The sequence below is a fragment of the Adiantum capillus-veneris genome, chromosome 1 (assembly GCF_014529385.1).
Source record: "Adiantum capillus-veneris isolate H3 chromosome 1, ASM1452938v2, whole genome shotgun sequence".
Classification (NCBI taxonomy): domain Eukaryota; kingdom Viridiplantae; phylum Streptophyta; class Polypodiopsida; order Polypodiales; family Pteridaceae; genus Adiantum; species Adiantum capillus-veneris.
In genome coordinates, this window is record NC_140931.1 from 142,788,882 (window position 1) to 142,860,970 (window position 72,089).

Consider the following 72,089-nt stretch of genomic DNA (forward strand, 5'->3'; position numbering starts at 1 on the left):
GCCATATTGAGATTATATGTTTGGACGTCAGAACTTGTAATTTTTGTCATAAATATTTCACGTAACTTTATGATCGTCTTATGGGACCGTATACTAACGTGTGTGATGGTTTTCATCTGACATTATCTACGAACTAATCATTGTCTTGAGGTTTTGCAGATTTTGCACAAAACTAGCATCTCCGGTGTCATGGTATGTAAAGCCATGATGATGATTACTATTTTACAGTTTGTATTTAATTTGAGAAAAACGTCTCTGATGCCATGGTACGCAAATCCATGATGATTGAAATTTCAAAGTTTTTCTGAGCGTCTCTAATGCCATGGTGAATACCGTGATGCCATGGTACGTAAAGCCATGATGATGATTACTATTTTACAATTTTTATTTGATTTGAAGAAAACGTTTCTTATGCCATGGTACGTAAAACCATGATGATTGCTATTTCAAAACTTTTTTGAGCGTCTCTTATGCCATCGTCAATACCGTGATGCCATGGTACGTAAAGCCATGATGATGACAATTACCAGCTATTGAGATCTTGGGGGGCCCAATATGTTTATTACATCTAGGCTTTGTATATATGTGTTTACATGTGATAACATTGATATTATATTTGTTTCTATGTCATTAATTTGCACATGTGATTGCATCGGCATTACGTGTGCTTCTATGTCGTCTCTAGAGCGGTGTCGCGAACCGTCTCTAAGGACAATGTGATGTGGTTGTTTCTAACCTTCACATTTCGATATGTTTCTTGAGTTGATATTGTTTACAAGATGAAAGTCATGTCAAGCAGTGTGTATAGGGGTTTAAAGATATTCAAGCTGCCGATGTAATGTGGCGCTCAATGATATTCAAGCTGCTCAAAGCTATTAAACCTTTTTAAAGATATTGAAGAGTTTGCATCAATTGTATGTATAGGCTTGTTAAAGACCCTTGAAAGGGCACATTGTAAAACAAGAGTGATGTAGCTGCTTTGAACATTGTAAATATATATTTGAAATATTTCAATATAACGGTGGGTATATATAGAGCTGTGGGTTTTTCCCTTGAGCCCCCAAGGGTTTTCTCATCCAGAGTTAGGGACCTTCATTTGAGTGGGGTTGTTGAGATATATATAGTATCTCTATATATAGCACCCTAGTCCCCTCTATATAAACTTATCTTGTGTGATAACTTGACACAGTCTTGGGGTTTGCAATTGTGGAGCCGTCTCTCTCTTTCTCTCCCTCTCCCTCTCATCTCTCGTCTCCCTCATCAACAGATTCTATATATGTCAAGGGTAAATGGATTGCATCTTAAATTATATCATGCTAGATTAATGATGGTGTGGCAAGATGAGTTGTTTGCAAAACAAGTAATTTCTGTAAGGGATAAGGAGACCTGTGGCGCAGTGAGTCTCATATCTCTTTTTTCTACTCCTGAGCATGAATGATATAGCAGGCTAGGGGATGGGCAAATTATGTAAGGAGTTTTCTGGAAGAAGTGATTGTGCATATGTACATACACATGCATGGTGCATAGAATAAAGAATTGCCCATTGTTTAGAGCCAAGTGGTTACGTGGGGCCCACATGTGTACGAGTAGGACAATGTGTACATAGTACATCGATTTTCATTATCACCAGTGTCAATGTGTTTTTCTATAATAATGAGGAGTTCGTGGAGCATAAAACTTCTCAAGAAAGCTATCAGCAGGGTCACACCATGAGGTAAGTAGGTGCGTCAGATGACATCCAGTGGCGTTAGGAGGTCGAATGGGATCAAGACTTGCACGTGGATAAGTGAGGACATTAAGGGTGGGTTTTCTTGTGATGAATAATGCAAAAATGTCATCATGAGAACTATATTTGGGTGCCACATCACATGATTGTGGGATGCATTATTGCAAAAAGTTGAGTGCCAGGTGTGCACATGGATGTAGAAAGGTAACAAAAACGCACTCCGTGGCCATTTTTTGGCATGTTTGGGGTCCGTTTGAAGTCAATCAAAAGGCCACAGATTTCCAAGGGATAAAGTGAATTGTGGACACTAAAAAACTTGAGAAAAAAACAAAAGAAACATGGAGAGAAGAGGATGAAGAGCTGCCACCCAATTTTTGCTATTTTTGGAGCATGTTTTGGCCATAAACTGCTCATCCAAGCTCGGATTTGAGCACTTTGATATTGTAGATTGGGGTTTTTGACCGTTTCGAACACAATGGAACTGTCCATTTTACCAAATTCCTCAATTTTTTGGCTGTGTATGTCATAAAATCTACTATCTAATATCTAACCAACCCAAATGATTTTCTCATATTAAACTGATCACTTAATGTGGGAGAATAAACGAGAACAAGGGTTAAGATATAGACATGTGCTTATAGATCTATCTCAATACGAGGCCAATGGTGAAGGGGCCCAAATGAGAGTTGTTCTATCAAAGAGCAAGGCTAACCAATGGAGCATAAGACCTTAGGGTTAGCTTCATTGAAGACCTCCAATAATGTGAGTAAAAGTCCTTTGACCTTAGGTAAGCTAGGGCTCAGCTTGAGGCGGGAACCCGACCCAGCTCGAGGTGCTAGTCCTACTTGATGATTGAGGTGCTTGATATTCTTGAGGTGCTTGATGATTGAGATGCTTGAGGTGCTTGACATGCTTGAGATGCTAGGGTTGCACTTGAGGTGAGAACCCATCCCAAGCTTAAAGTGCTTAAGGGTCAAGCTTGTGGTGGGAACTGGGCGTATGCATGAGGGGCTTGAGGTGTCAAAAGGTCAAGATTCAATCCCTACAAGGAAGGGGCAATCCCTACAAGAGGGGGCATGAGAGAGAACACCCACACACTCACACAAGGCATCCATGGTACAAGAGGGGGCAATCCCTACAAGAGGGGGCATGAGAGAGAACACCCACACACTCACACAAGGCATCCATGGTACAAAGAAAGCAAAAGGGACACTTAACAAGTTCCTCCTCATGGTGTGCCTGAAGCCTATTGGTTGGCCACCGAAGGGTTCCAATGATAATTTAGGAGATTTATTTAATTTAATTTTCATTTATCAAGTCGTTTCTCTCAAAGGGGAAAGGGGGACACTTGTCCCAAGGCTACCCTTGCTGTTGGTAATTCCTCCTTCTTGTGATTGGCTAGGCTTGGAGCGGTCCAATGAGCTTCAAGAATGAACTACAAGGGGTGGTCGATCCAAGAAAGCTAGGGGGTTTCTTAGGGGGTATAGTCACCCACACACACCCACAAACACTCTCATTGTGTGCTATGCAAAGTGCAAGAGCTCCCTCTCCTTCTCCAAGCAAGTAGAGGTTGAGAGCCTACACCAACACTCTTGGCTATGGAGTGCAAATCCAACCAAGATCCATGCTTCAATGCTTAAGCTTTCCATATCCTTCTTCTTCATTACTATGCTATTATGTATTCTAGCAAGAAGAGTTATGATAAGTGAGGAACTAATTATTTCTCCTATGAAATGTTTCTTCTTCCTCTTCCGTACCCTCATTCCCTGCTAGCTCTCTCCACCTACGAAGGTGTTTGAGGTCTTGGGACTGAGGCTTGGGATAGTTAAAGCTTTCTTCAGGTTTATGTTATGCATGTGATTCACGAATCTTTCCATCTTCATTGCATCACCTAGGTTACAAGGAACACAAAGATTGTATTGTAACAAGTCTCTCTTAATGGGGGAAATCATAATACAAATGCCTACTGGAGGGGGGACCGGCTCCACAGAAATCTGGTCCTCAAACGTTGTCATGTTCTCTAAATTCTCTCTCTTGAAAAAGTATTGTTCATGACAAGTTAACTAACTGCTATGATTATTCAATTATGTTCACCCACTATGCTCACAAAGTCATTTCTCAAAATTACTCTCATTAATTTCCGCTACTCTCAAGTTAAATAGGCCAATTCCATTACAGTGTAAGTTTCTCCTGTGAGCGATGCCTCTGCTCAAATTTGTGATTGTATCTGGCATATTTTATCCATATGGTGTGAGTTATTTGCCCCATTGGTGTTGGCCCAAGCTCAATTGTATCTAAGCATCAGAAGTATTCCTCCTTTGAGTTGATTTGTGTGTGTGTGTGTGTGTGTGTGTGTGTTTGTGTTGAGTCGCAAATGGAAAGTCTCTCTCCTCTCACTCCATCGGTGTGTTCCCTATCTCGGTCAGGTGGGTTGTGTAATCCAAGTGGTGCCCCATAGTGTGTGTGTGTGTGTGTGTATTATCCCAAGAGTGTGTGCTTGGTGATTATAGAGGCGTTGTGTGTATTTCCATCCCGCTTACACCGGTAGGCATTAGATATGCACCCACTATAGAAGAATGGGAGGAGTAGGCATTAGTGCTTGTGCTTGTATATTAAAAAGACTCAAGTGGATATATGGCTAGTTCAGCATATTGTCCACCCAAAGAGCCGCAAGCACCAGAACCATGGAGCATGATTGGATCAGCTCGACCACCAACTATTGTACATGCTACAGGAGAAGGTAGATACAACTTAGATGAATGCACCTTGCTATTCATAGCAAATGGGGGACTAGTGGGATTAAGATCTACGTATCAACACAGGTCTGCTCAAGGAGCACCTCAACAAACCAAAAGGCGGTGCTATAAGTGTGATGGAGACCACTAGCTGAGAGACTGTCCTTAGACAAAATCATTAGGGTGAATGCATATTTCCTAGAGTGTGGAGTCACTCATTTGATCCCGATTGCTCAAAGAAACCTAGAAAGGGAGCAAAAGCAACATTGAGCATGCTTGGGGCAATCCGTCCAGTAGTGTTTTGAAAATGAAATAGTGACTCCTATACATGTTGTCACAAGAGTGCAAACTCAAAAAGAAGTGGAAGAACCCCTAATTGAGGAACCAAGAGTAGACGCGCCTAGTGTTGAACAAAAAAGTCAATGAAACACTTGGAAGGCTAGAAAAGCATGCATAAAAACTAGGAAGGAACGGGAACAGACAACCCTAGCTGAGAAGCTACAACAAACAAGGGATAGGTTAAAAAAAATCGAGATTCAAACGAGTCCTAAATTGGAAATCCCAAATGTTGGAGAGCCTAAGGAAAAGTAAAAATGAAAAAGTGCAAGTTTGGGGGGGATCCATACTAGTTAAAAAAGTGAATGAACCTCTAGATGCACTTATGAAAGATTATGAGGCACGGATTCAAAATAACCAGACCCAAGAACAAACATGGATGACATACCCATACGTTGAGTGGAAAAAAAAAGGCTAAAGATGTGCGAGAAGATGATCCAAACCGCCCAAGCTTTGCTAGAGCCACCGACAAGCAAACCAGACAGTTGGATAGAAGTTCCAGCTCCGACACCAGTAACCCCTCCAAGACACGAGCCTGAAGGAATAACTGAGATTCCCACAATTGAATTAGAAAAGCCAAGGGTAGTGATGAACACCAAAGATTAGGAATCTGATTTTTTCCATCCTATCACACCTAAGGTCTACAGAGAAGATGATGGCTTACATGAACTTTGGAGACAAATACAAGAAGTAAACAAGGAAAATGAGCTAATTCAAAGAGTTAATAAAACTTGTAAAGGGAGGGACTTATTTTTCCCACCTATTGAAGAATTTGAGGTGGATCTCAAGCAGATCTCGATATTTTCTCATATTGGGGGGATCAAGGATCTTTAAGATCTTAAGAGAGCCAACCTCAATCTTTGAGAACCTTACCCTCTTACATAGGAGAGTATGAAGCAAAGTCTGATGTGAAGATGGTGCCATCACAAAGACTCTCTTCAAGAAAGGTGGTGGACTCTAAAGGATTGATAGCTATATTGTCTACACCTATGACTTGCAGCATTACGCTTAGCTGACTTTTTTTGAATACGACCAAACATGTGGGCGACATTTGGAAAATGTCTAGAAATGTTTGGAGTAAAAGATCCAACTTCACAGATACAAGAAGGGATTAGAAAGTTGGAAAATCCTCAAATAAACACGCAACCAGTACCCTTGAACAAGGTAGGATAATATTGTGAAGGCAACGATGGAGATACTATGCTTCGAGTGGAGTTCCAAGGTGCTACAACCATGAAAATTCTTGACAGTGGAGCTGTGTGGACATTGCAATCAAAATGATATGGAAAAAATGGGAAATACCTTCCTTGAGGTCCACAAGGATGAAATTGCAATTAGCAGATGGGTATATGGTGAAAACCCTCGGGCTTCTAGAGAAGATGATTGTTACTACATGCGGCATTCAGTGTGAGCATACCTTCTCTATAGTGGATTTTGGCAAGAAGAACAACTATGACATAATACATGGACGACCATTCATGTGGCAATTGAAAATGGTCCAAGATTGGGGGTATGATCATATTTACCTCAGACACATGGAAACCACGATGCACATAAACCTTAAAGACCATAGTTACAAAGATGTGAACCGAACCCCAATTGAGGAGTTTGATTCAGGTACATTAGCAAGATGGAAGCTCCCAACAAGAGTAGTGTTTGGTGGACACAATGGAATATCACTTAAAAGGTAGATATCCCTCTACCTTTTGTAAACTTGATGCTAAGCCATATACCTTAGAGCTTTAGTAAAGATAGGAGATGTGAAAGTTCATGACCTTGGTGGGTGTGTCTTTTTAAAAGGAAGATGTTTACTCATGAATGTAATCTTTTGCTTGATTAATGAAGATTAGTGGCTGATTTTATGATTAATCTCTCTCTTTTATCATGTTTCCTTCTTGTTTAAGCTTGCTTCTAAGTGTGTGTAGGCTTGTGTAGAGTGTGTGTGCCTGTGTGTGGTCACTCTATGCTATTCTATGTGCATTGTGTGCTTGATTAGAGGAGGATTAGTGATTGATTAGTGAGTTTTGAGCATGATTAAGCTTGATTGTGAGAGATTAGACCGAATGGTAGAGTAGTAGTGTGCTTACTCTTTGTAGCATCATCATTCCTTCTCCATAGCTCTCTTTGTGTGTAGATTTCACCTTCTTATCCTCCATTTGGCATGCACAAGCTTCTTTGTGGGTTTCCATGCCCTAGCCGGATCATAGTCCTTGGATTGACATTATGTTGGTGTCTTCACTATGCTAGGCCGACGCTCCAATATTGGCGCCGCTGCCGGGGACAATTGCCTAAGCTAGAGGTGCCATTGGAGTTATTAGAGGAGGTTAATTCCTCTTAATTTGTCACTAATTTCTTGATTTTGGGTTATGTGTGTCGCTAATTGGAGGCAAACTAGTAAGCGTGTGACTTAGATTTGCAAAGATTGAGTCTTGCATTACACAAAACAATACCCACACATTGATTTCCCTCACTAATTTCACCTCTTGAATCACTAATTTTTGATAATTTGCACTAACTTTGGGGTTAATTTTCTGTTGATTTGTTGATGTTTTTTGCGCTACACAGAAGTGGAAAGCTAATTGGGGGTGTTGACAACATTCCTATGGTGTCCACACACTCTAATCACACTCCAAATGCGCGCAATGAATGGCCAAAATCGTTGACTAATCACTAATTTTTTCTTACTTTGATCACTAATTTCTCATAAATTAGTTTTTGTTTTTTGTGCTACACACAAGTGGAAATCTAATTGGAGGTGTGGACAACACTCTTATGTGGTGCACACACCCTAATTGCATTTCAATTGATCGCAAGAAGTATCCAAAATTCACCAATTAGTTACTAATTTAACCCAAAAAAAAAAGGCATTTTGATGGGAGTTGATTCTAATTATAAATTGGATACATTCCCAATGCAAGAATGTGTTTAATTTGGTGCAATTTGATGCTACACATTGATTTTTGTGATTGGTGCTTGTAGGTAAACTTGTGGTGCAATTGCCTTCACACACACAAGTGTGTAATCGTCATTTGGAGTGGTTAATTCGACGCGTTTCATGATGCAATGTGAGTGCATTTGATCACTCTAATCGCTGAAATTTTCAGGTTTTGGTGAAGAATTTTGTGCACACATTTGGTGCAAGATTTATGTGCGGTTTATGCCCGTCTATGTGTAGACGGAGGTGCTAGTTTTGCACAAGAATTTGATGCAAATTGATGGCAATTTTGGTGCCAAATTGCTGATGTAAAACCATTGAAAGTTTATGGTTATGGTAATTTATGGTTATGGTTTTTCTATTGCCAAAATAGCGCCGTTATGCTGCCAAAATTTGGGCAAATTTTGATGTGTATGCACTATGTGTAGAAATTGATGCAAAAAGTGTGTTTGCATTTCATTGATCTTGAATTCTTGGAGGTTTGTTGATGTCAAAACGATGATTTGAATGTGTCCCATTGATGTGCAAAAGTTGCTAATTTTTGAGTCGATTTTGGGCAAAAAAACGCAATTTTTAAGTATTTATTTTATTCAAGATGTTAGAGAAGTTGCTTGGGCAGTCCAGTGATGCATTCAAAGAGAGGCTCTTACAATTATAAGAGGTTCAGCTGGATAGAATGAGCGCATTGGAACATTATAAACACATGCAAGATAAGGCTTTAGCAAAGATAAATGAAAAGGTAAAAAGTAAGGGTATCAAGAAACATGACTTGGTTTTGCGCTACAACAATAAGCTAGACAAGAAATTCCAAAAAAAGTTTCAAGTTAATGGGAAGGCCCTTTCAAGGTAGTTGAGTGTTTTTGGAATGGTACATATCAGCTGGCTAACCTGGACGGGATTCTGTTGAGCTATATATTCAGATACTATATATAGCTCAACATGTTGATCCGGAGGAAGAGAGAGCACACACAGATGAGAAGAGAGAGAGATGACACCAACATCTACAAGCCCCAAAGTGTGTATAAAGCACACACTGAATACACATATATAGTGGAGACTCCTAGCTATATATAGCGTAGGGGTTGGTATATATAGATCCAACACCCCCACTCAAACAGGAGTCCCTAACCGTGGATGAAAAAACCCTTGGGGGTACAAGGGAAAAACCCACAGCACCATATACATGTATTGTTATATTAACAATTATCAAAGTTTACAAAATTCAGTTTTCAGGAGCCACATCACTCCATAGAATACAACGTGCGCTTTCAAGCATCTTTAAAATTTTAACAACCCTTATATATATAATTGAACTGATGAAAATTCTTCAATATCTTTGAGCAACTTCAATATCTTTGAGCCCCTGTATATGTTGCTTGACGTGACTTTTATCCTGTAAACAACATCAACTCAAGAAACATATCGAGACGTGAAGGTTAGAGATAACCACATCACATTGTCCTTAGAGACGGTTCGCGATGCCGCTCTAGAGACGACATAGAAACAAACGTAATGCTGATGCAATCACATTTGTAGATGACAAAGAAAGCAAGCATAATATCGATGTAATCACATGTGCACATATATATTTAAAAAAAATCGGCATGTAATAAACATATAAAAGGGGCTCCCAAGATCTTAATTGACAGCAATCATCATCATGGCTTTACATACGATGCCATTAGAGACGCTTAGAAAAACTTTGAAATAGGAATAACCATCATGGATTTACTGACCATGGCATCAGAGACGTTTTTAACGAATAAAAACATTGACAAAGCAGTAATCATCATGGGTTTACGTACCATGGCATCACGGTATTCACCATGGTATTAGAGACGCTCAGAAAAACTTTGAAATAGAAATCATCATGGCTTTATGTACCATGGCATCAGAGACGCTTTTTTCAAATCAAATGAAAATTATAAAATAGTAATCATCATCATGGCTTTACGTACCATGGCATCAGAGATGCTAGTTTTGTGCAAAATTTGCCAAACCTCAAGACAATGACTAGTCGGTAGATAATGGCTTGGTAAAAGCTCCAACAATCTCTACATTGATGATTCTAATAAAAACCATCAGCACGTTAGTATACCATTATAAAATATCATCAAATTACGTGAATTATTTTATGACAAATTGATCGTGACGAGAGCAATAGCATGCATCAAGAACCAAAGCCATGATTTGCATGAAATGGTGTGACCCTGCTATGATTTAGGTAGAAACAAATTACAACGCTTGTTCAAAGATGTGTAGCTTTTGAATGAATAAAACAGCAATAGAGAACAATCAAAATGATGCAAAAACTAATGCCAAAAACTGTGAATAACTCAGCTGCTGCATCCGAGTGTATGACCTCTTAGTTAATATGAGCATCCCAAAGCAGTGAAATAAACGAAGCTTAGTAAACAAAATCTTTTGTGGACTAGCCTTGGAAAGTGCATGATGATTAACTCGGGGTGACGGGGCTCAACCAGCTCTACCACTCACATAATGTAGTACGATCCGTAACCAGAAACACGGAGGCCTGGGTTCGCCGCAGAGACCTTAATGGCGGGGTCACCATCTACCGCCACTAGCAAGCCATAACAGCGACCATTGCTTTTGGCTATATATGCGCACTATTTCTCCTCGCTGCTGCAAACTTGTGCCGTCATGCAAGCTGTCCAGTTGACTCGCCGTCTCCTGCAAGCAATGCTACCCCCTCCTCTCAGGAGGGTGGCCCTGATGACCCGGATCTGATTCGGTCCTGCAACGAGCCCAGCTAAGAGTGCAAATCGGCCTCAGGAAGATTAATAGAGTAATTATAGCCCCTGCATTAAGGCAGCGCTGGGATTAATAGAGTGATTATAGCCCCTGCAATTAGGCAGCGCTGGGACTCATTATCTGGTCTTGCCAGACGTAGTGTGTATGTGTTGCTGCAGGTTGGGGCATGCGATTGGGGCCGGCATGTACTGAGAGATATCGTTGCAGTTGTTGCCATCGCTAAGTATATTGCTGCTACGCGTCAAATAAAGCATTTCAACGTGAATTTTAAATAAAGCCATCCAAAGCGAATTAGATTGCTCCTGCCTAGCGAGTCCACAGAGTAATGGAGCCATATATTGAGTAGCAGAGCTAGAGCTATGGAGAGCATGGATATGAAAGATAAGTTTAGTTTCCTTCTGTGTTTCTTTTCTTAAATCTATTCAAGAATCCTTCTATTCGTGTTTCTTTCTTGTTGAGTTAATATCGTGGGGCTGTGGAGAGCACTTAAGTTGCTTATGTGTCCACGCTCGATGCATGTTGGTGCAGAGAAAATCCCCTTTTGGGCTATACGTAAAGAGAGGCTATACGTAAAGGCACTCGCTGGTTGTGCCTGAGTGCAAGCTGAAAGAAGAAATATATAGGAAGATGGAGCCCAAGTACAAGGCTTATGAGATGAGCATACGGCTCTGTAACTACTGCAAAGCTGCAACAGCAGGCATCGTCTTGTTGTGAATATAGTGAGAGAATGTATCTAGAAGACGGTTTGATGATCTCTTGACGGCAGAAAATCTCTCAACAACCGTGCGTTCATCTCAGATCTGCACATGGCTGCTTTCAGCATCGCAAATCTGCATGCAAGCGACTGCTTTGGGCATATTTAGCTTGTTGGCTATTTTAGTTAACGCTATAATCAATGCCTATTTTTATAGCTATCGTAGCGGTACTCAAATATAATATAGCGTTACTCTGTCTATGCTGTATTTTGCCTAAGTTTATCACAACTCCATGGTGTCAAAGACGTTGTTTTAAGTTTCTTATTTGATCATCAAAAGTCAAATACAAGATGAGACGCTAATATAGACGACAAAATCTATGATAAGTATCATGTGGATCTCTATATAGCTCCAACACCCTACCTGTCGATGTGAAAAAACCCTTTGGGGTGCAAGGGGAATGGTTTTAGTACCATGGCATCAGAGACGCTAGTTCTGTGCAAAATCTGCAAAAACTCAATATAATGATTAGTCAGTATGATTCAGATGAAGCGATGTCAATGTGATGAAGCTCACAATGTTGTCTACATGGCATACTGAAGTGCTACGCGATTGTGGCAAGTCTATTATTAGCGTTCTCATCCTGCGACAATTCTATTATTAGCGTCCTTGTCCTGCAAGTTATGATGTCTTGCCATATTGAGATTATATGTTTGGACGTCAGAACTTGTAATTTTTGTCATAAATATTTCACGTAACTTTATGATCGTCTTATGGGACCGTATACTAACGTGTGTGATGGTTTTCATCTGACATTATCTACGAACTAATCATTGTCTTGAGGTTTTGCAGATTTTGCACAAAACTAGCATCTCCGGTGTCATGGTATGTAAAGCCATGATGATGATTACTATTTTACAGTTTGTATTTAATTTGAGAAAAACGTCTCTGATGCCATGGTACGTAAATCCATGATGATTGAAATTTCAAAGTTTTTCTGAGCGTCTCTAATGCCATGGTGAATACCGTGATGCCATGGTACGTAAAGCCATGATGATGATTACTATTTTACAATTTTTATTTGATTTGAAGAAAACGTTTCTTATGCCATGGTACGTAAAACCATGATGATTGCTATTTCAAAACTTTTTTGAGCGTCTCTTATGCCATCGTCAATACCGTGATGCCATGGTACGTAAAGCCATGATGATGACAATTACCAGCTATTGAGATCTTGGGGGGCCCAATATGTTTATTACATCTAGGCTTTGTATATATGTGTTTACATGTGATAACATTGATATTATATTTGTTTCTATGTCATTAATTTGCACATGTGATTGCATCGGCATTACGTGTGCTTCTATGTCGTCTCTAGAGCGGTGTCGCGAACCGTCTCTAAGGACAATGTGATGTGGTTGTTTCTAACCTTCACATTTCGATATGTTTCTTGAGTTGATATTGTTTACAAGATGAAAGTCATGTCAAGCAGTGTGTATAGGGGTTTAAAGATATTCAAGCTGCCGATGTAATGTGGCGCTCAATGATATTCAAGCTGCTCAAAGCTATTAAACCTTTTAAAGATATTGAAGAGTTTGCATCAATTGTATGTATAGGCTTGTTAAAGACCCTTGAAAGGGCACATTGTAAAACAAGAGTGATGTAGCTGCTTTGAACATTGTAAATATATATTTGAAATATTTCAATATAACGGTGGGTATATATAGAGCTGTGGGTTTTTCCCTTGAGCCCCCAAGGGTTTTCTCATCCAGAGTTAGGGACCTTCATTTGAGTGGGGGTGTTGAGATATATAGTATCTCTATATATAGCACCCTAGTCCCCTCTATATAAACTTATCTTGTGTGATAACTTGACACAGTCTTGGGGTTTGCAATTGTGGAGCCGTCTCTCTCTTTCTCTCCCTCTCCCTCTCATCTCTCGTCTCCCTCATCAACAGATTCTATATATGTCAAGGGTAAATGGATTGCATCTTAAATTATATCATGCTAGATTAATGATGGTGTGGCAAGATGAGTTGTTTGCAAAACAAGTAATTTCTGTAAGGGATAAGGAGACCTGTGGCGCAGTGAGTCTCATATCTCTTTTTTCTACTCCTGAGCATGAATGATATAGCAGGCTAGGGGATGGGCAAATTATGTAAGGAGTTTTCTGGAAGAAGTGATTGTGCATATGTACATACACATGCATGGTGCATAGAATAAAGAATTGCCCATTGTTTAGAGCCAAGTGGTTACGTGGGGCCCACATGTGTACGAGTAGGACAATGTGTACATAGTACATCGATTTTCATTATCACCAGTGTCAATGTTTTTTCTATAATAATGAGGAGTTCGTGGAGCATAAAACTTCTCAAGAAAGCTATCAGCAGGGTCACACCATGAGGTAAGTAGGTGCGTCAGATGACATCCATTAGATATTACAACGGATTTCCCAACAATTTGCAGCAAGACAAACGTTCGTGCATATGTTCGTGGTTTGCAGAGCACCATGCTTCAACATCAATCAGAAGATCTAAGATAAGTCATATTTGTTCGTCTCAAGAGAACGTTCTTATTTATTTTTTTTAGAGGATAAAGATCATGTTGCAACGGGGTTGACGTTTCGATAGAGAGAACTGCTTCTACCGGGACTCTCAGGAAGGCCTACTCTAGTTCAAGGAAACTCCAAATTAGGGTAGAATTTGCCCGAGGATAAAAACACAGTAGCAAACGAAGTGTTAGTAGAGTGACCGTAGCCTTCTTACACTATATTCTTAATTTCTTGCATATTCAATTTTGAAGATTGAAGAGATATTGTCTTAGTTTTGTGAAGGGACTGCAACAGAGAAACAGAATGCTATTTTTATTTTATGAAATACAAAGATTTATACATATGTATATATATAATGACGAGCGTGCATACTGATGGAGCTTTGTATAGCGTATATTGTGCTTTATCCTTAGAATCCTCCTGGCGGCTTGTATTTTTGGAGTGGCGAGCGTGCATACGAGCGTATGCTACGCTTTATACTAGCACATGGTGATCAATAGCCAATTAATTTGTATACTAAGGTGCTAGGTGAACTCATGCAGTCCCCTTGAGTCAATGTGATGAAGCTCACAATGTTGTCTACATGGCATACTGAAGTGCTACGCGATTGTGGCAAGTCTATTATTAGCGTTCTCATCCTGCGACAATTCTATTATTAGCGTCCTTGTCCTGCAAGTTATGATGTCTTGCCATATTGAGATTATATGTTTGGACGTCAGAACTTGTAATTTTTGTCATAAATATTTCACGTAACTTTATGATCGTCTTATGGGACCGTATACTAACGTGTGTGATGGTTTTCATCTGACATTATCTACGAACTAATCATTGTCTTGAGGTTTTGCAGATTTTGCACAAAACTAGCATCTCGGTGTCATGGTATGTAAAGCCATGATGATGATTACTATTTTACAGTTTGTATTTAATTTGAGAAAAACGTCTCTGATGCCATGGTACGTAAATCCATGATGATTGAAATTTCAAAGTTTTTCTGAGCGTCTCTAATGCCATGGTGAATACCGTGATGCCATGGTACGTAAAGCCATGATGATGATTACTATTTTACAATTTTTATTTGATTTGAAGAAAACGTTTCTTATGCCATGGTACGTAAAACCATGATGATTGCTATTTCAAAACTTTTTTGAGCGTCTCTTATGCCATCGTCAATACCGTGATGCCATGGTACGTAAAGCCATGATGATGACAATTACCAGCTATTGAGATCTTGGGGGGCCCAATATGTTTATTACATCTAGGCTTTGTATATATGTGTTTACATGTGATAACATTGATATTATATTTGTTTCTATGTCATTAATTTGCACATGTGATTGCATCGGCATTACGTGTGCTTCTATGTCGTCTCTAGAGCGGTGTCGCGAACCGTCTCTAAGGACAATGTGATGTGGTTGTTTCTAACCTTCACATTTCGATATGTTTCTTGAGTTGATATTGTTTACAAGATGAAAGTCATGTCAAGCAGTGTGTATAGGGGTTTAAAGATATTCAAGCTGCCGATGTAATGTGGCGCTCAATGATATTCAAGCTGCTCAAAGCTATTAAACCTTTTTAAAGATATTGAAGAGTTTGCATCAATTGTATGTATAGGCTTGTTAAAGACCCTTGAAAGGGCACATTGTAAAACAAGAGTGATGTAGCTGCTTTGAACATTGTAAATATATATTTGAAATATTTCAATATAACGGTGGGTATATATAGAGCTGTGGGTTTTTCCCTTGAGCCCCCAAGGGTTTTCTCATCCAGAGTTAGGGACCTTCATTTGAGTGGGGTTGTTGAGATATATATAGTATCTCTATATATAGCACCCTAGTCCCCTCTATATAAACTTATCTTGTGTGATAACTTGACACAGTCTTGGGGTTTGCAATTGTGGAGCCGTCTCTCTCTTTCTCTCCCTCTCCCTCTCATCTCTCGTCTCCCTCATCAACAGATTCTATATATGTCAAGGGTAAATGGATTGCATCTTAAATTATATCATGCTAGATTAATGATGGTGTGGCAAGATGAGTTGTTTGCAAAACAAGTAATTTCTGTAAGGGATAAGGAGACCTGTGGGCGCAGTGAGTCTCATATCTCTTTTTTCTACTCCTGAGCATGAATGATATAGCAGGCTAGGGGATGGGCAAATTATGTAAGGAGTTTTCTGGAAGAAGTGATTGTGCATATGTACATACACATGCATGGTGCATAGAATAAAGAATTGCCCATTGTTTAGAGCCAAGTGGTTACGTGGGGCCCACATGTGTACGAGTAGGACAATGTGTACATAGTACATCGATTTTCATTATCACCAGTGTCAATGTGTTTTTCTATAATAATGAGGAGTTCGTGGAGCATAAAACTTCTCAAGAAAGCTATCAGCAGGGTCACACCATGAGGTAAGTAGGTGCGTCAGATGACATCCAGTGGCGTTAGGAGGTCGAATGGGATCAAGACTTGCACGTGGATAAGTGAGGACATTAAGGGTGGGTTTTCTTGTGATGAATAATGCAAAAATGTCATCATGAGAACTATATTTGGGTGCCACATCACATGATTGTGGGATGCATTATTGCAAAAAGTTGAGTGCCAGGTGTGCACATGGATGTAGAAAGGTAACAAAAACGCACTCCGTGGCCATTTTTTGGCATGTTTGGGGTCGTTTGAAGTCAATCAAAAGGCCACAGATTTCCAAGGGATAAAGTGAATTGTGGACACTAAAAAACTGAGAAAAAAACAAAAGAAACATGGAGAGAAGAGGATGAAGAGCTGCCACCCAATTTTTGCTATTTTTGGAGCATGTTTTGGCCATAAACTGCTCATCCAAGCTCGGATTTGAGCACTTTGATATTGTAGATTGGGGTTTTTGACCGTTTCGAACACAATGGAACTGTCCATTTTACCAAATTCCTCAATTTTTTGGCTGTGTATGTCATAAAATCTACTATCTAATATCTAACCAACCCAAATGATTTTTCATATTAAACTGATCACTTAATGTGGGAGAATAAACGAGAACAAGGGTTAAGATATAGACATGTGCTTATAGATCTATCTCAATACGAGGCCAATGGTGAAGGGGCCCAAATGAGAGTTGTTCTATCAAAGAGCAAGGCTAACCAATGGAGCATAAGACCTTAGGGTTAGCTTCATTGAAGACCTCCAATAATGTGAGTAAAAGTCCTTTGACCTTAGGTAAGCTAGGGCTCAGCTTGAGGCGGGAACCCGACCCAGCTCGAGGTGCTAGTCCTACTTGATGATTGAGGTGCTTGATATTCTTGAGGTGCTTGATGATTGAGATGCTTGAGGTGCTTGACATGCTTGAGATGCTAGGGTTGCACTTGAGGTGAGAACCCATCCCAAGCTTAAAGTGCTTAAGGGTCAAGCTTGTGGTGGGAACTGGGCGTATGCATGAGGGGCTTGAGGTGTCAAAAGGTCAAGATTCAATCCCTACAAGGAAGGGGCAATCCCTACAAGAGGGGGCATGAGAGAGAACACCCACACACTCACACAAGGCATCCATGGTACAAGAGGGGGCAATCCCTACAAGAGGGGGCATGAGAGAGAACACCCACACACTCACACAAGGCATCCATGGTACAAAGAAAGCAAAAGGGACACTTAACAAGTTCCTCCTCATGGTGTGCCTGAAGCCTATTGGTTGGCCACCGAAGGGTCCAATGATAATTTAGGAGATTTATTTAATTTAATTTTCATTTATCAAGTCGTTTCTCTCAAAGGGGAAAGGGGGACACTTGTCCCAAGGCTACCCTTGCTGTTGGTAATTCCTCCTTCTTGTGATTGGCTAGGCTTGGAGCGGTCCAATGAGCTTCAAGAATGAACTACAAGGGGTGGTCGATCCAAGAAAGCTAGGGGGTTTCTTAGGGGGTATAGTCACCCACACACACCCACAAACACTCTCATTGTGTGCTATGCATAGTGCAAGAGCTCCCTCTCCTTTCAAGCAAGTAGAGGTTGAGAGCCTACACCAACACTCTTGGCTATGGAGTGCAAATCCAACCAAGATCCATGCTTCAATGCTTAAGCTTTCCATATCCTTCTTCTTCATTACTATGCTATTATGTATTCTAGCAAGAAGAGTTATGATAAGTGAGGAACTAATTATTTCTCCTATGAAATGTTTCTTCTTCCTCTTCCGTACCCTCATTCCCTGCTAGCTCTCTCCACCTACGAAGGTGTTTGAGGTCTTGGGACTGAGGCTTGGGATAGTTAAAGCTTTCTTCAGGTTTATGTTATGCATGTGATTCACGAATCTTTCCATCTTCATTGCATCACCTAGGTTACAAGGAACACAAAGATTGTATTGTAACAAGTCTCTCTTAATGGGGGAAATCATAATACAAATGCCTACTGGAGGGGGGACCGGCTCCATAGAAATCTGGTCCTCAAACGTTGTCATGTTCTCTAAATTCTCTCTCTTGAAAAAGTATTGTTCATGACAAGTTAACTAACTGCTATGATTATTCAATTATGTTCACCCACTATGCTCACAAAGTCATTTCTCAAAATTACTCTCATTAATTTCCGCTACTCTCAAGTTAAATAGGCCAATTCCATTACAGTGTAAGTTTCTCCTGTGAGCGATGCCTCTGCTCAAATTTGTGATTGTATCTGGCATATTTTATCCATATGGTGTGAGTTATTTGCCCCATTGGTGTTGGCCCAAGCTCAATTGTATCTAAGCATCAGAAATATTCCTCCTTTGAGTTGATTTGTGTGTGTGTGTGTGTGTGTTTGTGTTGAGTCGCAAATGGAAAGTCTCTCTCCTCTCACTCCATCGGTGTGTTCCCTATCTCGGTCAAGTGGGTTGTGTAATCCAAGTGGTGCCCCATAGTGTGTGTGTGGGTGTGTGTATTATCCCAAGAGTGTGTGCTTGGTGATTATAGAGGCGTTGTGTGTATTTCCATCCCGCTTACACCGGTAGGCATTAGATATGCACCCACTATAGAAGAATGGGAGGAGTAGGCATTAGTGCTTGTGCTTGTATATTAAAAAGACTCAAGTGGATATATGGCTAGTTCAGCATATTGTCCACCCAAAGAGCCGCAAGCACCAGAACCATGGAGCATGATTGGATCAGCTCGACCACCAACTATTGTACATGCTACAGGAGAAGGTAGATACAACTTAGATGAATGCACCTTGCTATTCATAGCAAATGGGGGACTAGTGGGATTAAGATCTACGTATCAACACAGGTCTGCTCAAGGAGCACCTCAACAAACCAAAAGGCGGTGCTATATAAGTGTGATGGAGACCACTAGCTGAGAGACTGTCCTTAGACAAAATCATTAGGGTGAATGCATATTTCCTAGAGTGTGGAGTCACTCATTTGATCCCGATTGCTCAAAGAAACCTAACAAGGGAGCAAAAGCAACATTGAGCATGCTTGGGGCAATCCGTCCAGTAGTGTTTTGAAAATGCAATAGTGACTCCTATACATGTTGTCACAAGAGTGCAAACTCAAAAAGAAGTGGAAGAACCCCTAATTGAGGAACCAAGAGTAGACGCGCCTAGTGTTGAACAAAAAAGTCAATGAAACACTTGGAAGGCTAGAAAAGCATGCATAAAAACTAGGAAGGAACGGGAACAGACAACCCTAGCTGAGAGCTACAACAAACAAGGGATAGGTTAAAAAAAATCGAGATTCAAACGAGTCCTAAATTGGAAATCCCAAATGTTGGAGAGCCTAAGGAAAAGTAAAAATTAAAAAGTGCAAGTTTGGGGGGATCCATACTAGTTAAAAAAGTGAATGACTCATGCATTATGAGATTATAGGGATTCAAAAGAACAACTATGACAAACATGGACGACATTCATGTGAATGAAAATGGCAATGGGGGTATGAAATTACCAGACACATGGAAACCACGATGCACATAAACCTTAAAGACCATAGTTACAAAGATGTGAACCGAACCCCAATTGAGGAGTTTGATTCAGGTACATTAGCAAGATGGAAGATCCCAACAAGAGTAGTGTTTGGTGGACACAATGGAATATCACTTAAAAGGTAGATATCCCTCTACCTTCTGTAAACTTGATGCTAAGCCATATACCTTAGAGCTTTAGTAAAGATAGGAGATGTGAAAGTTCATGACCTTGGTGGGTGTGTCTTTTTAAAAGGAAGATGTTTACTCATGAATGTAATCTTTTGCTTGATTAATGAAGATTAGTGGCTGATTTTATGATTAATCTCTCTCTTTTATCATGTTTCCTTCTTGTTTAAGCTTGCTTCTAAGTGTGTGTAGGCTTGTGTAGAGTGTGTGTGCCTGTGTGTGGTCACTCTATGCTATTCTATGTGCATTGTGTGCTTGATTAGAGGAGGATTAGTGATTGATTAGTGAGTTTTGAGCATGATTAAGCTTGATTGTGAGAGATTAGACCGAATGGTAGAGTAGTAGTGTGCTTACTCTTTGTAGCATCATTCCTTCTCCATAGCTCTCTTTGTGTGTAGATTTCACCTTCTTATCCTCCATTTGGCACGCACAAGCTTCTTTGTGGGTTTCCATGCCCTAGCCGGATAATAGTCCTTGGATTGACATTATGTTGGTGTCTTCACTATGCTAGGCCGACGCTCCAATATTGGCGCCGCTGCCGGGGACAATTGCCTAAGCTAGAGGTGCCATTGGAGTTATTAGAGGAGGTTAATTCCTCTTAATTTGTCACTAATTTCTTGATTTTGGGTTATGTGTGTCGCTAATTGGAGGCAAACTAGTAAGCGTGTGACTTAGATTTGCAAAGATTGAGTCTTGCATTACACAAAACAATACCCACACATTGATTTCCCTCACTAATTTCACCTCTTGAATCACTAATTTTTGATAATTTGCACTAACTTTGGGGTTAATTTTCTGTTGATTGGTTGATGTTTTTTTGCGCTACACAGAAGTGGAAAGCTAATTGGGGGTGTTGACAACATTCCTATGGTGTCCACACACTCTAATCACACTCCAAATACGCGCAATGAATGGCCAAAATCGTTGACTAATCACTAATGTTTTCTTACTTTGATCACTAATTTCTCGTAAATTAGTTTTTGTTTTTTGTGCTACACACAAGTGGAAATCTAATTGGAGGTGTGGACAACACTCTTATGTGGTGCACACACCCTAATTGCATTTCAATTGATCGCAAGAAGTATCCAGAATTCACCAATTAGTTACTAATTTAACCCAAAAAAAAAAAAGGCATTTTGATGGGAGTTGATTCTAATTATAAATTGGATACATTCCCAATGCAAGAATGTGCTTAATTTGGTGCAATTTGATGCTACACATTGATTTTTGTGATTGGTGCTTGTAGGTAAACTTGTGGTGCAATTGCCTTCACACACACAAGTGTGTAATCGTCATTTGGAGTGGTTAATTCGACGCGTTTCATGATGCAATGTGAGTGCATTTGATCACTCTAATCGCTGAAATTTTCAGGTTTTGGTGAAGAATTTTGTGCACACATTTGGTGCAAGATTTATGTGCGGTTTATGCCCGTCTATGTGTAGACGGAGGTGCTAGTTTTGCACAAGAATTTGATGCAAATTGATGGCAATTTTGGTGCCAAATTGCTGATGTAAAACCATTGAAAGTTTATGGTTATGGTAATTTATGGTTATGGTTTTTCTATTGCCAAAATAGCGCCGTTATGCTGCCAAAATTTGGGCAAATTTTGATATGTATGCACTATGTGTAGAAATTGATGCAAAAAGTGTGTTTGCATTTGATTGATCTTGAATTCTTGGAGGTTTGTTGATGTCAAAACGATGATTTGAATGTGTCCCATTGATGTGCAAAAGTTGCTAATTTTTGAGTCGATTTCGGGCAAAAAACGTAATTTTTAAGTATTTATTTTATTTAAAAAATAATAAAAAATCCTCTCTCTCTCTCTACCCCTTTCTCTCATTACATCTCTCTAACACTTTCTCTCTCTCTCTCTCTTATCCAAAATCAAAAAAATAAATAAATAATAAACAAAACAAAAAACTTAACACAAACAAAACATAAAAAAAGGGCGAAAACTCGTAAAGTCGTGGCCACCTTCCTACTTTTGCATGGCCTCACGTGCCCCCCCCCCCCCCCCCCCCCCCCCCCTATTCTCTCACCCGCCACCCCTACCCCGACTGCCTCTACGCATTAACCCTGGGGGCCCTAGCCTCTGCTCTCGCCTTGTCTCACCCCACAGGCGAACCGCTCTGTTCACTGTACACTGTGAACCACTCTGTGCACTGTGCAGGTGCCACTTTACTCCCTCCAATCACGCTGCACCTACTCGGAACCCACACGGTCCACCTTTGTCGCCACTTGCCTTGCTTTATTTACGGCCCTGCATGATTGCATCTTTGAGAATAGCAGCCCCCACTGGCCAGCCCACGTGGCTTGGGCTCCACACCTTCTACGTTTGTTTCCACACTCTCCTACGGCACATGGAATTATTCCTTTGTTCTCCTACTTGATTTTCCTCCCACATCAGCACCTACGGTTCTCTGGTATGCGCTCCGATTACTCCTACGTGAAGTACGATCCTGGTTCACGTCATCCTACGTGGGCTTGAGGCCTCCTTCTCCTATGCTTGCTCCCCTGCTTTGAGGCACCCCTCATGCTACATTGACCCCGGCCTCGAGTGTTATTGTCCTACACCCGCAAATCCTACACGCCTACTGGTCCTATTTTTCCTATGCCAAGAGTGCCCATAATTGGCATCAAGACACATCCTACGCGGGATTTGTCCTGTGGTTTTGCTTTCCCTATGCCATTTAGACTTCTCGTACACTCGTGACTTGCCCAACCCCTCATGCTACTCTACGCTTTTTGACCCCATACCCTATGTTCTCAATACCTTGGCCATCGCCAACAGCCCTTGCCGACCACCAAGCTTGAAGCTCCATCCATGTCTTGCATCTCATGCTTTAAGGCATTGCCGATCTGGGGCACCAAAGCCCATGACAACCTGAAAGAATCAGACTTACTGTAGAGCCAAGGGTAAGCTTAAAGATCGATCCAAGGTCTCTAAGGAACTGCCAATTTAAGGCTCTAAGGAACTTCCGATCTAATAAGGTATTTGCACACTCCACTTTTGGGTCCTGAGTTTGCACACCTCTCTTCCCCATCTCAAAGCTCGTAGCTAGTATGGCCGACATAGCCATGGGTAGAGTTTTTAGCGCATAGATTTGGACAAGAGGAGACGGGTGCAAGAATTGCAATAAGTGTAGAGAATCACCGTTGATTTCCTGTTTTTCTGGTAGGATTTATGCCAATTTTTGGGCCATACACATTGAGTACTAAGTGGTCTAGAAAGCTTGCTAGTGAATCTAAAAGTTGTGTGCTGTAATAACAGCTATGGATCCTACAATTTTGAATAGAAGGTCGTGTGTAAATAAAAATTGAAATTTATCAACAAATGATTATTCATTTCATTTCCTACGCGGACCCGGGCTCTCCACCTCTCCACCGAGCACCTTGACTGAATTATGATATCGAGTTTTGATTTCGTGTATTGTGTGTGAGTACCTTGAGACCTATATTGGGCCTACTACATTGAGGTAAATAGTCTGTGCACATAGTGCAACTAGGACACTTACGACATCCTTTGCACTAACGAGTGAGTTACAATTGACTGCACTAGACGACCCACCAATTGTCCATGATCAGTGAGAGAACTATTCATGGGCCTTCAAAGCATGCTAGACCTCGCGAATTGAGCACCGGCCTTGCTTGAGAATCCCTATAGCAGACCACATATTCACACACTGTTGATTTGATTGAGAACCCACATGGCCGACAGTCATTACTGACATTCCTACCAATTTTGAGGCACAATTGAGAGTGTTGGGAAGGTGCTATGAGCACAAGTGAAACATGCGTCCATGATGAGACCAAGTGAGGCATAGAGACCATACTACTGAGACTAATTGTGAAACCATATCTTGCATCTCTGTGATTTGTCACTGTGAGCATACCCTCATTACACATAGAGCGGGTGAGATAGCTTGACGACACTAGATATATTTTATGGGTGTGATTTTCATTAAAAGCTCATTGATCAGTCCTGAGACCAGGTTAACTCAATCATTGGAAAATTTGATTTTGAGCCATATATTGATGATCACATTGACATATCTAGCACGAAGTTTGACATTGCTCTTGGCACTTGATTGCATATCACTAGATTCTTTGCGAACACTGCATAGACGGTGCTAAAAGATCTTGGCATATCTACTACATAGGCTTCGAGAGCCCCTACATTTTGTATGCATGTCATTTGAATCTTTGGGAGCATAGCCTAGAAGGCAATTGAGGTTATTTGGCATACACTTGGATGACTAGATCCTACATCGAGTAACACGAGACTTTAGCGACGGCTATATTGACTTTTATCTAGCCATTTAGGGCTACATCGGACAGGCTTTTAGGGCCATTAATTAATGCACCTAGCATGCATATTTTAGGCCACTTGCGAGCATATCTTGTGGCATCGATTGTGTGTATCATAGTTAAGTTTCGACTCCTTATAATTGCACATCTAGGCTTGGGCAAGAGCATAGAATTGACAGGTCGTTGCTTGTGAGATCCTGGGTCTTGAAACACCGTGCATTGTAAATCATTGGTGATTCCCTAGTTGACTGCTTGCACATTGTGCACAAGAGGAACCTATTAGATCCATCTCATCAGCTAGTGAGCATTATTGAGATAGTTTTGAGTATTGAGACTTACCTGGCACATTGATAATCACCTACAAGTGGGATAGACATTCACAACGATACACATACGACAATGAGTGCCTAGGAGAGGGACTAGTGAGCCATAAGCGAGGTCATCGGCTAGAGTCAACCTAGGCTTTGGAAGAGACCGCTCAAATCGACCTAGAGCTGACATGAGTACAGGCGGCCTTTGTATCATTGGGAGGTCAAAAATTTGAGACTTGTTTGGCCTCTAGGCCTTCTAATTAATCATTGAAGATTGCTAATTTTAGCAGATTGAAATTATAGCTTGGAAAAACCACTGGTCACCCGCGGGAAGGTGTAAAATCAAACCAAGGCCTAGTATATAATTGCGAATCCATAGACAAATTTGGTAGCGGTGAGACCATACACAAGGAACCTCGACTTGTCATGACAGTCGCAAGTTTCTGCAAAGTTTCTAAATCAGACATTAGCTAGCAAATTAGTGCAAGTAGTGCATAAATTCTTTTGCGCTAGCTTCAGTCTAATTCAGCTAAAGGTGAGAGCTCAAGGTACAAGTGTGATTGTCAAGGGTAAGCCAAGAATTTTGTGCTCATTGTAAAAATGGCAATCCTGCTAAATAGACTTTTACAGATTGTGGGCTAAAGTAAACACAGGTTATCTGGAACCAAGAATTTATACGAAGGACACAGTCGTTGTAGTATAGTGGTAAGTAACTTGCCAACTAGTGCTACAGTCACATGTAAATCAGGCCATTGCAGCTAACAGTCAGAGCAGAGATCATAGCTAAAGTTTAGTAGTGAACTCTTGAAATTAGTAAAACCATTGGTCACATGTGGGAGAGTCTAGAAAAAGAATAAAAGTGCTCAGCCAGTTAGTGAAGTTCCTAAAAGCAAAATGGAGCAGCAGATGCAGCAGCCAAAGTCAATGGCAATAAGGGCATATCAAAGAAGCTATGATCCAGCTTCACGCTCACTAATGAGAGTCAAACCAATTGGAGTGAGGTAATCAGTCATTTCAAAGATTTTCCATGCTATATGGATGATGAAAAATATTGCTACTAAAGTCCAAGAAAGATGCTTTGAAAAGTCCAACCATACAGGTTGTGGAAGTTGAAGAAGCTACCAGCATGGCCAATTTGCAAAAGAACCTAATGAAAGATTGTTTCGGATACGTGTACGTGATGCTAAAACCACGATTTGACTTAGACATATATGTTGTACATGCAAGATTTACCAAAAGTTAACAATTTTTGAGTCACTGTGCACTTGATAAAATCAAAGGACAAACACTGTAGCAGTCTCTATAGAGACATGGAAGGTAGATGGTACAAAGGAGAAACAACTCAACAAGCAATTGAAGGAACAAATGAATACTTCATAGCTCATGAAGATGGTTCAAAGTTGGGTGACAGGTACATGTCAACAAGCAGTAATATCTACCGCTTAGTAATGAGATTACCCTTAGCTTCCAATACAGATACAATGGTGTCTCACACCAAAGAATCCACTCAAATGATGGGGCCTACTGTAAGACATCTACTAAAACATGGAGCCTTTGTCAGCAGGAAAGAATTCTTTGAAGCCATTTGTAAATGACAGTTTCCTTTCGCACCATCAGAAGTCAATGAACAGCCTGAACCAATAGCACTCAAATGGATTCAAGAAACGAGATGGAAAGATCCAATCTACTTGGATTTTAATGGACAAAGATGTATCCAAATGACAGGAGTAATGACATTTGGTGAAACGGCTCCAAGGACACTATGGGCCAAGCGCATTAAAGATCGTAGCTATGATATAGATGGAAGATGCTATTATCCGGATCTTATTGCAGATAAATTCTCAGAACAAGAAGCAGCTTTCATCTTATCACTAGCAACACCAGAAGCCCAAGCTGAGCGACAAACACATGAAAAAATGATACCTCATCAGGTAATAATTGGTCGTACTATCCCTATTGCACAAAGTCAATCACTAGAGGATAGGGAAGTGCACTCTAAAAGCCCTAGGCTTCCATTGACACATGAAAAGACTGTAAATGTACCTAAGAAACATTTAAATCCTTTCATTACACATATCACTGCCACAGCACAAGAGCCACAACTACAAAACACTGCACATGCACCACAAAGTGCACCAACACAAACAATTGCACAATCAAGGGAAGTACATGCTATTGTGATAGCACAACTTCACAAAGAACTAGCTCAATCAGTAGAGCTAGTGGACAAAGCTCAAGAAACGCTCACATCGGGCATAAGTAATATGCCTTCTACAGATAGGGAACACTCTCAGATGGGGGGAGTCCTGTCTCCACCTAAGTCATTGTCATCTGGACAACCCTATCAACTGCAAACAATAATGGATAATTCTAATACTCTCATGAATTAAAATGGGCAACAGAAGCCACATGTAGGATCGAGCAGACAACATAGTCCTAGGACTATGCAGAAGCCACAAGTAAAGGGTCACGTGTTGGTTACAGACCTACAATTGAAGCTAATCATAGATACAGAGGCTGAAACGACAATCTACTAAGGTGATAATGGAAGCTTTTACAAGATTCTTAATGATGCAAAAGTGGAAACAATTAAAGATTACCAAGAAAAGCCAGCGTCAGTGATGGTATTCAAGTACATACATGTCATTCAAATGACATATACTTGTTCAAAGATACTATGGGCAACCAATATCAACAATATTGTGGAGCTCTACCTCGACAAGGTATGGTACAAATAGAAATGGATGGGCACTGCTAAAAATGTGGTATTGACCATCTAATACCCAATTGTCCAGTCAAGCTACACTTAGAAAAAATGAAGCAGCATGGCCAAGCCAGTATCAATAAATCGGCAAACTGAATCAACAAAGCAAAGGTCTCTGCTGAGGTCCCTAGAAAGAAAGAAAGAAAATCTTTCACAAGACACAAGAGACCGACTTATGACCAGGATACTGGAGGTTAAAGACATCAATGATGTTCTGATTGAAAATCAAGCTGTCAAAAAAGATCAGCTTAACCTGATGGTCACCAATAGCTTAAAAGATTTAAAGCCTGAGGTCAAACAAACTGACGAGGATGCAGCGAACAGTTCAATTCCCGAGGAAGTGGATGAAGAAATTATATGTGATAAAGATGCAGAGCTAACAAAGGTAGTCAAAGACTTTCCTTGGATAAAATCACAAATGGCAAACATGGACATGGAATTACAAATCTACATGACAATGCAACTAGCACAGACAATTCAACGGTCAAAGATGCATCTAGAAAATTGACAGAGACAGAGATCAAGTCTCAAATCCAAGGAAATGACACTTCAATGTGTACAAAGGATGGCTTGAATTTAGAAGAAGAACTAGCTATAAAGTCAATACCTACTATTGTGTTGCAAGTGGATGACAACAAAAAAAAGTCAAAGGTGACAAAAATCAAGATTGACTTGAACAATCAAGAGCAAATGGTGCAGCAAGCACAAGAAGCCTATCAAAAGACGACCAAAAAGATCATTAAAGAGCTTCCCATTACAGCTTAACTAGGTTGGTAATGGGCCACTTTTATGTCCTGGGTCACTTTTATGTCCTGTTAAGTGACCATTTTCCTTGAATTATGTCAAGAGTTTCAAAATGGATTTTGAGGTGCTATATGTCTAGAAAGTTGTCTTATAAGCTGAAAAAAACTTGACATTTTTTTGGAATATCAATTCCATCTTTAACCTTGTCCTTGCACAACATTTCACAACCTAAACTGTGTGAAAAAACGGGTCCTGTTTTTGTCTTTTTTCAACTTTTTGCAACTATACCACTCTAGAATTCATGTTTGTGAGGTCTATAATGCTAGAGAGCAATATTTAGTAGTCCTCAACATGTCCTGATGCTTATAGGGAGAAATAAATGTTAAAATTGTAAGTTGACCAAATTACAAAAATTGTCAAATCCTGTTTTTTAGCCAATTTTAGCTCTTCTATGATTTTTTTGGTGGCTTTCATGATATCCAAATGCAGTTTTGATTTTTTGTGTCTCATATTGTAACATAAAGCTATTATTCCCTGAGTTTTGGGGCCCCTAATACCCTATTTTGCATAGTAGACAACGATGGTTGATTTTTTCAATTATAGAAGAAAACGAAACCTTTTAGTATATCAAGTATAGTTTTTTCAATATTGTTAGTTTCTTGTGACAACTACATGCATTTTGTAGGTAGTAACCATATCTAGTCATAAGGATCAAATTTGGCTAGATACTGAATAGTTTCTATGGGATTCTACAACTCATAATGTTGAACCTAGTTTTTTCATGTTTGCTGTATTTAGCACTTCATCTTTGTCCCCAAGATTCCCCTTGGTAAGAGATGTATTATTCTTTTGACATGCTCCATGGCTCCTTATGAACCTAAAGGACAATAGGGAACTAAGAAAACATGCATATATTATTTGTATTGAGCGTGGCCATAGAAAATTTGATGATAGGTTTGTAGAATGGTAAAAATTCAACTTTTTTGTACCTATTTCTTTTGGCAAAACAAAAAATAGTGAGTGAGAAGCAATCATATGTTCTGATCACCAACCCATTGAAGTTAATTAGGGAATTTATCTCAAGTCCTACAAAAATCCTTAATCTTATTTTTATGCAACAAAACGTAAGAAATGACTGTTTTGATGAAAATGTACTGGTCCATCAACTTTGGAGGCTTGGTGTGACCAAAAGATGAGAAATTTTACAAGTTTCTTATTTTTTCCATGTGTAGTAGGCCTTGAACTATAATCTCATGAAAGGTTTTACAAAATGAGTGGATCTACTATGGTTTTGGAGGTTTTTTTCAAAACCCTGAAAGGACGCTTTTATGTCCTGTTAGGTTTCCAACCTAGTCTTAAAAGAGCAAGGCTACTACAGTGGTCAACAAAACGTTTGGTTACCTAAACCAAAGATATCAGGCTATACAGTAGCAAGTGGCTTCAAACCACAACAACAACCAGGAAATTCAAGATTAAATCAATCTCAAAACAGGAGGTCAAATAACAAGGCCAAAAACAGGTTCAAAAATAGTCCACAGTCTCAAAGGCCTACATATATTCAAGGGAATGCAACACCCGAAATTCCCAAAGATGGCAAAGAATAGGTACATAGGAATACCAAATCAAAGACAAAAAGGTTTGTGCCATATAACACACTTCAAGCGCAAGGGGACTACAAAGGTCATAATCAAATTTGGCTACCAAAAGCACCAAGCTCAGATTATACAAAGCATGAAGATAATTACGACTACAAACAACGACAAATGAAGGATAAAAGTCCAAAAATTACAAATGTCATCTGCAAGAATACGCCAATGAAAAGTAGCAGATACATGTGGGTGCCAAAGAAGCAGAATGAAAAGCTGAAGATTGAAGTCATCTCCAACTTCCAACAAAACCAAACAAAAAAAAAACAATGTAATAACAGGAATGGAGCCAGCCTATCTTTCGAACCATTGGACCAAAAATAACAACAAGCAGTTATGACAACAAAGGTCACCCAGTTATGGCAAAAGAAACCTATCTTGCCAATATGGTCCTTTAATAATCCTCTTTTTGAGGATATGAGATCCAAATGTTTAGATATATTCTTTGTTGAGAGCTTAAGGCAATATTCAAGTCGATCAAAAAGTCAAGAGTCGGGTAGCTAAGCCAATAAATGAGCAAAGCGTCAGACCCAAGCTTCATGTCTTAATATTTTTTGTGGTCTATGAGTCTAGATATTTAGGCTATAGCTCAAGCTAGGAGAGTTGAGCGTAACTAAATTGTGTCGCTCATGCTGGATAGGTGAGCATAGTCAAAGTCTATTATTTTAATCATGGTGGAGTGGCGGAGTGGTCCAAGAAAAACACTCACGCACTTGTGCACATGAGGAGAGTGGAAAAACCTTGCAAAAAAATCCCTTCTCCAGAGTGGCGGAAGCTATTAAAGTGAATTTACTTTTACTTCTTTAGCTACTTTCACTCTGAGAAGCACCCATCAAAAACTCTTCTCTTGCATATTTTTGTGCAAGCATATAGAATGTCCCATAATTGGACAATTGCAATAGGCACTCTTTAATGTTCCACCCATGCACTCACCTTGCAGGTATCAGCAACAACAAAACAACTCAATACTCAAGGAAAGATAATCGGACGACTATTCAAGGGACAAAAGGCTTACAATTATTGACCTCCACATTGTCTATATAAGCCTAATAAATTTAGTCCCTAGACACCCATCATTGTAAATTCCCATAATAGGATTGTATACCTTTAGGCACTTTTTCCCATGAGGTTTCTTCCCATTGGTTATCCAAGATTTGTACATAACCCTTTTATTTTACTTTTTCCAATAATTCAAGGCCATTTGCTTCTATTTGAACCAACATGACTATTTCCATATTACACATCCAGCAAGTAAGACCAATAGCTTACCGCTATTCAATACAATTAACATTCACCTCCAATTTCAAAAATCTTCAAATACCAGCAACCAAGGCAACGCACAGGGACGTGCATTGAAATCAGATGGGGGGAGTGTTAACCAGCTAGGCTAACAGTGGCCAACAGACCACTCAAAGATTCTATTTACTAATTTTAGTAAATGCTAATGATGCTAGATGATGCGGATGTGAAGTAAAGATGATGATGAAGTGAAGACAAGCAAGAGATGCAGAGAAGATATGAAATTAACAACTATCTATGAAGTTACGGTCACAATCAACGGTCACTTAAGTCCTTTATGATTTCCCATCAAATGACCACAAGTGCGGATTGTAATTATGTTTTGGGCTCATCATGAGTTCCATGTTGTAATCATTGTGCTATATTTAGAGCCTAGGCAGAGCAGATATTAGATTAAGTGAGTCTGGCCATTTGGGCGCCCGGCCACTTCTAAAACACCTAGTGAGTATAAAGGTCAAAACACACAATGTGAATGTCATTCTTATGAATTGGAGATAAGCTTTGTGAAGAAGGTGATGGCTATGGAGTCCTCAAGATCTCTACGGGCGCACATGGACATTTCGGCTTCATGCCATAGCTAAACTCCAACCTCTTCTCTCTCATTTACTCATGCTTGTAATATTTTGCTCGATTAATGAAGATTAGTGGCTGATTTTGTGATTAATATCTCTATTTTATCATATTTCCCTCTTGTTTAAGCTTGCTTCTAAGTGTGTGTAGGCTTGTGTAGAGTGTGTGTGCATGTGTGTGGTCACTCTATGCTATTCTATGTGCATTGTGTGCTTGATTAGAGGAGGATTAGTGATTTTTGAGCATGATTAATCTTGATTGTGAGAGATTATGCCGAATGGTAGAGTAGTAGTGTGCTTACTCCTTGTAGCATCATCATTCCTTCTCCATAGCTCTCTTTGTGTGTAGATTTAACCTTCTTATCCTCCATTTGGCACACACAAGCTTCTTTATGTGTTTCCATGCCCTAGATAGATCATACTCCTCATATTGATATTATGTTGGTGTCTCCACTATGCTAGGCAGACGCTCCAACAGCTACCCTCGTTCCTCGTCTAGCCTTTGAAAGAACAACTTCAACTTGGACAAGTGTTCCACCCTGGAACTATAACAGCCAATATCATCCATAAAAAATCTGATAAACTTATCCAAGTATGGTCCGAACACCTTGTTCATCAAGTCTTGAAAAGCAGAATATGCATTCACTAATCCAAAAGGCATCCTTCGGTAGGAAAAGCACCCCCATGGAGAGATGAAGGTAGTATTTAGCTGATCCTCCAATGCAATACCAATCTAAAAATACCCTCAAAGACCATCCATGATAGAATAGCACTCGTGTCCGGCAACCTGGTTTAGAATCTTGTCTTGAAATGGCAAGGGGTAGTGATTCCGCTTGATTGCAGCATTCAAGGGCTTATAGTTTACACATACCCGCCATTTCCCATTCTTCTTTGGAGTAATGACAATAGGAGAAACCCACTCAGACTCTTTCACTATATAGAGAATACCTACCTCGAGCAACTTGTTGATCTCTTGCCAGAGAGCCTCATTTTGAATATCCCCCAACCTCCTTAGCTACTGTGCTTTTGGCCTGTATCTGTCTTTAAGTAGGATTTGATGCTCCACTCCTTTAGCTCCTCTCGAATCTTTATACTCCATCGCAAATAAGTTAGGATAGGATGCACATAGATCCATATAGACTTCCTTCTCTTGCTTGGTTAAATCTGTACCTAGCATATCTTCCACCTCTTTAACCTTCAAACTATAGAAGGGAGTTTGCATACCTTTACTTGCGCTGGTGGAATCTATGGTGACTCCAAACAAATTTGTAACCAGCTTCAATAAGTCTTAATCACTCTCTTCCTCTTTGACATTGGTGGACCCTTCATCATAAGTCGACTGAGTTTCATAGTCACAACTAGTGCTAGAATTCTTATTATCACCCCCAGCTACTACTGGATGAAAGCAGCTCTCCCTGGTCTTCAGGTCCAACACGATCTACCCTCCATTCTCTCGATCCAGCAAGGTAAATACCCCCTTATCCCAATCTTGCTTGGCCCCAATTGCCAACAACCATGGCCTTCCCAATATAATTGGATAATAATTTTCACCTGCTTTCATGACAAAAAAATCAATTAAGAATTCAATTCCCATGACCTTTACCTTCACATCTTGTGCCACTCCTAAACACCCAGCTTTGGCATGGTTGGACATCCTCATTTGCACATTGGACTTGAAGACAACTTTAATACCAATATCCCTCATAGCAGACCTATGATCATAGAGACCTTGGCATCGATAAACCTATATCAGGACGTCCAGGATACATTAAGACTTACTCTACTGTAAGAAAGAGTTTCTTTTGGCCAGGAATAAAGCGTGACGTGTTGAAATATGCTACAAGATGTTTAACATGTCAACGTATTAAACCTGAAAAAATTTGATACCCCGGTAAGTTTCAACCTATTAATGCTCCACAATGAAATGGGAATGCATATCCATCGATTTATTAGAGGACTTCCTACATCTTTGCGATATGACTCTATTTTTGTGGTTGTTGATATGCTTACAAAAATGACCCATTTATTTCCAGTCAAGACAACATTTACGGCTAAGTATGTAGCTCATCTTCATGAAAGGTGTTTTCATGTATCAAGGTTTACCTCGGGGAATAATTTATGATCGTGATGCGAAGTTCACCTCTAATTTTTGGAAAGCCTTATTCACAACTATAGGAACCCAGCTAGCCTTTAGTACTGCTTATCATCCTCAAACTGATGGGCAGACAAAAAGAGTATATCAAAGCATTGAAGACATGTTAACACTAGGTTGGTAATGGGACACTTTTATGTCTTGGGACACTTTTATGTCCTGTGAAGTGACCATTTTCCTTGAATTATGTCAAGAGTTTCAAAATGGATTTTGAGGTGCTATCTATCTAGAAAGTTGTCTCATGAGCTGAAAAAAACTCGACATTTTTTTGGAATATCAATTCCATCTTTAACCTTGTCCTTGCACAACATTTCACAACCTAAACTCTGTGGAAAAACGGGTCCTGTTTTTGGTTTTTTTCAACTTTTTGCAGCTATACCACTCTAGAATTCATGTTTGTGAGGTCTATAATGCTAGAGAACTATCTTTAGTAGTCCTCAACATGTCCTGATGCTTCTAGGGAGAAATAAATGTTAAAGTTCTAAGTTATGACCAAATTACAAAAATTATCAACTCGTGTTTTTTAGCCAATTTTAGCTCTTCTATGATTTTTTGATGGCTTTCATGATATCCAAATGCAGTTTTGATTTTCTATGTCTCATATTGTAACATAAAGCTAATATTCCTTGAGTTTTGGGGCACCTAATACCCTATTTTGCATAGTAGACAACAATGGTTGATTTTTTCAATTATAGAAGAAAACGAAACATTCTAGTATATCAAGTATAGCTTTTTCAATATTGTTAGTTTCTTGTGACAACTACATGCATTTTGTAGGTAGTAACCATATCTAGTCATAAGGATCAAATTTGGCTAGATATTGAATAGTTTCTATGGGATTCTACAACTCATAATGTTGAACCGAGTTTTTTCATGTTTGCTGTATTTAGCACTTCATCTTTATCCCCAAGATTCCCCTTGGTAAGAGATGTATTATTCTTTTGACATGCTCCATGGATCCTTATGAACCTAAAGGACAATTGGGAACTAAGAAAACATGCATATATTATTTGTATTGAGCGTGGCTATAGAAACTTTGATGATAGGTTTGCAGAATGGTAAAAATTCAACTTTTTTGTACCTATTTCTTTTGGCAAAACAAAAAATAGTGAGTGAGAAGCAATCATATGTTCTGATCACCAACCCATTGAAGTTAACTAGGGAATTTATCTCAAGTCCTACAGAAATCCCTAATCTTCTTTTTATGCAACAAAACGCAAGAAATGACTGTTTTGATGAAAATGTACTGGTCCATCATCTTTGGAGCCTTGGTGTGACCAAAAGATAAGAAATTTTACAAGTTTCTTATTTTTGACATGTGTAGTAGGCCTTGAACTATAACCTCATGGAAGGATTTTACAAAATGAGTGGATCTACTATGGTTTTGGAGGTTTTTTTCAAAACCCTGAAAGGACACTTTTATGTCCTGTTAGGTTACCAACCTAGTGTTAAGAGCTTATTGTATGCATGAGCCATGTAAATAGACAAGATATTCTTATTTGGTTCAATTTGCGTATTATTCCTCATTCCAATGCTCAATTGGAATGTCTCCTTTTCAAGAATTGTATGGACAAGAGTGTCTTACTCCAGTCAAATGGACAAACCCTCTCATACGAGTTCAAGCATCCAAAGAATGTTGGATGAAATGCAACCACAAACCAATCTTATACGAAATGATATTAAAAATAATCAAGATAGATAGAAGAGTTATGTTGAACCAAGATGATCTATCAGACTTTTTGAAGAGGGTGATTTGGTATTTTTTAGGGTGAAACCCAAACGTAGTTCTTTATCAATGGGTAAGTGTAACAAGCTAAGTGCCAAATATTGTGGACCTTTTGTAATCGCAGAGCATATGAATGATCAAGCTTACAGAATCTTGTTACCACCACACATAAAGGTACATGATGTTTTTCACATCAGCCTACTCAAGAAGTATGTGTCTGATCCGCAACATATTCTTGACGATTCTCTATTATCTACCTCTACCGATGGAACTTTTGAAGTATATTTGTAATTCTTAAAAGTAGAACCAAGCCTCTACATAACTGGACCACTATTGAACCTTGTCAAATGGTCAACGTATCCTCAGGAAGATGCCACTTGGGAACGTGATGATGTAATAATGAGACTAAATTATCCAGTTTTCATGTCGAGGTGAGGACACCTCAAATTTTTCAAGTATGGGAGGATGTAAGATCCCCAATTTTTGGGTCTCTTTTAAAAATACAAAAAATAGCTTTCAATATCTATTTTGCCAAATTTTGACTTAAGATGCTTGATTGACATTATTGGAAGGTTCTAAAGTAAAAAGCAAGGCGTTACCGTAAATACATGGGGGTAGTAGAGGAAAGTCATAATATGTCGGGACATTACGGTGCGGCATAGTATAGCGACGGTTTCCATTAGTTGACTGGATACTCTTCAGTTGACCAATTTTGCTGTAAAATTTGAATCGTAAGTGGAGAGTTGACCACCAAAAGTAGTGCCATGTTTTTAAAAAAGACTGGAGTCTCTTCCTAAAAGCAGGAGGCTAATCCAGGCGGAGAAGTAGCACTACCTGTCACTTGGGGTACACTCCGGGCAGCTACAAAACCTATAAACTGGCATAGGGTGCTCAATTTTTAGTGTCGGCTGTTGCGTCTACTATCACAAGTCTATACGTATCTATTATACGGAGTGGTGCAAGCTCTTTATCACCATCTCCATAAAATATTATCTCTCAAGAAGAAGAAGAAGAAGACAAAGAAGGATACTCTCTCTCTACTTGCTTACTATCTCCTCTCTTGTTTCACGCGGTCTACGTGCTGTTCGGAAGCTTTCGTGGCGGATATCTCTATGTAGCTCTCATCACTGCTCTCTTGAGGAAAATCAACAAGCCTTCCCACAACCCTTCATCGATTCTAAAGCACAGTGAGAAGCTCTAAACTCCATAGCCATCATCTCTCTCTCTCTCTCTCTCTCTCTCTCTCTCTCTCTCTCTCTCTCTCTCTCTCTCTCTCTCTCTCTCTCTCTCTCTCTGTGTCATTTTTGAGTAGTCACCCTGTCGGTGATTGTTTTTTCGCATACAAGTGCATGTATGAATTAATCAAGTACGTATGAAGTTTCCCCATGATTATTCTATCATGTTTAACACACTTCTTTATGCACATGATGAGTTTATGAGCATGTGCATGCATAAAAAGCGCTTTTCGTTTCACGTCATAGAGGCGGTAGGAACACTATTATGGTCATAAGTCACAAACCATTGTGAATCAATCCGAACCTTTATACCCGAGCTAAAACACTTGGATGTCATATGAAAAACACGCATGAGCTAAGAGATATGGTAAAAAAACAGCTTGCTGCCTACTGCACAACCAAATTTTCTAGCTCCAGGCTCCGTGGAGAACCACTATAAAGATTCACCAGATGGGCAAACCCACTTAACCAATTGAAAACCTTGATGAAACTTGATGATAAATGAATTCAGGTCTCCGTTATCACCTCAAAAATGCGAGTTATTAATTGTTCTATAACCAGTTTTACCTACATGTATAGGGGTGCTACATATAGGGGGTACCATATGACTGGGCATATGACGTGAGTTAACCAAGATATTTTTATATGTTTTATGGTTTTTTTTGGTGATTTGATTTCAACTATTAGATGGCCATAAATTTATGTGAGAGTATATGGCTAGGCATCCCGAACCGCATAGGCATATATGATTAAAGTGATTTTCTTTTGGGATTATCGTTTGTTGTGTGAGTACCATATGGGTTAAGTGATGTGATAGAGTGATAGTATATAGTATGGATATGAGCTTGATGCATTGGTTTTAGGTCAAATACTTCCATTTGCATGTTTTGCATACTCCCAAAATGCCAAAATATTGTTTTTTGCATATGGGTTTATGGTTGACCTAAAGGTTGGAGCTGTTTTGTATCATGTTTATGGTGATGGAATATTATCATATGATAAATGAGAACTCATGGATTTATGTGAATGCCTCATATGCATGGTTGTGATTTCATTCCACCTTTCTAGGTCAAAACTAGCTCTATGTGCTAGGGAGGTGAAGTGCAGATGTGACGCATCAACTTTGCATGGTTGGATGTTGTCAAAATTGGATTTTTATATCATGATTAGTTGCTTGTCGAACTATTTTTATGTATGAAAGAATCATGTCTTAAGGGTCATATGTGTGTGGACTTCGATTGATTGCAGAGGTTACGTCAAACTCCAAGTGTGGGAGTTGGTTCAGTGTGATTATGATTCATGGTTAAAGGATGAGATTCCTAGTTGGATTGTCGTTGATATTCTATGGTGTAAGATGATGTGGCTCATGGTTTTGTTTTTGGATATGGTTATGCTACCAAAATGTTTGCAGCCATGTTATGTTCTAAAGTGGCTATGCAGGATTGGTCGTGCCTCACCCAAGTTGGGTGGAGTGCTTGCCCTTGTAATGTGATTGGATTATGCTTCATGGTTTTGGGAATGGATCATGAAGCGATCTAGATGGTTTATAGTAGACATATAAGGGCAGAGACCCTGTACAGTCTAACTGCTTGGAAAAGATTGTTTGTACGTGCATATAGAAGGTGCTATTGTGATTGGACTCACGTGTTATGTTTCTCATGGTAGCGTCGCTACAAGACTAGGATCACCTACATCGCTTAAGTTTAGACTAAAGGTTTGTTGATCTGGGGCTTTGTTGGATCAAGGGTGTTACCTAGGTCTTCTTCTTTTTGTTAGGCTCATCTACACAGTTAGTGTGTTGGGGGTTGAATGACCTACACGGCTAACTCATCGGGGATTTTTCCTCGGCTTTGCCTAAACACCCGGTGTTGGGCATCAAATAGGTGTGGAGTCTAAACTAGTATGGGTTGTGTTGATAACCCTACTACCTACTAGTGCTTGGAATCCTTTGAGAGGTCATTGCATTAAAACATGGTTGTCTATTCCATTTAGGGGGGGAATTCAAAGACTCTCTGTTGTCATTTTCTCATGTCTTTGTGCACTCTATTTCAACCTCCACTATATTCTCTCTCTCTCTCTCTCTCTCTCTCTCTCTCTCTCTCTCTCTCTCTCTCTTCTCGCAATGTGATCTACACATATATTCACCCTCCACAATGTTATACTTTTCTTGAGTACGCTTTCATTCATAACACCAGTCCGAGGTTGCGCTAGTCGTTAGGTACCTCTGGATGGAGTTTGGCTCATGGCCTAAACTCGATGCTTGGTCAGGTGTTGAGAACTCCTCCCCTATGCAAATGCTTTTGCAACTCTGATGTATATTAAAAATTGTATAAAAGTGTAAATTGTATATTTTGTGCATAGACCCTTGGGGAGGGATATCTCTCAATATCTATGAAAAATGTTTCATTAGTTGTCTGGTTCTATCACATAGCTAGTAGGTAGCTATCAGCTAAATATATGACCGCTATTACATATCTTTTTAACATCATTATGTGTTGAAAAGCTACCATCAACCTTCCAGCTTGCTATTTGACAATTATTAGCTTTCCATAGCTTTCAAAAGGCTATAATCTCAATAGTAGATATTAGGTAGTTTGAAGTTGTGAATGGTAATACATAGCTACCCAATAGCTATGAGGCTCTAACAAAACTACTTTATAGCAATTGTTATCAGCCTCAGATTTTAATATAAATTTAATGGCTATCAAAAATACTGATATGCTAGGTATCTAGTTTTATCATATAGCTAGAAGATAGCTATTTGACTGTTGTTATGTGGTCATTAGTTGACAATAGACATGTCAAAAAGCTTTTAACTATCTATCTATCACTCACCTCCACAACATCAAATTCACACATACTTGTGATACTTCCAATAGATGAATAAGATGTGTGAGGTAGTCCTTTCAATTGATTCTCTTTCAACATGTCTTTTTTTTGGGGACACATGAGTCTCGGTCATCCAAAAGCTGACCACTTTATCCTTTACCTCTTGAGGTATTGGGCTTGTTTGAATCCTCCAATGACATATGGAAAAGACAATGTGGAGTTGTCATTTTTTGGAATATCCAATCTCTTTCTCCATATAAATTCCTTCTATGAATGGATAGTAGCTTGGAGGCAACACTGACATTGAAGCCTCTTGATCCGTCTTGTTCTTTAAAGCTCACAAGCATCATTAAATCTCACAAGCATCATTAGGTATACCTCTTGAGGAATATTTCATCCTCAATTGTGGCCTCTTCAATATTTCTAGTGTGTTGTGAATATTTTCTATGAGGATGTCTGAACATGGTGTTGGTGCCTTGTGGGTTTGGAAATTCTTTAGTAATGGATGTTGAATTAGATGATTAAAGATATCTTTCTTACTATCCATGTCCATTTTATTTTTGCATTGAAGAATATATCACACAATCTCTTTGGTTACCTTTGCTCTTATGAAATCATCAAAGATATTTACATAGCCCCATATTGTTGCTTCCTCTTTTCTCTCTCTTGTGTTGAGCTTCATATTCCCTAATGAGGTTGTGCTTTTGGAATGAGATTCCTGTAACCTGTGGATCACAAGTGTGATTGACCTATTTAGGCCAACAACATTAACTAAATACCCAATTTTCAATACCTAAAAGGAGTGGGAGAGAGTATAGGATCGGTGCATTATTACTCTCTCCTAAACATGCAATTCCTACCATTTCTTTTTTTCAGCTGGAAAGAGAAAGATGGAAAATCATTTAGATAAACATGGGAATCATGATGAACAAGCTATCATCTCAATACATATGTCCTCAAGAGAACTCTTAGGATAATCAAAGAGCCACTTTAAAGAGTATTGATCATACTATTGTGCAATAAAATTCAGATTTGTGTAATGAATCTTACCAATGAGATAGGCAACCTCTATGGGCATGCAAGAAGAGCCAGCTTCAAGGCCTTGTGTTGTGCCATGATCTCTGTGTCAAAGTTAGTGTGGCACTTGGGGAGTTGGCAAAGAAGGCACATATATATACACACAAATGAGCGAGAGTCAAATAATTGTGTCCCAAGGAAATTCTTTGTGCTCCAAGCCTCAAGGCTCAAGGAACTTCATTTAGTGCAGCACATAAGATAAAGATGGATAAGGAGCAAAACAAAGCTCTCAATTCTTGCTAGAGAGAGAGAGAGAGAGAGAGAGAGAGAGAGAATAAGCCGAGGGAATTGGGATTGTTTTGTCCACCCACTTATGCTTCCACCCATAAGATAAATAAAGATAAAGTGTTGCACATTTAAATCATTTTACATTTTGTCTTGTTTGGTGTTTAACTCATATAAATATTTCAATTCATATACATTTGTCATTTGATCATCTACTTGCAATTCATTACTTAGCAAAAGTTATCACATTTTATTATTTGTTTATTTTTTGAAACGACATATATAAGCAAGGTGCTCCTTACCATTGGGTGGAAGCTTGTCCATACACTTGAAGAACCTTGGAAATGTTCTCAAGTGTCCATAAGAGGAAGCTATAATCTTACCTAAGCAACATGACTTTTAGTCAACTAGGCAGCTACTGGATCTTGTAAGTCAATGATTTACTATTTTTATAAATTGAAAAACTTTATTTGTGAACCTTTGGGTAACTTTTCATGAGGTTGTTAACGTATTCATTTCTCATGCTTCCATTCCTTGCTTGCATTAAATTATTTACAAGCCTTATTGGATGTAACATTTAATGCAATAGTAACTTGTGTATAGTGAAAATTGATAACATAGTGAGCATTTCATTAAGAACAAGTTCCTAATGAGAATAGAGAGTAATTAATTTAAGAAATCAACATAGCAATTTATACCTAGCTAATTTGGCATTGACAGTTGTTGAAAAGAGAGAGAAATAGAACAATTGACAACAGTTGAGGACCGGATGTACATGGAGCAAGCCCCCCTCCATAAATTTGTATTATAGCTTCTCCCATCAAAGAAGACATTTTTACAGTACCATTCATGTGTTCCTTGACAAAACTCGTTGGTGCAATGAAGATGGAAGCTTCACGCACCAAATTATGCTTAAAAAACACACCTGGTGTCCCTAGCCTCAGTCCCAAGACCTCATACACCTTGAAAAATGGTGAGAGCTAGAAGGGAATGAGGAAAGATTGAGAGGAAGAAAGTGTATCCTATGAGAAAGAAGTATTCTCCTCACATAATCACTCTAATAGCATAGCTTAGCTTAGTAATTAGCATGGTAGAGGAGATAAACATGCCATTGAAGCTTGGCTCTTGGTTGGATTTGCATTCCATAGCCAAGAGTTGTTGGTGTAGGCCTCCACTTCTTGATGCTTGGAGAAGGAGATGGAGCTTTTCTTGCACACATGAGTTGTCTCTAGGTGTGTGTGGCTATGCCTTAGTGTAAAATGAAGCCTTCTCTCTCATCTTGGTCGACCCCTCTTGCTAATTGATCATACTAGCATCCTATTGGCTCTTCAAATCTTAGCCAATGAAAAATTAGAAGCATAATTGCTAGCCTTGTCAAATGTGTCCCCCTCCCGGGGAGGTCACCTAATAAAAATGTAACCTATCGCGTGAGCTCAACAAAAGCGTATTTAAAGTTCTAAATACTTACATAAATACATATACAGAAGGGCACTATTTTTTCAAATTTGAAAAAACCTTATAGATTTTAAAAGAAAAGGATACATTATATTCGTGACAAAATTCACAGATAAGGGGTTTTACAAACATGTCTTGAACGCACGTGATGTGGTAGTTTTACACATAGTGAACCCCCCAAGGTCCCCCTTCCCCTTTTGCGAGAGCTTTATGTAATTAAATAATTCAATTAAACTCCCATTGGACCTCTTGGTCTTCTAGCCAATAGGAATCAGGAAAGCCATTGGTCTGTTGAATGCTCATTGGAACCCTTGGTAGATTGTCCAATAGTCTTCTAAGGAGCTTGATTTCTATTGGTTATTTTATCAAGCATTGATCATACTAATTTTACTCTAGCCTAATTATCATTTGTCCACATCTATGGACATCCAATAGGATTTTAGGGGAGGGTGGAGGCAACTGGCCTAGGAGCGCGACATGTGTCCAGTATTCCCTTTGTGTAAAGGGGGAGCCTTGGAGTGTGTGTGTGTGTGTGTTTCTCTCTCATCCCCTACTAAAAGGGCTTGCCCCCTCCTTCCTAGGGATGTGGGAAGACTTTTTAGTCTTCCCATGACCATCCAATTTTCCCCTACCGTGGAAGTCTTAATGGAGATGAAACTTAGGTCTTTTAAGCCCCATTGAAGCACATTCTCTTTTCCAGATTGTCCCCCTTTGGATCCCTATTTTCCCCACTTTGTATCCCTACAAAGATCGGTCTAGCAGATTTACCAATATTCTAGCTTTTACTCCTGGTACTTATCCCATATTAAATGATCAATTTAACATGAGAAAATCATTTGGGATAATTAGATATTAGTTTTATGACATTACCTCTCTCTTGAAATCATAGTCGTCCTCAACTATGAAGTAGAGAAGAGAAAGCCTAGTCATTAGTCTCTTTTCTATCGAGTAGAGGATCCCTATTTTCCCCCCGACATCGTTCCAGAATGGATGACTGCTTGAGAGACTTAGCTACCGCAAGGATGTCTGCACATTAGTCCATATCAATCTTCCGTAGTAGAATGACAAACTCTACTTGGTGTTCGGGAGACGTCGTCCCCACAAACATGATCCTAAGCATGCATACATATTAACATGTGCGCACAATAAAAAAAGAAAGTCTTATAAGACAAAAACTTTTCTCATTAAAACATATTTATATTTGCTTACTCTAGGGAATCATTGTAAGCATTGACAAGGTTTAGGTTATCCTTTAGTTGTATGCCTTGCATCCATCTAGCATCTTCAAAAGGATAATTTTGAAACTTGATAAGATATCCTCCATATAGTCTTACTGCCTCATAATACCTTTTCTTCATGTTGGAGAATGGACTTGGGCTGCAACACCTCTTCTTGGTCCTCGATCTTCGGTGGGTCTTCAATAATTGCTTCTTGAGGTGGCTCTCCTTTGTAAGGCTTTAGTAGGCTCACATAAAAAGCATTGTGTATGAGCCCATGGCTGTGCAACTTGAGTTGATAGACCATCTCATTGATTGGCCTGAGAATTTAAAATGGGCCATAGTACCTTTTTTCTAATTTAGCATAGTACTTTTGGTGTCCCATAGGATTCTTGCCCGTCGTGTGCCTTAATCAAGCCTTGGGAAACTTGAGCAAGACCCAATCATTTTGGTTAAAGTATAGGGCTCTTCAGCTCTTATTAGCAGTAGCATTTTTCCTTTGTTGAGAGATAGATATAGCATCCTTAATCTTTTGGAAATATTCTTGCATCTGTGAGCTATATTCATCAACATCAACAAAGATCTTCCCATGTACCTTGAGTAGTAGGGGACTTTTTTATCTTTCCTCTATATCCTCAAAAGGTGCTTTTCCCGTGGAAGTATGTATAGTGTTATTGTAAGCATACTCCACTACAGGTAAGTACTTCTCCAATTTTGATCTACTTCTATAACATAAGCTTTTAGTAGATCAAGAATTGTTAGGTTAGCTATTTCACTTTGGCCATCTGTTTGGGGATGATAGGGTGAAGAGAAGTTTAGCCTTGTACGTAAATTCTCAAAGAGACCCTTCCAAATATTATTGGTCATTCTAGGATCTCTATCTGACACTATGGACATTGGCAACATGTGGTACTTAAAGATTTGTGATGTAAAGAAGGTTGCCATTTGATGGGCTTTGATAGTCTTTTTGATAGGTATAAAATGTGCTTGTTTGCTAAACCTGTCTACTATCGTCCATATTCATGTATTCCCATGGATAGACTTGGGAAATCCAAAGATAAAATCCATGGATATGCTCTCCCATGGTGAATTAGGGATTGGTAGAGGTTGAAGCAATCCAGGTTGCTTCCCTCTATCAAACTTCATCTTTTGGCATACCACACATTTTGAAACATACTCTTGTATGTTTGCTTTCATGGCAGGGCAATAGAAATATGTTTCCATTCTTTTTAGGATAGACTAAATCCCTTTATGCCCCGCATAAGGAGGAGCATGAGATTCATACATTACTTTCTCATTTAGTGAGTTAGTAACACATAGTCTATTTTCATATAGAAGGTAACCATCTTGTAGGGTAAATGGTTTTCCTTATTCTGAAGTGCAAGGGCTGAAATCAAATCTCTAAAATTGGGATCGATGGCATACTCATATATCATAGAAGATAGATCATTATGAGTTGCTATGGATACCGCATTCACTCTCGATCGTCTTGAGAGTTAATAGGCTATTTGATTATGCTTGCCAGCAATGTGAACAATATGAAAATGAAATTGCAAAAGGAAATTTTCCCACCTCATTTTTTTGTTGGAGAGTTTGGTCTACGTCATAAGTACTTAAGGCTTCGGTGATCCATTCACAGAATGAAAGGAGTCCCCAATAATAGTGCTTCCACAAATTTAGAGCATATAGTTCCGTCTCATATATTCCTAGAGCTTTCTCAATAGGGTCAAGCCTTCGACTTTCATAGGCTATGGTGTGACCTTCTTGGAGCAAAACAGTTCCAAGGAAATCACCACACGCATCGCATTCGACCTCAAATGGCTTTGAGAGATCCGGCAAGGTAAGCACAGGTTGAGAGATAAGCTTTTCTTTAAGATTTTTGAAATCATTGTTCTCCTTGGTGGACCATATATATCTAACGTTTTTCTTTGCTAGGTCATGTAATGGTCCCGCAATTTGTGGGAACTTTTCTATGAAGCATCTATAGTATGCACACATACCTATAAAGCTTTTTAGTTCATGCAAATTCCTTAGATTAGGCCATCCTTTTATTACCTCTAGATTTGAGGGATCCATTTGGATTCCACCTAGAGAGATAATGTGACCTAAATACTGAATCTCTTGTAAGAAAAATTCATTTTTCTTTTGATTATGTAAAGTTTCTTCTCTTGTAAAACTTAAAATACTACCTAGAGGTGTTGTTTGTGTTCGTCGAATGAATTTGAGTAGATGATTATATTATCAAAGAACACTCTAGTAAAGGTTTGATGAGGCTTGAATTGCTGCTTCATCAAGCGGTTAAATGTGGCTGGTACATTGGTCAGGCCAAAAGGCATGACAATATACTCGTAAAGACCAAACATAGTGCAAAATGTAGTCTTTACAATGTCTTGATCAACTATCCTAATTTGATGGTAGCCACTTTTTAGGTCAATCCTGCTGAAGTAGGTCAACCCTTGTAGCTTATCAAATAGGTCTTCTACCCGTGCAACATGAAACCTATTCTTGATATTGATCCTATTTATTGCTCTATAATCAACACACATATGATATGCGTCGTCTTTCTTTTGCACTAATAACACTGATGAACAAAATGGAGATGAGCTAGGCCTAACCATGCCTTTCTCAACTAACTCATGCACTTGCCGCATAATCTCCTCTTGTTGAGCTTGGGAAACTCTATAAGGAGGTTTATTAGGCGGTGAACTTCCTGGAAGAAGTTCAATTGCATGGTCGTCATTGCCTCGTTTGGGAGGTAGTTCGCAAGGGATGTCGTAAAAAAAACATCTTGGAACCCCTTGAAAAAGTTGGATAACTCTAATTCCTTTTGATTATTTATATTTTCTTTTTCTAAAGCATTAGGTTCATTCTGAGAATCTTTAACAAAAATCATGTACACGGAAATAGAGCTCTTTATTGACTTATTGAAAGCTTGCTTATGTACAAGGGGTATGGTACTACCCAACTCCTTAGCATCTATGCACATATCTTTTTCCCTGAACTTAAAGTAGATTTTCCTTTTAGGGAATTTAAATTGGCAACCATGCAATCAAACCATGGTAACCCTAGGATTACATCCTCATGCTAGAGAGGAGAGATAAATAAATCTTCCTTGTCCACCTAGCTTTGGACATGGAGCCTCAATTTACCAATTAAGGGAGTGACTAAGGCTTCTTGCCCCTTGAAAGCACCATTAGCAGGTAGGAGACTCCCATCTCATAGGCTTGGATGCCTAGCTTGGTGGCCAACTCCGTGGATATGAAATTGTGAGTAGAACAAGGTTCAAAGAGAATAAAAGCATCATATTCTCTCACCTTTATCCAAGTATGGCATAGAGGAGATCCTTTGTGATGAGAATCCTCTTCTTGAATCTTGATCAAGATAGCTCTAGGTGTCTCATTAGGTGTATTCTTGTGGGGTCAAGCATGGTAGGCATGCTCTTGATCCTTGCACTTGAAACAACAGTTATCTTTCCAATAACTCTCGAGCTCTTTAGGAGAGAGTTTATTTTTACCTTTGTAAACTCCCTTCTCCTTAGCTTTGTTGTTGTTGGCATTGCCTTTGGGAGACTTTTGGATGTTGTCCTTCCCCTTAGGCTCGTCACGGTCCTTGTTTTTTGTGGGCTTAAGATTTCTCTTAGACCCTTGTTGGAAGTTGATCCTTGAAGCCACCATGGTATGGTGTATGACCGCAGATATGGTGCGTGGACGTTGGGAGTAAGCATACTCCACCATATCCTCAGTTAAACCCACACAAAATTGTTTTTTTTGCTCTCCAAAATCTATCTTTTTGAAGACAGTGTTTTTGAGATGTAAATCCCAAAACTTGTGTACATATTTGTGAATAGATTCGTAGGGAGAGATCTTCAAGCTTCGCCATTTGGTGAGTGCTTTGTCTTTGGCATCGGTAGCCAAAAACTGCTTCATGATATAAGCTCTTAAATCTTTGCATCTTCATGGAGCTTCACCATTTTCCTGTAGGCTAGACCACCATTGCCTATAGGAATTTTGAAAATGCATGGCTACATGATGTAGCTTAGAGGAATCCGTGAAGTCTTCATCTCCACACGCCACATTGAATTGCTGGATAAAGGCCAAGACTTTGTCTGTAACACCAAAAGTGCCATTGTAGGTAAGGAAAGAGATATCCTTTCCTCCTTCTTTGAACTTTTTGAGCTTGGATGACCTCTTCCAAGGGCTTAGGATTTCCTATGGCCTATTCTTTTAGGTGGTTCAAGAGATGCACTATCACTTTCTTCAGAAGAGGAAGAGTATGAGGAGGATGGAGAAGAGGGTGACCTCTTTCTCTCCTTTTCATTCCCTTGTTCCTCCTTGTTTTCACCATCACTTTCTTCAGAAGAGGAAGAGGATGAAGAAGATGGAGAAGAGTGTGACCTCTTTCTTGCCTTTTTCAACTCTTGTTTTCTCTCTTCTCTCTTTGAATTATGGTGTAGAGAAGAATGTGATGGTCTTCTCCATTAGGGGGTGTTGGAGAGCGTTTTTCCCGCTGTCTTCGTGGAGCCATATCCATCGAGGTGGCAAGAGACTCACTTATTTCTTGTTCTTTCGCTAGGGGTTCTACCGGTGAAACTTAGATTCTCCTTTGAGGAGGAGATGGGTCATCGAGTAGTAGATTTTTGAGCCCTTTGTATGGATCCTCCTTTTCTTCCATTATCGGAGAGAGTCCTCTTTTGGAAGTCTCACTAGGAGATTTCCTAGGTACTCTCTCTTCTTGGTGGGGGGTTTGGAGAATACCATGGGTGCGCAATTGCTATAGCACTTCACCTTGGAGGGATGGATTGCCTAGGGCTTGTTGAAACCTAAAAACAAGATAGTTCACAAGAATAGGGGCATCATTAGTTTCTCTCTCATTATAAAAATCATTTCTATCAACATTCATTTCAATCTCTTTTCTCTTGTTTGCCATACTAGCAAATTTTAGGTGTAAATTTCTACTTGTACTTTGGCAATTCAAGCCCCAGTTGCTACTCCTCTTTACCTTCAAAGATAAGCACTCAAGCATCTATAACCGTGGCTCGAATATTATTAATTGCAAGGAATAGAAGAGAGGCTTCAATAGAGCCAAGATAGCACCAGTGCCTTTCAAGATTCTAATAGCTCAATAACGGCTAAGACATAAGCCCCATAGCTAGGAGTCCATTAATAAGACCATAGCTCTCGACGGTATCTCCATTAACTACATAAAGCAGGAATGCTTCAAGAATGAAAAACTCCCTACTCTAGTTACTCTTTTTCAATTCATAACACCAACCATTTGTAGCAGCTTGAGGACCTCTCTTCTTCAGCACAAAAAGAGAAACCAATAGCTCTGATACCAATGTAACATTTAATGGACTAGTAACTTGTGTATAGTGGAAATTGATAGCATAGTGAGCATTTCATTAAGAAAAAGTTTCTAATGAGCATAGAGAGAGTACGTAATTTGAGAAATCAACATAGCAATTTACACCTAGCTAATTTGGCATTGGAAATACTTGAAAAGAGAGAGAAATAGAACAATTGACAATAGCTGAGGACCATATTTACATGGAGCCGGTCCCCCCTCCATAAAGGCTTTGTATTATAGCTTCTCCCATCAAAAGAGACTTTTGTACAATACAACTCGTGTGTTCCTTGACAAAACTCGTTGGTGCGATGAAGATGGAAGATTCACACACCAAATTATACTTGAAAAACACATTTAGTGTCCCTAGCCTCAGTCCCAAGACCTCACACATCTTCAAAAATGGTGAGAGCTAGTAGGGAATGAGGAAAGATTGAGAGGAAGAAGGTGTATCTTACAAGAAAGAAGTATTCTCCTCACATAATTACTCTAATAGCATAGCTTAGCTTAGTAATTAGCATGGTAGAGGAGATGAGAATTCCATTAATTCTTGGTTGGATTTGCATTCCATAGCCAAGAGTTGTTGGTGTAGGCCTCCACTTCTCAATGCTTGGAGAAGAAGATGGAGTTTTTCTTGCAGACATGAGTTGTTTGTGTGTGTGTGGCAATGCCTTAGAGTAAAATGCAGCCTTCTCTTTCATCTTGGTCGGCCCCTCTTGCTAGTTTCTCATGATGGCATCCTATTGGCTCCTGCAAAGCTTAGCCAATGACAACTTAGAAGCATAATTGCTAGCCTTGTGACATGTGTCCCCCTTTCCTCTTCTGTGAGAGCTTTAGGTAATTAAATAATTCAATTAAACTCTCATTGGACCTCTTAGTCTTATGTCCAATAGGAATCATGCAAGCCATTGGGCCCCTTGGTAGATTTTCCAATAGTCTTCTAGGGAGCTTAGATTCTATTGGTTGTTTTATTAAGCTTTTTTAAATTGATTAGACTAATTTTACTCTAGCCTAATTCTCACTGGTTCACCTCTATGGCCATCCAATAGGATTTGAGGGGAGGTTGGGGGAAGCTGACCTAGGAGCCAAACACGAGTCCAATACTCCCTTTGTGTAAAGGGGGAGCCTTGGAGTGTGTGTGTGTGTGTGTGTGTGTGTGCGCGCGTGTGTGTGTGTGTGTGTGTGTTTCTCTCTTGTCCCATACTAAAAGGGCTCACCCCCTCCTTCCTAAGGATGTGGGAAGACTTTTTAGTCTTCCCACGACCATCCAATTTTCCCCTACCTTGGTCATTGGACAATTGAGTTAATTATTGGAACCTTAGCTGATGGAAGTCTTAATGGAGTTGAACCTTTGGTCTTTTAAGCCCCATTGAAGCACATTGCTCTTTTGCAGATTGTCCCCATTTGGATCCCTATTTTCCCTCCTTTGGATCCGTGCAGAGATCGGTCTGGCACCCTTACCAATATTCTATCTCTTACTCCCCTAGTACTTCCCCATATTAAATGATCAGTTTAACATGAGAAAATCATTTGGGAGAATTAGATATTAGTTTTTATGACATTGGATGCAACATAAAAACCATTGTTGAATGCATTTAAGAAGAAGTTTGATGTAGTATCCAAATATTTTATTTTTGGTATCATGTAGTATGGTGTGCTTCTCTTCAGAATAATATTTAGAAGGTTGCACACATACTTTTTTGTAAAGAGTAATTGTCTTAAAAAAGAGAGTCACAATGCTTTAGTTGAAACTTGACTCTTTTACGACACTGCATTTATATCCTAACATTCATCTCCATAAAACATGTTGAATCCGACACATACTCATCTTCCAAAAGTAGTAGCCAATCATTGTCTTAAACTTTTCAGAGTCCCCAATGTGTAAGATTGTAACTTACTCTTTTGTTTCCATATGGAGATGTTGTCTTTTTTTGCTAGTATACTTGCAATGCCACCTATCATTTTTCCCACCATAATGTATGTTGCAGAGTTTGTAAGGCCCCCATATGAAGAGAAGTCAATAGTACACATACATTTGGTGAATTCTAGCTTATGCGATGATGAGGTCTTTTTTTGTGATTGTAGATGGTACAGAAAAAATTATCCGGCCATTGTGTAACAACTACTAGAAGACATAATCCATGTTGCAAATTCAATCCTAGAAGAGTACATGGCTCTACATGAGATATCACAAATAGAGATACAGAGGCTCTCGAAGGCCAACACAAAGCAACAAGCCAGCATCTCTTAAATGACAAGGCTACTGGAGCAGATGAAGACATTGAATGAAACCCATGAGAAAAAGATTAAAGAACAAGATGTCAAAATCTTAGATACAAACGCCCATGCTCAAAAGCTAAAAATGCAGTTGGATGTCGCCAATCTACAAGTGGCACAATTGGAAGCTAGAATCAAGGACGAAAGTAAGCTATTCACAAAGCTAAAAGCAAACCCAATACTACTCACTCTTCAAAGCTTTGATCTAGCATATCACGCTATGGAGAAACAATGCAAAGTTCTAGAGACAGAGTTGAAGCTGGAACGGATTCAAATAAGGGAGTTGTCCCTCAGTTTCATGAATAAGGAAAAGGAATATCGGAAGCACATGGAAAAGTTGCAAGCAGGATTAGAAGCTGCCAAAGCATAAAAAGATAATCCAATTATAATTGAAGAAGCCACTAGTGAACTAACAATAAAAATGGAAGCCCTCCGGTTCCTCCAAAGCATTGAACTAGTAGAGGCTTCCACATTTGCTCTTGAAGAAGAGATAGTGGATCCAACAATTGATGGACAACTGGATAATTTCACTATAGAAGCCAAAAAGGAACTTAAGGTTCAGATAGTCCAAGAGAGTGCAGATATCTACAAGGAGGCAATGGAGTGAAAGGCCAAATACTACATTTTTCTAATGTATCCCAACTCACCTCATAGAAAATCACTACAACATGGCATCAACAATTCCCTTGATTAGTAAATTTGAGCTTTTAGAAGATAATCACAGTTACTCTCCTTTGTTTGTATGAGTGGCTAAAGCACCTTATACTTTCTGTAGGATGGGATTTTTCCCTAGGACATTGTTCTCATTAAAGAGACACGTGATCCCATTGCAAAGATGTTTCAATATTCACCTTGGCCTTTGGACATGGTCATGAACTTCAAGCCCAACTACATTATAGATGTGCAATGCCTTGAGGGTTTGGGACAAGCTAATCATTTCAATATCTTTAGTAATATCCTTAATAGGAATTAAAACTATTTTTGTGTGTGTGTGTGTGTGTGTGTGTGAGAGAGAGAGAGAGAGAGAGAGAGAGAGAGAGAGAAGAAGAAGAAGAAAAAAAAAAACAAGAAGAAGAATAAGGAGAGGATTTGAAGATAATTAGCACTAAGACAATAGAGTAGACCTGCAAGTTACCCCATGAGTTCAAATGAACGTGTTTTTAAATTGCCAAATTTTGAAAATTTTAATACGATTATTTAAATAGAAAGGGTTCTTCCTCAATTTTAGAGAAAATCTCGTAATTTTTTTGACTTTTATTACCTTAAGCATGTAAGTAAAGGGGGATTTTAATACCCATTGAACCCACATTATATGAATGGTTTCTTAAAGGTGCACCCCCCGAGACCCTGCACAACTAGTGTTGTAGGTAGATATATATATATATATGGAGAGAGAGAGAGAGAGAGAGAGAGAGAGAGAGAGAGAGAGAGAGAGAGAGAGAGAGAGAGAGAGAGAGAGAGAGAGAGAGAGAGAGAGAGAGAGAGAGAACTCCATTTTTTTTGAGCTTCTTATTTAGATATTTTCCCCAATTTTTAGGTCTTTTAGGTTTGTGTGCTTGGCACAATGCATTGGATGTTATTTTTTAGATTAGTTCATGGAATCCACCAAATAAGATTGAAATCCTTCTTGTGCAAATTGCGAAGGGAACAACATTACACCAAGATTTTAACACATGTTTGGCATATATGGAATCACCAAAACACTCTCAGCACCAAATGATGGTAAATTGAATGGAGTAGAGAATAGAAACACCTTAAATAATATTTCTTTGTCTGTTCTCCACTTTCACACTATCGATCGTTCTCTACCCTACCCTCGCTGCTATTTCAATTTCCACCTGATATTCTTCTATTGTGGTTTCCACCTAATATTTTAAGCTACTTAATATTGTTTCTAGCAGTGATACTTGCAATAAAAAGAGTATTTTAAGGCTTTTAGAATCTCTTTTACCTCTAAAAATTTTCTCAATACTTTGTGCTTCGCAAATCCCTTTATTCCTATCTTCTCACATGCTTATCTTCCTTCTTTGCGCGTGCTCTCTACTTTCACAGTCTTGATTTTTCTTGGCCATACCCTCCCTGCTATTGCAATTTCCACCTACTGTTATGATTCTTTACAAGAAAATCATCATGGCAAGTGGAGCATCTATGAAGGCACTGACCCATACAGCCATCTCATGTAGTAGATCTCAAAACTTAGCCATATAACACTATATTAGAGAGTTTGAGACTTTAGAGCCAATTTGGGAATCACCAATGTCTTGAAGGTTTTTCCATATGGAAAAATCTCAAATTGTTTTTTAAGACAAAAGACTTCTAGGAATCGACAAACTACCAGATGAGGATGCCAAAGAACTAATTACTACATAGGAGTTTATGATTTAATAGATGAACTTACTAGATGAGTACGTTCATGAGTAGGTTGAAATATAGAAGTTTTGACTTGCTAGATAAACTTACTAGATGAGTATGTCCAAGAGAAGATATTTATATAGAAGTTTGTGACTTACTAGATGAGGACGTCCAAGAACACATTACTATATAGGAGTTTATTACTTACTAGATGAGTTATAAAATTGCTAGATTATTTGCTAGATTAAACATGAAAACTTCTCTATATAACTAGGAATTATTTAGCATGTAGTCTAAGTTGCCTTCTAGAAACCCGTCTAGAGCTACAGGTTGTGAGTCACTACAGATCCTTGGGATTAGGTCCTTGAGATTGGCGCTAGCGAGGGGGAATGGGGAACACACACAAAATGCCTCTCTATAGCCAAGGATATTCACAACACTCCTATCCTTTATAAAACATCCTCAAACAACACGCTCACATGAACCACAATCACCGTTTGCACACAAATCAATGCACACCTGCCCAGACAGAACACCATACCTCACTCACATTCCACCATTGTCCACCTCAACCCTCTCACCACACACACCAACACTCTAATTCACTCTCTCCACACACAAGAAGTGCGGGTTTGGGTGGGCACACACATCCACATAGCTGACACCGTGGGTGCAAAATGAGAGCAGGAGAAAGAGAAGGGGGGAAGGGGACAATCCGCACACACATTCACTTAGCTGACACCATGGGTATAAAACGAGGGCAAGAAAAAGAGAAGGGGGGAAGAGGTGAATTGGCACAAGGACGAGTAAAAGTAGGCTTCACTTGATCCAAAAAAAAACAAACCATTACGTTGGCACGAGTGCCACTATGATCGGCTTGGCAAGAAACAAGCTTAGAAAATCTTTGCAAGCACATATGCACAGCCCGAATGCTACACACAAGCTCACTTCCCTTGGCCCTCTTGCAAACGAGCATGAAAAAGCCCCTTGATCTTGGGCAAAAAGACCGCTAAAATGATCAAAAACTTGTTTTTTATAGAGAACCCCTGCCGTTTTTAGCAAGTCAAATTCTATTGGCCCACCTTGATGCTCCATTTGGCAAGATTGATGAGCTTCCTTCGTCAACTTCTCGCCTCTCTCTTGCTTCCACACTTTCTTGAGGGGGGTACTAGTGCTAGTGCTCACACCTCCTTGAATTAAAATGGGGGCTCAATGGCCATGGGAATGGGCCTCACAGTGGCACATCATCATTGTATTACCAACTTTCGACCATCATCCACTGCCGATGTGACGCAAAGACACTGCCAACGTTTCCAAAACCCACTAAGGTGCCACTTGACAGGGCCACTAGCCTTTGCAAGCAGCACCTATGATGCTCTCACCATAGACAACACATGAGATTTTTCTCTCTCTCCTTGATACAAGCCATATGGTTCACATTATTACTTATATACCATGTCCTCTAGCTTCAAGCACCCGCTTATGGGTTTTTGATGAGCCACATGGAAGCCCTTTAGGGCCCCAACTCCCAAGCTCCAAAGGCATCATGGCCTCTACAAAAAACATAGAAAAAATCTCAGTTCTCCCCAAATTCAACCTCTTGCCTATTTGTGCTCTTGAGTCCAATGCTTGAGCTACCAAAGCCCACCGAAAACCGCCATCACAGATTCCAAACCATGCAAACTTTGTGTTCTTCCCAATTTCTCCCATGCCCATGTTTAATTGCCCTTACATGTTCCCTAGTTTCTAGAGGAACAACTATCTCAAAACTTTGAATCATATCACCTTCTGACACGCAACGCATCTCCATATCCTTCACATACTTGAACAAGTACTTGGTTACATCTTTGCCATTGAAATGATCCATTTTGTTGATGACCACTTGTATGGATTTTGGCTGTTGAAATCTCCCTTCTTTCAGTGCCATGTTGTTGTTGCATGAACATTGCAAATGCTTGAAACATTTGCATTGTTGATGGGTCAAAATTTATACCATGTTTCTTTGTATGATCACCCATAGCTACCCACAAACTCTCATGCTGGTAGATTTGCATTGGGTTCACCAAAAATATGTTAAGAAGTTTGTGGTCTTAGCAGTAGGACAGAATCGGACTTCTTGCTGTGAGAATTTATGAGGTAACTCCAGAATCTATATGAAGGAATTATTCCATGGATGCCATGAATTCTAGAGTTTGATAAGGAGTGCAGTCAAAGAAGCCCCATTCTCTCTCTCTTTCACTCACACACACAAATGAAGAACACAAAAGATAAAATCAAAACAACACAAAGATGAAAACGTGAAAGCTTTGGTCATATATTATCATGGGTAGGATGAAACTGTTAATAGATGAGTTAATGGAATTCAATCTTTGCCGACCAAACAAGCTACAAATTGTTCTTTGGAACTGTAGTTTTGTGCTTAATATGATATATATGTTTTGTCTAGCGATTAGGATTAATTGTGTGTATAAATCCTCTTGGATCATAGAAAAATAACTACACTTAAATCAAAAGAAAAGTTATAGTATGATGGGATTTGGTAAAAGAAGTATTTCATTGAGCTTTTTTGGACAAAGAGAAACACTATATGTTCTTGGATGTATATTTTATGACTAATCCCTATCTTAATTGTAATAGATCGCACATAGTGGAAGCAATAAAAATTCACACCATGTGGATTATTCATCTAGGATAATTCTAGTATGTGCAAAATGTAGATGTGAGATAAGTGAAGATAAGAGAATTTTACCTCCCTAGCCCTATTCTTGCCAGTAGGCAATAAGAATATTGCGGGGAGAGATGTACTTGTAGCAAGAAGAACCTAGAGTTTGTAGAGAGAATGAGATTGTGAGACTGTAAAGATATGGATACTCACCTTGTGCATTAGCATAGCTCTCCAAGAAGGTTGATCATAGATTTGGAGGATTGTTGTAGCTTGAATGCCTTCAGTAATTAGGACACAAGAGAGATGGAGATAGAGATAGAAGTAGATGTAGAGATAGAGGTGAGGGTGGATGTAGAATTAGAAGTGGATAATATTTAGGCTAGGGAATAGATTTGAAATTATAGATATAGGTAAAGGTTGGGCTAGAGGTAAAAAGTAAAACCTCAAGAAATCAACAAAATCACAAATCAAAACACACCTTGTTTAATAACCCTTCGAGATTTATTTGCCAATTTGATGGAGATAGAAGGAAAAGAAAGACTACCAACCTTGAATGATGCACCAAATCCAAGTTCTTCTTTGATTAGAGTTGATCTTACAAGGATTGCTTACAAAATTATCTAGTCTTTCTCAAGGAGCAGGTGTAGGCTTAGTCTTAGGTTTATGGTTAAGTACAATTAGGCATTAATCCCCTCACTTTCTAATGCATGGTTTTCAAGGAAGAAGAGTTCCTCTTTTATAGGTGAAGGGAACCCCCAAGGGTTAGACAAGAAAGAGAAGAGCTAGTGTGAATAGGAATTGGCAAAGTTTGAAATGGGTTGTCCCTACATGATGTGGGCAGACTAAGGTCAACCATTTTGAGCACGTCTCCTTAATCGTAGCTCCAAAAAAAAAGAGGAGGGAGAAGAGAATTCAGCTCATAAGCCACGATCCCCATTTTATTTACTTTTTTCAATTGAGATTGGAACCATGTGTAAAAAAATCATCAAAATATGGTATCTTTTTGGCAGCAAAAGTCTTCTTGTGGTCCCTTTAGCATAGACTTCTATTTGATTCCAATGGACACCTCATACAATATGAAAGCATGACATGGTTCCTTGACAAAGTTTTATAAGCATCCTTGCAATAATGCATTAAAATAGGAGTATTTTTTAGAATCATGCCAGCTAGTGTCCCACTAGGATTTGATTCCTTCCTAGTAGCTATTTAAACAAAATATAAGAAAAATAAAGAAAATACATTGAATATATATATTGGAAATCACACTAGCTATAGGATCTAGCTAGAGTGTGAGGTGATAATGAGATATTAAAAAAAAGAACCAATGCTTTTTTTCCCAAGTTAAAGAGGTGCATCTATTGATGCTTTTTCCCATAATACTTTAGTAACGATAAAGTAAGAATATGTTACCCTTGAGATAAATAATAGGATGAGATAGAAAGCTTATTATTATACTTAGATATGCATATGTACATTATGGAAAATATACTTGTGTATCTAAAAATTCACAAAATAAATTTCCTAGCATTCGTTCCCACTATGGACGTGCCACAGCACGACAGCGTGAAAATCTTTTCGTACATGAATTGTGCTATGGTGCGAGCATCATTCCTTTGGTTTGCCTTAGTCTTGACCCACTTGCTCAGATAATCCATTTCCACTATATTATATTGAGCATGTGTTTTATATGCTAGTGGAGAGATAGGTCCCACAAAGTCAAATCCCCAATCGATAAAAGCGTGTGCTCCCATCATTGGTCTCAGTGGCATGTCATCTCATTGTGTTGGTACTTTAGTACGTTGGCATCGGTCACAATGCTTCACATAATGTTCTGCATTGATAATAGTGTAGGCCACGAGATTCCTGCTAGGAGTATTGCTTTCATGATGTTTTTAGCCAAAAAGTTTCCTCTTGTTGAACTAGCATGGGCTTGCTCAAGTATGGGCAGGTACTCGCTTTTTGTAGAAAAAATTATTAAGTTGTCATCCATCCCTCTTTGATAGAGTTGGTTTCCAATTAGAGAATAATTTTCAGCTTCATGTTGAATCGATCGTACCTTGGCTTTGCTCAGGCTTTCTGGTAGAACTCCTTGTTCTATGTACTCCACGACATATTTTGTTCATTTGGGTGGTATTGCTATCCTGAAAATGTAGCATGCTCGATTGGATTTTTGATTGTGCAAACATTACATGAGCGAACATATTTTATTTTTTGCATGTTGGGCCAATATACCCCAGGTAGCATCAATCTCTAATATGTTGCGTGTTGGCATTATGTATGCCCCTAATTTACACAGGAGCTTGTTGCATATACAAATATTTTTCACACAAATTTATAAAAAACCTTAGTATGCCATCTTGTCCTTGCTTATATAGCCGTCTTGCAATCAGCACCAAGTCATGAGATTGCTCAATGATTGATGGTTGTTTTTTGATCTGCAGTGAACCTATAGTGACCAAAGGTATTATGTGCTCGCTCCACCTTGGTACCATTTGAATGTGAAGAGATAAGAATCTAGCAAATCATGATCAACCCCTATAGAAGCTTCCCATTGTATCATTTGCAACAAATGAGATGCTCGGATCTGTAGTTCCTTTTTTGACCACCGTCATGAAGTAAAACTCAAGAAATATTAGGAACCATCGAGAGATGCAACATATATTGCAAGGTTTGTTTAAGAGGTATAACAATGCCTGATGTTCCTCAAAGAACACGAGTTTGTTGGCTAGTAGGTAATGTCTAAACCTTTTTACAAATTAGATCATTCCCAAACCCTCCCATTTTGTGGTAGTGTAATTTCATAATGTGTTGTTTAGCTTTTTTCTTGAGTAAGAGATTGAAAAATCCATGTTGTTTTCTCCAAGTTGAGCCAAGATACATTCAATAGTGTAATAAGCCAATGCATAAACATGGACATGAAAGATGTTCTTTTAGTCAAGATCTTTCAAGATTGGATCAGGAATAAGTCTCTCCTTCAATTTTTGAAATGATTTCTCACACTCCTTGTTCCACTCAAACTTTGCGACGATGAGTGTGTAGAGAGGTTTCCCAATGATTGCGTACATGTAAATGAGTCTGCAATAATACCCACAATGTCTCATGAAGGTTGGTACCTCTCTAACTTTTGTTGGTTGTGGAAGAGAAACAATCACTTTTATTTTTGTAAGATCAATAGAGATACCATTTTTGGACACAATATATCCTAGATCTTTCCATGTTTTACCATGAAAACTCATTTTTCAGGGTTTAGGAAAAGGTGATACATCCTACATTTCTCAAAGAATTTATTTAGGTGCTCTACATGTTCACTTCTGTGAAGAGAATGCACACTAAGTTCATCCATATAAATCGCTAAGAATTGTCTCAAATATTCCTTGAAGGCATGACTCATCAGCCTTTGAAATGTGGCAAGCACATTTGTGAGACCAAATGGCATTACCGAGTATGCAAAAATTCCCCATTTTGTAGCAAAGACAGTTGATCTTCTAGTCTGATTGTGAGTTAATTATAAGCCTGAAAAGCCATCTAGAAATCTGTAAGCTTCTTTCTTAGCAATTCTTTCAATCCCATGATCTTTGATGGGTAGCGGATAGTTGTCTCTAATTGTAGCAATGTTGAATTTCTTGAGACTTACACACACTCACAATTTACCGTTATTTTTAGGCACCACAACAATTGGTGACACCTACTTCGTGTGTTCGATCTCATAGATGAATTCGGACTCTTTTTGTTTGGCTATCTCTTCCTTATTTTTTTTTGCAAAGTTTCATTGTATGTGTATGGACGTTGTCGGCATGGTTTTGCATCACTTTTTAGAGGTATCTTGTATTAACAAATACTAGGATCTACCCCTTGTATGACCATGCAAATACATTTTTTTATTTTTTGAGGGTAGTTGTCAGTATCTGTTCCTCTTTCTCATTAAGATTTGTAGCTATGTAAGCCAATTTTGGTTCTTCTTTTGGCTCTACCAAATCTATCTTCTTTGCTTTCTCAGGTCCATCATATGATGTTATCGGTTCTTTTGGCTCTCTCATTGGTTGTTCTACCACAATTCGTCGATCCTGAATTATATATTTCTTGTAATGAGAGGGTGCGTCGATTTTTTTGAGTTAGAGTCCTCCTTTGTTTCCATTTCGTGTCCACCAAACCTCTTTCAATGTTTGTTTTGACTTTTGATATTCACTCTTGCGCTTTGTTTTGGACATTTTTAATGATTTTTTGGTTGTTTCTTGCTCTCTTTTTTTACCTTGCCAAGGAACTTGTCAATTTCATTAGTTTTCTTGTTATTTTGTCTAGGACACAATCATCTACTCCCACGAGCATAAGATATTGCATTTTGGTCATCAACATGGGTAACTTTTTCTCAATTTTGATTTGTTGTTTCTTCATTTGTTTTCTCTGATATATCTCTCTTGTCTCCGTAAGTTTTGGTTAGGAAACTGGTAGAAAAATTTACTCATCCCCCTTTTTTGCAATTTTGTATTCATAATTACCTAAGAGTTTGTCTTCTGCATCATTTCCTAATTCCTCACTCCTCGAATCGTGGTATTCATCCCCATCATCATGTGAAAGGTCACATATAAAAACCTCGTCCACTATTCGTTTACAACCGCTTACCAATTTTGTTCCAGTAGCTTTTGAAACATCTTCATTTTCTTGGACCACCAAAATCATTAGAAATGGTCTTATATCATAGCCATCTTTGTTGAAAAATGTGGTTTTGGTTACCTCACTTATGTAGACATCAAGAGCTTCCAGTATTTGATCCCGTTCAAGGGTTCAAATAACTCCTCTCAAAATGATTCCTTCATGTAGTGCTCGTCTTCTAATGCATGGTCTAGGATACAATCCTCCTTCTTAAGGCTTCAGCATTCGGATGCTCTACACATCCAAATTTGAGCATCCTTCACTATCCAAGCAGGTAATTGTGTTCCATCATCCGTAGTTACAGCAAAGTCTTCTATTGAAGTTTGGTTGATGTGCCGATAACTATGGTCCTTGGTGTTCACTTTGGTTGTGACCCCTTTGTGCCTCAAAAAGAGATGGTCATAGCCCCAATCTTGAATCATTTTGAGTTCACGCATAAACAATCTTTCCAAAATAGCTTCAAAGTTGTTGCCTTTCTTGAAATCTATCACTGCAAAGATGTATTTTTATTCTATCCCGCATGAGGATACTCTCACTTGTTCCAACATGCCCAAGGGTCTCTTCACATACCCATAAGATAAATGTAATTTTATGCGCATTTTCTGAGAGCTAGTCTTTCCCATTTCTCCCAGATTTGTTTTGGAGGGATGGCTATTCCTGCCCCACTATTGAGTATCACAATGGTGTTGGTTTTCTTTTCTTAGCTCTCGTGTTACCAGCTCAAAAGTTTTTGTAACTTCGGGCTATAGTTTGACTTGAGCAGCTTTGACAAGTCTCTTGTATACTTCCATTCACTTGGTTTCATCTTCTAGATGTGGGTAAGTCAACATTCTAGATGTGGTTTCATATTCTAGATGTGGGTAAGTCAAAATTCTTTACTCTAGAGTTTGGTGGTTATTGAGCCTTGCAGCATATGCTTGCATTATTTCATCCAAGTGCTAGTTCACTTTCCCTACCAAGATCGAACCACTTGAGTCAGTCTTTGACTCTTCCGCTTCCTTTGTGTCCTTGTTTCCTTCTTGTTCATGTTTAAGTCGATCTTTGGTTTGGTTCACTTCAATTTCCAAAGCAATTTTCTCCTCTAATCTCTTTGCTTTCATTTTATCCTGTTTGGCTTTCCAAGGTTTTCTTTGAGTTTTGACTGATCTGGGATCAAATTGGGTTTGATTTGAAATTTTTAGATCATCTGCTATCGGTAAATTTTTCACAGATTCTTGAGCTTGAGCTCTAGTCACCACTTTCATAGGAATTGGTGGCTCAGACTCTGATCCACTAGTGCATGGTAAGATCCCAATGAAATTAATAGTTTCCTTCCTAGGAGTGTCAGAGTTTTTTGCACAATTCTGAAAGAAATGGACTCTCCCACACTCGTTATAGAATCCAAATAGTTTCATCCATTGACCTTTTAAGGGAAATCCCCTTGCCCAATGGTCACTTCCATATTCATAGCATAGGCCCTCGTGTTTACCTGGTGGTGGTGCTCCCGTTGGGTGGCCTTCTCTAGGCAGATAATCCCTAGGCTTGTAGTTCTATCTTGCTATATACATGAGTGTGTTTTCATCCACTATGAGATGCTTTCTAGATGTTTGAGCCACATACAAAGGTTCAAAATTTTCCTCAGCACTAACCCAATGTGGTCTTTCTTCAGGAGCGTAAGCTACTCTCTCTTTCTCTCTCACGTGACTTTCGACTTGCTCTTCATAATACACAACTAGTGGCATCATTTCTTGCGTTATAAATGACTCTATAGGCTGAGCTTAATGCACAATGGCTTGGTTATACTATGGTGAAGGCATCCGTTGCCCCAATATTGGTTGTCGTTTGTTCCCACCTTGTATCGTGTTGTTATGTCCCATCTGGTATCTTGGAGGCGATAGCAATTACTGCACTGCCGTGGTCCATACGCCTTTCCCTCACATAAACACTCATTAGTGTCATGGCTGTGTATTTCTTCTCGATGGCATACCATTTAAAAATTTGTGGAGCATTAACTGCTTGTGGTTGTTGCGGTCTCAAATTAGGATTTTGCATGTAGGTCTGATTCATCCTACATACCACTTCTTTGACTAATTGTTCCACATTTGGTGTGGTTGTAGTAGGAGCATTCTAGTTTTTTGTAATCCCACTGGATGTAGAAGATGCACTTCTAGAAATGGTCTCTAAGTCTTTCGTTACCTCACCATAAGTCTTGGAATTGTCAACCAAGTGCAAGGCTTCCCTGGTGACTTGCTCAATGTGGTGCAAGATTTCAGGTGCACATCCTTTTTGAGAGTTTTGTTTCTCAATCCCTCAATAAAGAGAACCAATAAGGAATCATCCCATGGTAACTCTTGCATTGGACATCCTTTGATGTATTGGTTGAAGTGAAGGGAAGATTCCTTCACTTTTTCATTTTCCTAAAAGCATAGATTTGAGAAACCCTATTGTGCTTCATTTCTCTTTTGGATAATTCCTCAACAAACTCTGATAAGAGTTGATTTCTCTTTTGGATAATTCCTCAACAAACTCTGATAAGAGTTGATCAACGTTCAAGAAATCCCCGCTATTGAGTGGCTAGAACCAAGTTAACCTAGCTCCCTCTAGTGTTAACCCAAATCTCGCATACTATGTATGGAATCTGCCACTTATTCTCCTCTACTTGCTTAAGATGGAAACATGCACATAGGGATCTCCTGATCCACTATAATTCTTTGGTATGCATTTAACCACTTGGGAAGGTTGCATTCTTTGATTTTCTATAACCATCGTCATCACTCTAGGTTCTCCACCCATACCATCTCTAGTTTTAACACGTGCTCTGGAAGCCTAATTCCTTCGAGTACCCTTCCCTCAGTACTTATATTTTGACTTTTGGCTCTAATATCTCGCATTCTTGTACTAAATATAGTGTCTACAATGACACTACCTCGATGTGTTAACATAGGAGCCAGGATATTCAGGGATCCCATTGGTTAAGGTGTAGACAGATGAGGTCAGCTGGACGAGTCTTCCACATGAGACTTCAAGGGACTCACTCTCCTAGTTTTTGGTTTTATTGTTTTTGAAATAGTAGGTCCGTGAATGCTAGGGGTGAAGTAGTACCGATAGAGTGGTCAAGTAGGTCCATGTAGGCTAGGGGTGAAGTAGTATTCCGATAGAGTGGTCCTCCAAAGTACGTATAGCCCTCAAGCTCATTATGAATCACTAAAGAATACTTTCAACCATACTTGTCCAACATAATAATTTGCGTGTCCCTCTCGATTTTGAATCTAAACACGTACAAGCATTTTTGCGCAATTGACTTCCTCCAATTGGGCTCTTCACATTTATAGTAGAGCACTTGTATAAGCCCACGTGGGTGTTATCGGTGTTGACATGTTTAGCCACATTTTACTCACCTAAGCTTGGCATTCGGAATGTCCAACATTGGCAGCTTCTATTCACGCTCTGTGTCAGCTTTCTCTTTAGTGCCTGTTAATGCCCATTTGTCCACAATGAAAGGATCACGCAGAACAATATACACATTTTCATCTTTGTCAAAGTATTGATTGCCGTTTTAATCTACTGGCATTACGAACTTAAGCTCACTTTATCTCTCTTCAATTTTCACATAGTATCGATCCATGTTGTCTTTGTTTATTTGAGGTCCTTGGTAATTTTTTAACTCATATTTTAAGTGAAATTTTTTTTTCGGTTAGTGCAAGATGAGAATGTCCCACTCCCACTATGGTCTCTTCCTTAAGACTTACTGTTTTGGTTCCATCGGCCATGTAGTGATATGATCTCTCCGACAAAGTGTTAGAAAGAATCCACTTGTCCCCGACCTCAAACCCAAGGCCTCAAACACCTTCAAAGGGGGAGAGATCTAGCAAGGAGTGAGGGAAGGGAAGAGAAAGAAGAATTAACATACAATAAAGACATAGACTCCTCACTTCATATTACTCTTGTTGCTTAGCATAGCATAATAGCATAGTAATGGAGATGAAGGAGATGGAAAGCATGCACTTTGGAGCACGGATCTTGGCTCGATTTGCATTCCATAGCCAAGAATTGTTGGTGTAGGCTCTCAGCTTCTCAAGCTTGGAGAAGGAGACGGTGTTCTTGCACAACACACTATGAGAATGAGTGTGTGTGTGTGTGTGTGTGTGTGTGTGTGTGTGTGTGTGTGTGTGTGTGTGTGAGTGAATGAGAGGGGATATATGGGCAAGCACACCCCCTTCTTGCTAGGGTCTACCCCCTCTTCTAGCTCTTCCTCTATGGTGATCGGACCTCCTCAAGCCTACCCAATCACATGCTATGTGCATATCAAGCAACACGGGTAGCATTAGGACAAGTGTCCTTCATACCCCTTTGAGAGAGAGGGCTTGAATAATGCTTTTAAACAATAATTAAATAAACTAAATTATCATTGCAGGTGCTTGACATGTGCTCTTGTTGCCTCTTAGGTCTTGGAATTGCCTTGAGTGAGTGTGTGTGTTCTCCCTCAAGTCCCTAGCTTTAGGGATCTCCCCCCTTCTTGTAGAGATCATGTTGACTTTGGAACACCTCACCCCTTGAGAAACTTTGTCACGAATCCCCTCAAGCACCTCATAAAACATGACAAGCACCTCAATCACCTTAATAATCAAGAATGACAAGCACCTCAAGTACCTTAGTCAACAAGCATGACAAGGACCTCAAGCACCTTAGTCAGCAAGCACGACAAGCACCTTAGTCAGCAAGCACAACAAGAACCTCAAGCTTGGGCCAGGTTCCCACCTCAAGTTGAGCCCTCCTACCTTGCCTAAGGTCCTAGGTCTAAGTACTTTTGACACTAATATTTGGAGTTCTTTAATGAAGCTAGCCCTAAGTCTTTCAAGCTCCATTAGCTAGTATTGCTTTGACAAACTCTCTCTCATTTGGACCCATTGACTTTGGTCTTGAGCTGAGATAGATCCATAAGCACATGTCTATATTCAAACTCTTGTTCGCATTTATTCTCCCACATTAAATGATCAATTTAATATGAGAAAATCATTTGGTTTAGTTAGATGTTAGATTTTATGACATATGCATACCCGACTCTCTCTCTCTCTCTCTCTCTCTCTCTCTCTCTCTCTCTCTCTCACACACACACACACACACACACACACACACACACACATGAGGAGAGAAGGGAGAGCCATGTATGCTCTCTCTCTCTTTCTCTCTCTCTCTCTCTCTCTCTCACACACACACACACACACACGTGAGGAGAGAAGGGAGAGCCATGTATGCTCCCTCACTCTCCTCTCTTTCATGTTTCCTTCCCCTCTTTATTTCTCTATGCCACACACACATTTTGTGTGTGTGTGTGTGTGTGTGTGTGTGTGTGTGTGTGTGTGATAGAGAGAGAGAGAGAGAGAGAGAGAGAGAGAGAGAGAGAGAGAGAGAGATGTTGAGAAGACAGAGAAAGAGAAGAACACAGAGAGTGCAACCCCAAAGTGTGTAAAATACGCACACAAGATGGTATATATATAGGGGGGACCCAAGGCTATATTTAGAGTAGCTTCACAAATAAACTCGGCAACCCCGCTCAAAGAAGGGTCCCTAACTCTGGATGAAAAACCCCTTGGAGGCTCAAGGGAAAAACCCACAGCCCTATATATACCCACCGTTATATTTATATATTGTTCAATTCACAAAAATTATTTATAAGTAGCTACATCACTCCTGTTATATACAATGATAGCCTAAAAATCTCATTGAAATTATTTTATTAACTCTTCAACTACTTCAAAGAATGCTTTGGACCATCTTCAACTTTGATAAACATATACCATCTTTGAGATATTTCACTTTGTCTTTGAATTATGTATAATTTTTCAATATCACAAAATCAAAGAGTACAAGATGGAAATCATATCAATGTTAGAGAAATACAATGACATAATGTCTTTGGAAATGATTTGTAACACTTCAATCAAGATCCAACAAATATATATATTGTACAATCTTCTTAGCATGAAATACTATGTAATATGTGTACATATATATATAAAGCCAATACTCAAATTTTACCATGGAAATGTCTTATTTGTATGGACTCTATTAAATGTAAGTTTTCTTGATCATAAATTAATAACAATGGAATGGCATCACAGAGAAAATCTATGAAGAAACAAACATGTCAAGCATAAAAAAATATCATAAAAGAAGATAATGAAACAATATCATGACATCATGAATGATCATCTCAACAACATGAGACAATATAATGGCATAATAAAGCAAAACCATAAAATAATAATCATTTCAATCATAATAAATTATCATGGAAAAGCACCATGGCATCACTCTTTCATTCATAAAAGCAATCATAATGGATTAACACCCTGGTATCATGGCATAGCACCATAGTACAAGAATCATTGAAATGAGAAGAGATCATTATAAAATAACTATATGTAATAAAAACTATCTAGGTAATAAGGAATCATTATGAAAGAACTTCATGGCATCCTAAAATAAATTCATAAAATAATAAACATAACAAAATTTCATGAAACGATATCATGAAATCACAAAACAATCATTTTAATCATTACAAATGAACTTAAAACAACAATATGATATAATGAATTGACCTCATGGAATATTTCAATTATAATAAATCATCATGAAAAAATATCATTGTATTAAAATGACTCTCTCTAACAAAAAATTATCTTACTTATACTAAGTCGTCCTCCTCCATGAAACAATGTTGAAGAACCGAAAACCATCTCAATAAGAAATAAGCAGCATCATCATGAAAATGCATCATAGTATCATGAAACAACTCTATGGAAGAATAAACTTCTTACTAATAAATAATCAATACGAACAACTTCTAATCATTATGAAAACATAGCATCACCCATGGAACAACTCCATGAAATAATAACTATCTCAATAAAAACAATCATGAAAATACATCATGACATCATGGAACAACTCTATAAATGAATAACCATCTTAGTAATAAATGATTAATATGAACGACTTCTAATCACCATGAAAACACATCATGACATTATGGAATAGCTCTATGGAAGAGTAACCATCTCAATGAAAAACAATCTGTATGAACAATTTGTAATCACCGTGAAAATGCATCATGACCCCATGAAACAACTCCATGGAGTATTAATCATCTCAATGATAAAAAATCAGTATAAATGACTTCTAATTATAAAAACATATCATGAATCATGAAACAGCTCTATAAAATAATAATCATCTTACTGACAAATGATCGGTATGAGCTATTTCTAATTATCATGAAAACATATCATGGCATCGTGCAAAATCTCCATGGAAGAATAATCATCTCAATGAAAAATGATCAATATGAATGATGTTTAGTCTTCAAGGAAATGCATCCTGGTATAATGGAACACCTCTATAAAGCAATAACCATGTCAGTAATGAACGACTAGGACGAACAAGTCCTAATGACCATGGAAACGTATCATGGAATCACGGAACAACTACATAGAAGAAATAACCATATAAAAAAAATGAACAATGTGATTTCTAATATTCATGGAAACACATCATGACATCATGGAAACAACTCCATGAAATAATAACTTTATCAATGAAGATCAGTACGAACAATTTCTAATCATCATGGAAACATGGAACAACTCGAGAGAATAATAACCATATAAATAGTAGAAAGATCAATATGAACGATTTGTGATGATCATGGAAACGCATCATGGAATCATGGAGCAACTCCACGGAAGAATAACCATCTCAATAACAAACAATCAATATGAACGACTTTTAATCATCAAGAAAACATATCATGGCATTATGGAACAACTCTATGGAAGAATAATCATATCAATAAAATAAACAATCAGTACAAACAACTTTTCATCATCATGGAGTCGCATCATGGCATCATGGAACAACTCACGGAATAATAATCATCTCAATAACAAACGATCAATACAAACAACTTATCATTATCATGGAAATGTATAATGGTATCATGGAACAACTCCATGGAATAATAATCATATCAAAATAGAACGATCAGTATGAACAACTTGTGATCATCATGGAAACACATCATGACATCATGAAATAATTCCATGATATAATAACCATATCAATAACAAACGATCAATACGAATGACTTGTGATCATCATGGAAATGCATCATGGCATCATGGAACAACTCCATGGAATAATAATCATCTCAATAACATATGATCATTACGAACGACTTATAATCATTATGGAAATGCATCATGGCATTATGGAATAACTCCATGGAATAATAACCATTTTAAAAAATAAATTAAAAAAATAAACGAGCAGTACGAACCACTTCTAATCAATATGGAAATGCATCAGAAACAACTCCATGGAATAATAACCATCGCAACAATGAACTATTAGTAAGAACAACTCATAATCATCACATGAAAACATAAATCTCAATAACAAACAATCACAAGAATTGATGATGAGTAAAAACCATAAGTTTCTTTTTAGCTCAAAGTAAATTATGAAAATGTATCTCTTTGATAAATCATTAATAAAATACTCTAACATCTATATGTAAAGAATTGATATGAATCAATAACGACTCTAGATCTGCAAACCCCAAAGTGTGTGTAGAGCACACACCGAGTACACATATATAGTGGAGACTCCTAGCTATATATAGTATAGGGGTTGGTATATATAGATCCAACACCCCTACTCAAATAGGAGCCCCTAATTGTGGATGAAAAAACCTTGGGGGTTACAAGGGAAAATTCCATAGCACCATATACATACATTGTTATATTAGCAATTATCAGATTTTACCAAATTCATTTTCCACGAGCTACATCACTCTGTAATATACAATGTGCACTTTCAAGCATATTTGGAAGTTTACTAACCCTATAATTAAATTGATGCAAATTCCTCAATATCTTTGAGTAGCTTTAATATCTTTGACCAGTGGCAAATCACATGGGATGACTAGCTTTAATATCTTTGACCAGCGGCAAATCACATGGGATGACTAAAAACACTTCCCACATCCCTAGGAAGGAGGGGGAGAACCCTAATGGTAGGGGATGAGAGAGGAAAGAACACACACACACACACACACTCCCAAGCTCTCCTCAAAGGGAAGAATGGGCACGTGGCAGGCTCCTAGGCCAATTGTCCCCAATTTCCCCTCAAATCCTATTGGATGGCCATAGAGGTGGAAATGAGAATTAGGCTAGAGTAAAATTATTCTAATCAATTTCAAAATTCTTGACAAAAGAACCAGTAGAAATTAAGCTCCCTAGAGGACTATTGGACAATCTACCAAGGGGTCCAATGAGCATCCAGTAGCCAATGGCTTCCCTGATTCCTATTGGCCAGAAGACTAAACGGTCCAATGAGAGTTTAAATGAATTATTTAATTACCTAAAGCTCTCACAAAAGGGTGAAATCATGTAAACGTGTCATGCTTTCTCATGTCCCGGACAATGCTAACTAGCACAATTTTGACATATGCTAATTAGTACAATAACTTGAGCTACATCTCCAAGATCTATGACATATGATATATCAACAGAAAGCACTTGAAACAAGGAATCCAAATGTACAACCTCCGACAAATTTTTATATTATTTGTAAAAAATTTACCGGACGCCCAACTTTTTGAAGATGTGCTAACTTGAAACTGCTAACTAGCACAAAAAGCCAGCATGAGTAATCTACAAGAGGGGTTGACCAAGAAGAGAGAGAGGGCTGCATTTTAGTCTAACACATTGCTACACACACACACACACAACTCATGTGTGCAAGAAGAACTCCATCTCCTTCTCCAAGCATTGAGAAGTAGAGGCCTACAAAAACAACTCTTGGCTATGAAATACAAATCCAACCAAGAGCCAAGCTTCAATGGTATGCTCATCTCCTCTACCATGCTAATTACTAAGCTGAGCTATGCTACTAGATTGATTATGTGAGGAAAATACTTCTTTCTCATAAAATACGTCTTCTTTTCTCAATCATCCTCATTCCCTGCTAGCTCTCACCATTTTTAAAAATGTCTGAGGTCTTGGGACTGAGGCTAGGGACACTAGGTGTGTTTTTCAAGCATAATTTGGTGCATGAAGGTTCCATCTTCATTGCACCAACAAGTTTTGTCAAGGAACACAAGAATTTTATTGTACAACAGTCTCCTTTGATGGGAGAATCTATAATACAAAGCCTTTATGGAGGAGGGACCGGCTCCATGTAAATCCGGTCCTCAATTGGTGTGAATTGTTCTATTTCTCTCTCTTTTCAAGTATTTTCAATGCCAAATTAGGTAGGTGTAAATTGATATGTTTGCTTTCTCAAATTAAGTACTCTCTCTATGCTCATTAGGAACTGGTTCTTAATGAAATGCTTACTTTGTTATCAATTTCCGCTACACACAAGTTACTAGTGCATTCAATGTTACATTGGTATCAAAGCTATTGGTTTCTCTTTTCTTGCTCAAGAAGAGAGTTCCTCATGCTTGCTACAAATGATTGGTGTTATTAATTGCAAAAGAGTAAGTAGAATAGGGATTTGTCATCCTTGAAGCACGCCTGTTTTATGTAGTTAACGGGGATACCGTTGAGAGCTATGGTCTTAATTAATAATGGAGTCCTACGAGGCTTGCCTATGGCTTAATCATTATTGAGCTGTTAGAAGCTTGACAAGAACCGATGTTTTCTTGGCTCTGTTGAGCCCTATCTTCTATTCCTTGAAATTAATAATATTTGAGCCACAGATATAGATGCTTGAGTGCTTATCTTTGAAGGTAAAGAATAGTAGCAACGAGGGCTTGAAGTGCCCAAGTACAAGTAAAAATTTACACCTTAAATTTGGCTAGTATGGTTGACAAGGGAAAAGAGATTCAAACGAATGGTGATAACTTAATTTTTTTGATGAAAGAGAAACTAATGATACCCCTATGCTTGTAAATTATCATGTTTCAAGCCTTCAACAAGCCCAGGGCAACCCATTACTCTAAGGTGAAGTGCTACAGCAACTGCGCACCCATGGTATTCTCCAATCTCCCCACCAATAAGAGAGAGTACCTAGGAAAGCTCCTTGTGAGACTTCCAAAAAGGGACACTCTCTGACAAGGGAAGAAGAGGTGGATCCGTATGAAGTGCTCAAAAACTTACTACTCATTGAGGCATCTTCCTCCCAAAGGAGAACCCAAGTTTCAACGGTAGAGCCCCCACTGAAAGAACGAGAAAGAAGTGAGTCTCCTACCACCTTGGTGGAGATGGCTCCATGAAGATCGCAGGTAAAATGCTCTCCATCACCCCCTAAATGAAGAAGACCATTGCATACTTCTCTACACCATAATTCAAAGAGGGAAGAGAGAAAACAAGAGAAGAAAAAGGAGAGAAAGATGTCACCCTCTTCTCCATCTTCTTCATCCTCT